Source organism: Quercus lobata, chromosome 12 (assembly GCF_001633185.2).
Source record: "Quercus lobata isolate SW786 chromosome 12, ValleyOak3.0 Primary Assembly, whole genome shotgun sequence".
NCBI lineage: Eukaryota > Viridiplantae > Streptophyta > Magnoliopsida > Fagales > Fagaceae > Quercus > Quercus lobata.
Genome location: NC_044915.1, coordinates 37480495 through 37544435, shown reverse-complemented (window position 1 = coordinate 37544435; position 63941 = coordinate 37480495). Strand labels below are relative to the sequence as shown.

At 35.4% G+C, this 63941-nt stretch overlaps 5 protein-coding genes across 11 annotated transcripts; 2 read left to right on the top strand and 3 right to left on the bottom strand.

The window, feature by feature from the left end:
• Window positions 1–4141: 4141 nt before the first annotated feature.
• On the bottom strand, window positions 4142–10245 carry LOC115971946 (alcohol dehydrogenase-like 1). Of its 2 annotated transcripts, XM_031092064.1 has the most exons (10): window positions 9980–10243; window positions 9714–9853; window positions 9550–9596; window positions 9126–9451; window positions 7551–7633; window positions 6888–6963; window positions 5800–5864; window positions 5452–5547; window positions 4612–4773; window positions 4142–4457 (listed from the first exon to the last, which is right to left on the bottom strand). In XM_031092064.1, the coding sequence occupies exons 1-10, from the start codon at window positions 10029–10031 to the stop codon at window positions 4341–4343; spliced, it is 1164 nt and encodes a 387-aa protein (XP_030947924.1). In that variant the 5' UTR covers window positions 10032–10243; the 3' UTR covers window positions 4142–4340. The 2 variants fall into 2 exon arrangements, with proteins under 2 accessions (XP_030947924.1, XP_030947925.1); XM_031092065.1 differs by lacking the exon at window positions 4142–4457 and having other exon boundaries at window positions 4623–4789; window positions 9980–10245.
• A 4218-nt stretch (window positions 10246–14463) lies between these two features.
• LOC115971947 (alcohol dehydrogenase-like 2) lies at window positions 14464–25891 on the bottom strand. Of its 2 annotated transcripts, XM_031092066.1 has the most exons (10): window positions 25736–25891; window positions 25474–25613; window positions 25313–25359; window positions 24862–25187; window positions 23111–23193; window positions 22578–22653; window positions 21896–21960; window positions 19586–19681; window positions 15003–15164; window positions 14464–14637 (listed from the first exon to the last, which is right to left on the bottom strand). In XM_031092066.1, the coding sequence occupies exons 1-10, from the start codon at window positions 25785–25787 to the stop codon at window positions 14521–14523; spliced, it is 1164 nt and encodes a 387-aa protein (XP_030947926.1). In that variant the 5' UTR covers window positions 25788–25891; the 3' UTR covers window positions 14464–14520. The 2 variants fall into 2 exon arrangements, with proteins under 2 accessions (XP_030947926.1, XP_030947927.1); XM_031092067.1 differs by lacking the exon at window positions 14464–14637 and having other exon boundaries at window positions 15010–15168.
• An 18730-nt stretch (window positions 25892–44621) lies between these two features.
• LOC115972327 lies at window positions 44622–47972 on the bottom strand. 5 transcript variants are annotated; one of them, XM_031092586.1, is made up of 7 exons: window positions 47689–47972; window positions 47516–47586; window positions 46959–47007; window positions 46770–46876; window positions 46075–46157; window positions 45607–45909; window positions 44622–44736 (listed from the first exon to the last, which is right to left on the bottom strand). In XM_031092586.1, exons 1-6 carry the CDS (start codon window positions 47735–47737, stop codon window positions 45627–45629), a joined length of 642 nt encoding a protein of 213 aa, XP_030948446.1. In that variant the 5' UTR covers window positions 47738–47972; the 3' UTR covers window positions 44622–44736; window positions 45607–45626. The 5 variants fall into 5 exon arrangements, with proteins under 5 accessions (XP_030948446.1, XP_030948447.1, XP_030948445.1 ...); XM_031092587.1 differs by lacking the exon at window positions 44622–44736 and adding an exon at window positions 45016–45383 and having other exon boundaries at window positions 46959–47046; XM_031092585.1 differs by lacking the exon at window positions 44622–44736 and adding an exon at window positions 45016–45383.
• A 4866-nt stretch (window positions 47973–52838) lies between these two features.
• Window positions 52839–53729, top strand: LOC115970612. The gene is made up of 2 exons (XM_031090218.1): window positions 52839–53071; window positions 53132–53729. The coding sequence occupies exons 1-2, from the start codon at window positions 52839–52841 to the stop codon at window positions 53727–53729; spliced, it is 831 nt and encodes a 276-aa protein (XP_030946078.1).
• Window positions 53730–61629: 7900 nt separating this feature from the next.
• Window positions 61630–63826, top strand: LOC115971979 (VQ motif-containing protein 9). The gene is made up of 2 exons (XM_031092109.1): window positions 61630–63088; window positions 63707–63826. Exon 1 carries the CDS (start codon window positions 61968–61970, stop codon window positions 63081–63083), a length of 1116 nt encoding a protein of 371 aa, XP_030947969.1. The 5' UTR covers window positions 61630–61967; the 3' UTR covers window positions 63084–63088; window positions 63707–63826.
• The last annotated feature ends 115 nt before the right edge of the window (window positions 63827–63941 follow it).

Genomic DNA, 63941 nt, shown 5'->3' with positions numbered 1-63941 from the left:
AGCATTAAGTTTGATGTTAACTCGGATACAAATTCAAAGTTTAAGGTGCAAAGTGTAATTAGAAGTATAATTTAGGGTAGTAAAGTGTAATTTCTCATTTTTTTTAAAGAATTGAGAATAAGGGTAATTAAGTCTTTTTACATGGTGCCATATTTTTCTATCAAAGTTAATAGTAAACTTGATGTTGGACTGTAAAGTGTAATCGATGGTATAGTTTAAGATGGATAAGTATAATTTGCCCAAAAAAAAAAAATAAAATAAAACTTTGCAATCAAAACTTTACATATAAAAGACCTCACTACTCACATGTAGCGATGCCCAAAGCGCCTTTGTACTAGGGAGGCAAATCACAGACAACGTTATGGTGGCTTTCAAAATCATGCATTGTATAAATCAGAGGAGAAAAGGGAAAAAGGGGTTGATGTCAATAAAGCTTGATATGAGTAAGGCATATGATCGGGTAGAATGGGTGTATTTAGAGGCAATGATGCGTAAATTGGGTTTTCAAGATAGGTGGATATCCTTGATGATGATGTGTGTGACCACGGTTTCATACTCAGTGCTTATAAATGGTGAACGAAGGGCAAGATCATGCCAACTCGAGGGCTTAGGCAAGGGGACCCGATATCACCGTACCTTTTCCTATTGTGTGCTGAGGGCCTCTCGGCCATGCTTAGAAAGAATGAAAATGGGGGAATTCCAAAAGGCATAGCGGTGTGTAGGTGAGCTCCTTTGGTCTCTCATTTACTATTTGCTGACAACTGTATTGTGTTTTGCAAAGCTTCAAAGGAGGAAGGGCTTAGACTTTTAAAAATCCTTGAGGTTTATGAAAGGGAGTCGGGGTAGAAGCTAAATAGAGAGAAGACTTCTCTCTTTTCCAGCAAAAACACAAACGCATAGGTTAAAGAAGAAGTGAAAGATATGTTTGGGGCACAAATTATCCATCAGTATGAACGATACTTAGGGTTGCCCCCTTTGGTGGGGAAGGGAAAGAAGAAAGCATTCCACCGCATCCTGGATCAGGTTGGCCGAAAAATAGTGAGATGGAAAGGAAAGCTATTGACAACAGCAGGTTGTGAAATCCTAATAAAGGCCGTTGCCCAAGCCACCCAAATGTATACGATGAACTACTTTAAACTCCCTGATTCCTTGTGCAATGAGTTGAACACGAAGATGAGAAACTTTTGGTAGGGCGAGCGTGAAAAGGAAAGGAAGTTGGCTTGGATAGCTTTAGAGAAGATGTGCACACCAAAGGCTGAAGGTGGGATGGGTTTCAAGGATCTCAAAGCATTGAATTTAGCCTTGTTGGCAAAACAGGGATGAAGGATCACTCAAGATTCAGATTCCCTAGCTCATTGAGTGCTTAAAGCTAAATACTTTCCAGATTCCAACTTTTTGGAGGCTCAGTTAGGAAAAAACCCATCATACACATGGAGAAGTCTGGTGGCTGCAAGGGCGGTTCTTAATCGTGGATTGAGATGGAGTATTAGAAATGGGTGAAAAGTGAGGATATGGACAGATAGGTGGATTCCAATTCCTAACTCGTTCATGGTAGTAAGCCCTCGGCCTCAAAACTTCGAAGATGAACTAGTGGAGACTCTTCTAGACCGAGAATTTAGGAGGTGAAATACTAGTGTTGTGAAAAATAGCTTCTTACCCCATGAAGCTGAGGCTATTTTGAGCATCCCAATAAGCCAAAGTTTGTCAGATGATGCCTTGGTCTGGGCATGGACCAAAAAAGGTAATTTCACGGTGAAAAGTGCCTACCATGTAGCACACAGGTGGCTGGTGGAAGGAAAAGGCAAAGGGGCAAGAAGTGGGGAATCAAATCTGAATAAGAAAAAGGAATTTTGGAAGGCTATTTGGGGATTAAAGTACCCAAGTAAAGTTAGACACTTTATGTGGAAGGCTTGTAAGAATATTCTTCCTATTGATTTTTGCCTTTGTCTTCGGAAGGTGTCCAAGGGAGATGAGTATGGGCTGTGTGGTATGGTTGAATCATCAGGACATGCCTTGTAGGATTGCTGGATGGCAGAAGCGGTATGGAAGGAAGCTAAGATATCTTTACCGAGGGGCTGCCACTCTCATCGCGACTTCATTGATGTGGTATGGAAGCTTTGGAAAGATCGAAAAGAAGGAGAGCTAGAGTGTCTGGCGTGCATAGCGTGGTGCATTTGGAAGAATAGGAATGCTGCAAAATTTGAAGGAAAATGCAAAGAAGCGAGAAGGATTGTGACGAAAGCCAATGCTCTTATTGAGGAATTCAGTGAGCAATTAGGTGCCCCAAAACAACCTGCCCCACTGAGAACAGGAAGATGGACCCTCCGAGTGAAGGTTGGTATAAAGTAAATGTGGACGGGGCGGTGTTTAAAGAGTCAGGCAGCTGTGGCATTAGGATTGTAATCAGAAACGAAAGGGGCGAAATCATGGGAGTGATGAGCAAGAGGTTGGACTTACCGCTGGGAGCTTTGGAAGTGGAAGCTAAGGCCTTTGAAGAGGGAATGCTATTAGCTTGGGACCTCGGGTTGAAGCACATTGTGCTGGAAGGAGATGCGCAAGGGGTGACAGATGCGCTGACGGGCTGTAGTTCCCCTTCCCCCCCCCCCCCCCTCCAATCTCTATTTAGATGATTATTGAAAGTATACAGAGTCAGAAATGTAACGTCCAAGTATAGAAAGCCAGCTATGTTCGTAGAACAAACAATATGGCTGCCCATCTAATGGCTAGGAATGCAAAGTTTGTGAATGATAGTGTTATCTGGGTTAAGGATATCCCACCCATCATCGAACATCAAGTAACAAAAGATGTATCTGTTTTGGACTTTGGTCTAGTTTAATGAAAGTCTCTAGTTTAATGAAAGTCTATTTAAAGTTTGAACATATTAAAACACACACACACACACACACACACACACACACACACACACATGCGTATTCTAAAAACACTCATTATAATCACTAGAAAAGTAATTCTTGATATGGAGTTCTTAAAAAGGAGAGCAAGCAATGCCTTATTTTTTTCTCTCGAGAAGAGAGCAAACAATGTCATTGAATTATAAATTCTTTGACCTTTTGGGTACTTATCTTGTATTTAACAGACAAATATATGACATTGTGTAAGTCATTGTAGGGGTATTGAGCCCAGGGGCTCAATATCCATGTGTGTATTATGCCTAAAGTCCAAGCCGAGGAGGAAAAACATTGTGAAGGGAGCCCAAATTAGTGAATGAAGAAGTTAGTTTTGATCACAATGGTCCTGAAGGGTAGGCCGAGTACGAATACCTCTTCAGCTAATCAAAGCTGGAGTCAGAAGAGCCAGTCTACCATCCAAGGGAGCACTCCAGGAAAGTTCTGTTGATACAAATATGCATTACAGGAATGCAGGGCAGGGAGGAATCCTAAAATATCTAGGGAGAAAGCTGCTACCACCGCATTGAATATTTTGCAGCTAACTTTCTGGCTGCATTAATGTGGAGAAGACCCTGAACAGTGCTGCATTGACTACCCCAACGCATAGAGAGCCTGAGAGAGTGTCCGATAGGACAAGCACTCAAGTAAAAGCTTGGATGGTATACAAATGGAGGGCTAAGATTGTCTAAAGGGAACTATATAATGAAAGAAACCTTTCATGAAGAAGGGATCGAGAAATCAAGAGAGAAACACTGTAGTAGTCAGGAATCAAAATTGTAACTAAACTTAAGAGTAATACATAAGAACTAATCTCTTCGGACCTTGCCGAGGACGATTTTTTGCAATTAAAACTTGTCCATTTTCTTCTTCTTGTCATTCGAATCTATCTTATTTGTTGTCCAACTCATTCTAGCCCAGTTTTCCAATCCACTCTCTATAAATTCATTTTTTTGGGTTTTTTGGGCCTAAATCCATCCACGATTTGGCAAGGGACCCAAATCTTACAGTCATCATGGACTAATTTTGAAATTTAAACCTTATAAACTAAATTGAAAAATGACCCAAATTTAGTGGGCGTACATTGCATAAAATTATAACTTTATAAGTCCCGTGACATTTCAGGTACTTATTTAGTATTTAACTGTCACATTATTAAAGACAAAAAGATGACATTGTGTAAACAATTGTGGACTAAATTTGAAATTTTAAACCTTATAAACTAAATTAAAAAATGACCCAAATTTAGTGAGCGTACATTGCATAACATTATTTTTTTTTTTCTCGCAGGAAGAACTTCAATTGAGAACATTATTCAATTAAAATAATGAAGAGTGACTTCATCTTAAATGGTAAACAACTTATTGTTTAACAGTATCATGAATTTCCTCTGTTGTCATTAACAACATGGTACAACATAGGCAGCGGTCCAGTCTAGCGATCCATCCATATAATGCAACGGAGGCTCTTTCCTTCTTGATGCAATTCGAAGGCTTTGTTTATGTCTTGGAAGCTCAATTCATGCGATATGAACTCGTCCAAACGAAGCTCCTGCAGCACAAACAAACATAACTAGTAGCACACAGTATATTCAAAATCATGAGCAACCCCATGAGTAGTACGTGATTGCCTGATAATTGATGTAAACCATAAAAGAATGCCAATATTGCGTGCAGAGTAAATAAGTGAAATAATGTCGACATACATTGTCTAGGTATTTCTTGGCGAAGACAGGGATATCAGATTTAGGTTTGACACCTCCAAACAATGAGCCAATCATGCTTCTACCGCGGAGAAACTCATAGGGGTTAAGACTCACTTGTGCGCCATGCATCTCCACTCCAAGTATCACTGTCTTTCCCCAACCCTGGCTTTATCAAAAACTAATCATTGAATCAATAAATACTTCAACACCAAAACGAATAGGAAATTATTAAATGATAGTCACAACTAATTTGGTAACAAGTGTCTTAAACAACCCAGACAGTTTAGTTTTTCTAATGAAGTATCCTTTATTACCTAAAAAAAAAAAAAAAGCTAATTTGGTCAGCAACCACTACAATAATTTGTTTACTTTTTTTTTTGTTTTCACGCAACGCACACACTATTTTCCCTATGGACACATTACACATCACACGTATGATGCGTGGTGGATTTTAGGGTTATCTTTTACCAAGTAAACTGTCATCTGATGTGCCTTCTGCAACTTCTTGGAGTAAGACAGCAACCAAAACTTACGGATTCTCTCATTTGCACGAATGAAAATTAATTAATAATGTTAGCATATGAACCACCTGAACCATAAAAAGATGCCATGGTTCTATCAGATCAATATGAACCATCTTCGAGAGAGAGAGAGAGAGAAAAAAGAAAAAAAAAAAGCGATTAGTAAGAACATATCAAACATAAATCATGAGATGTTTAGGATTCAAATCCTTACCCTAACTATTGAGTTATATATAGATACACGCTATCTCCTTGGACAAGTGTTTTTCTATTTTTTTTTTCTCTAAAAAAAACACAAGTTGAGAGAGAGAGAGAGAACCTTTCGGCTACTTAGAAAAGCTTCTTGCATTAATGATGCCAACCCGATGCACTCAAAGCAATAGTCAGCACCCCCATTTGTTAATTCCTTAATCACCTGATTATCAATGTCACAAAAAATGGAAAACTCCAAGTGAGCACATACAATACAATACAATCCGACAACAGAATGAACTTCAGAACTTTATAGCTTTGTTTTGCACTTTAAAAGGTGCCCCTCACCTACCAGGTTATAATAAAAAGCATTTTCTATGCAACACGTTGGAGGGGCTTATTCTTTCAAAACCATTTGAAAACTGAACATTAGTAAATAATCATAATAATAATTTCATTAAAAAGAAATCCCTACCTCACTGACTGACTTTTCTCCACAGGTTTCAGGGTTTACAAAATCAGTAACTCCAAATTTCTTTCCTGCATAGATTAAAATAAAATAACAACCTTGTTGAGCTTTTAAATACTCCTATCAGTTTCAGAACAAATAATAATAATAATAATAATAATAATAATAACTACTAGCTTACATTTCTCCTTAAAAAAAAAAAAAAAAAAAAAAAAAAAAAAAGCTTATAATCCCTACATGTTAGATGCAATTAAAAATAATTACAATTATATATATAGCATATTATAAGTTTAAATGCATGAAATTTCATGTAATTATATTTGGCTCAAAATTAAAGTTTAATTGGAATGACACTTAGCATGAATTGAAAATTTAAAGGAATTTGACATCAAATTATTGTTCAATTAAAATGATATTTAATACAAAATTAAAGTCCAATTAGAATCCAATTTAAATTCTAGATTGAACTTTTATTCTAAAGTTTAGGGATGCTTAGATTTTATATTTTTAAATTCTGAAACTTTAAGGTGTAAAATCCAAAAATCTCGAAATTTTATGAAGTAAAATCTAAACACCTCCAAATTTTAGGAAGGTAAAATCCAAATTCTAAAACGTTAGGGTGTAAATTCCAAATACCTCCAACCTTCAGAAGTAAAATAGGGGTGTAGTTTAATTGGATTCTAATTGCACTTTAATTTTGCATTAAATTAGAATCCAACAATTCTATAGGGGTATAGTTTGCAATTTAGCCTATATTTTTATACTCATTCCATCCCAAAATGTTGCTTATGTTCAGAAAATCAAACTTTTTACCGGAACATCATTTAATCCATTATTTGTCAGTTAAAATGTACAAGTTTCTAAAATAACTCTCATTAGTTTAAACTATAGAAAAAGAATGGCATTGACTTTTCTAATAAAGTAAAGGGTAAGTTAAAAATTTTATTTATTAATTTTAGAAAGAGGACATCATTTTGAGGCATTCCAAAATGGAATAGAAGACCAACTATTTGGAACCAAAGGAGTATGATATATTGATAAATGATAATGCAGAAAATAACAGGAAACCTTAGGTTAATTAATAGACATCTTACCTATGTCGAATTTTTCAGGATTCAAATCAACAGCTATAATCTTTAAAGCTCCTCTTTGTCTTGCTCCCTCCGCAACCTGTTATCAATTTGTGCTTCTTAAATTCATTTAAATTTTATTGACTTTTGTTAGGTAGTAATTATTTTTTTCACTGTTTTTTTCTCCCATTTCGGTATCAATTATTTAGTGGAACTGCTTCTCAAAAAAAAAAAAAATTATTTAGTGGAACGAATTGATAAGTGGCTTTGATATCCATTCCCTTTGAGAAAAGACATCTGCGACCTAAAAAATTCTATACTTTCTAAAAAGTCACCTAATTGGCCTAATGTCGGTAGAATGATCAAATTTTTTCTGAACCTTTTGTATTTTTTTTTTTTTATCTTGGTTTTGTTTTTTCTTTTTTGGGTCCCTTGTGTTGTGTCTTGATTTGTTGGGGCTTTATTGATATTGGAACCCAACCTGGTCTAGCTGTGGATTTATATATATATATATATATATATATAAAATATAGAAATTGTATTTTAACCTAATTTAAATATATATATATATATATATATATATATATACGTAAAGCTACGAATGCACCGTCCATGGACCAACTGTGGACTTGAAACTTTGAGCAAAATCCATATTAGTCATTGAGATCAATAAATCTATTTACATACCGCAAGTCCAACTGGTCCAAGCCCAAAGATAGCCACCGTGGATCCCTCTTCCACCTCAGCTACCTTCCACGCTGCTCCAATTCCTGCAACCACAGGTTATCCAATTCCACCAAGTTATCCAATTATTATTTTTTTAATAATTTTACAATTTAACACCACAATTAGTCAATTTTACTGGATGTGTAGGAATCACCAAAAAAGGGTAGGTAGGTAGTGCGGCATCATGATTTATATTAATGATTTTGATGGTTGGTGGTAACATGACAGGTCTGATTAACTCTTGAATAATGGTTTCAAATAATGCTACGGTTACCACAAATAATAATAATAATAATAATTAGAGAAATATTATTACTATTTTATTAACATTAATTATAAAGTTAAAGTAATAATTTAATGATGATGATAATGATATAATCTGTGGCACGCAATATACATATTCCAAAAATTGATGTATCAAAATTTGAATCTTTCTCTCTTTTGAGAAACTATTTGACTAATTGAAGATCTGAAAACATCTTATTTGCAGTTATCTATTTGTATAGTCAATGTTATTTTTTCAAAAGATATAGACATAGTTTTAGATTATTTGAAAAAAAAAAAATAAAAACTAGCTTTTAAAAAAAAATATATAAGATATATAGTTTTAGATTATTTGAAAAAAAAACTAGCTTTATTCTTTTCTAAAAAAGCTAAAAGTTTTAGATTATTTGAAAGCAAAAAGAAAAGGCCAAAAGCCTTTTTCTTAATACTCTAAACCCCCCTTTTTATGAGAGATTGTTTTAACTTATAATTTTTTATCATCAGACCAAGATACCAATCGATTTTTTATGTAGGTAAGGATTAAATTCCATATCTTTTATTCAAGAATAAAAAACTTTACCAATTAAGCTAACTAAAACTCAATACTTTAAAAACCTTAATAACATAAATTCTACCCCCAAACCCACCCTCAAGACTTAATCCAACGAAAGCCAACTAACGAAAGCGAGCCCATAAATACCTCCAAGACTTCATGACAAGGGAAGATACCAGTACCACTTCACCAAACATGGCAGTAGGTTGTGGCCCTTATCTACTTTTTGGCCAAAATCCAAATTTCACTAATTGACTGGAAATAAAACTACAAAAACGACCTAGACTTGCTCTATGCAATGCAACATTCAGCAAAGTGACTTTACCACAATGGCCGACAGGTTGATATAACTCTAGAAGTCATCGGTGGTCATCGATTATCAAAGTCTTTCTGCTCTATTTCTTGGCCACCACTTGATTGCTGGTTGCTTATGCTTCACAGAAAACTACGATTTTGTTCTCCATTTTTCAATTATAAATTAGTTTCAAAATAATTAACCAGAGAAGAAAACAATTATTCGGTTGAATACAACCAGAAAAATGTTACTCCATTGAAACTCTTTGAAAGATTGTACAATCCGAAACTCTGGCCAAAAATATTATATAGACAAAAAACGAACAACACAAATGACAATATTAACTTCCTAGTGCGGCCCTTGTCAATTTGATGGTCCACAAAAAGTATGTAGTCAATTCAAGTGGAAATTTTCAAAGACTAACCTGTGGACACTCCACAACCAAGCAAGCAAGCCTTATCAACTGGAATCTCAGGAGTAATCTTCACAGCATGGGTTACATCTACCACTGTATACTCAGAGAAGCTAGACACCCACAAGAAATGGTGCAAAATCTCACCATTCATGTCCTTAAATCTGCTAGTGCCATCCCTAGGCATTTCAGGGGAAAATTTGTTCTCAAATATTGAGCAAATGTTGCTCTTTTGAGACTTGCAGTCGCTGCATTCCTTGCAATTCGGTAGGAACACTGGCAACACTGTATCCCCCACTGTAAATTCTTCTACATTCTCTCCCACGCTTTCAACAACACTATATATCACCAAAAAAAAGCCAAAACTATAACACAAGCTAGAAACTCATATGAAGAATGATAATTCATAAGGATAGGTGGAGTTATATAAAATTACCCAACAGCTTCATGCCCAAAAATTCTTGGAAAAACTGCAGCAGGTCCCTAGAGAATAATGCACTAATTCCATTTAAAACTTTTGGAAATTTACGTTGGATAGTAATAAGTAGACTTAATAGGAGAGCCATATATTTGATATATCTATGGTGGGGAAGAACTTACTGCTTTCATTTTCCAAAAGGTGATATCAGTGTGACACAGGGATGTGCATAAAATTTTGATCCGAATCTCCCAAGCTTTTGGGGGGTCTACTTCAATGTCCTCTATCACAAGTGGCTCTCCCGGAATCCTGGAAATTGCAGCTGTTTGGGTTGCAAACAAAGAAGCAAAATGTTGTTAATATATAATAGATATCCAAAGAGCCTAGAAAAGATAGAAACTAAAGCTGATGAATTAATAGAAATGGAATGTAAATGAAGCAAAAGTACCTTTGCATCTTAAAACTTTTCCTGCAGTTTCTGATTTGTTATTGCTCTCCATGGCAATGGATGAATTAAACTAGATTTTATGACTTCTCCTTGACCAAAGCTCAGAGAGATGAGAGAGTTCTTTGCTTTGATCTTCTTTCTACCTTTCTTTTCAATTGATCTGTCTATGTGAGTTTGTTGTTCTGTTCTGCAAGTCAAACATTGTGAAACACGTACAGATTTTGATATAAAATTGATTTGGGTCGGTGGATTCTCAACAAAAAAAAATAATAATAATACTATATATTTGGGTCAAAGGATAAAATATATGTACAATTTTTTTAACCGTACCTAACCTTTTCCTTTACTTAGATTAAATAGCACTTGTTAGAAATTTAATAGGAGTCTATTAATTAATAATATGATATATAATCTGAATTTTTATAATGGAGTGTTTTTTAATAAAAGAAATTTTAATGTCCAACTAATATGATGATTCTTCTTTCTCAAAAAAAAAAAAAAAAAAATTGATGATTCGTTTGAGAATGAAAATATGATGATTCTTGGTACGAGAGCAAGATACACTACGGATGACCCACACGGTATGACTGAGTTTAAAATACAAATCTCCATTATATTAATCACTCACATTCTTTTTATTATTATTATTGTTGTTGTTGTTGTTATTGTTACATGATTCTATAACAATCAATACTATACACTAATGTAAGTTTCTTTAAAATCTTCTCCCCTCTCCTCGTGTATGTATTAAAAATATTTAGTATTCTCAAAAGAAAAAATAGTGGGTGAATCCCTCATTGGAAAATGAGTGTGAGTTAAAGAGGTTTAAAACTTGTGCTGTATAATTAAAAGTTAGGTTCTTTTGGATATACACCACTTTAAATTTCTTTAAAATCTTTTCTTCTCTCCCCGTGTGTGTGTTAAAAATATTTAGTATTCTCAAAAAAAAAAAAAAACTTATACCCCATTTGGACGGAGGTTGAAAGAGGGGGAATTAAGGGAAGTAGAGTAAAATTGGTTGAAAATAGGTTAATTTTAAATCAAATCTACTTTACTCTTCTCTCTCCCTCAATTCAAACAAACCATTAATCCCTTTGTTAAGGGCGATTTAGGAGAGGAAAATGTTCAAACTACGGGATTAGCAGTATATTATAACTATCTAAAAAAAAACATAAACCATTTAAACATAAAATTTTCCAACGGAACAAAAGAATCATCTAAAATTTGTACAACAAAGAAGAGAGTCTTAGTTTGTTATTTGCATATATTACAGGTTTGGTGGGTTGGTACTTGGTAGTACATCCAATTTCCATACCTAATTTTATTTTCATCGGGAAAACGGTATACAGGGAAAACCTACTGTATTATGTAATGCTTTGTTTTCTTAACTTTGCCAATATAACACAACCTCTTAAAAAAATGCATTGAGAAATAAGTAATAAGTCATGGACAACCACCCTCATGTAAGCCTATTATTAACATTATTTCTATTGTTCACCATTTATAACTTGCAAATCTCAATATGTTGTGAAAAAAATTGGGTGGCCAAACTTTTGTTCCCTAGGTATGTAATGATTGACCATTGAGAACTTATTTTCTTAATTTTGTTATCAATGCTATCTTCTTCTTTTTTTTAATAACTTGTTGAGGGAATAAATTGTGAGCAGAGGACAAACATTTTCACATTATATAAAAACCTAGACATGGCAAAACGGGTCAGACCCGTTTTGACCCGACCCGTTTGACCTGCAACCCGTTTGACCCGTAACCCGATTGACCCGTTTAAAAATGACCCGTTTTGACCCGCGACCCGATTGACCCGACCCGAACCCGAACCCGACCCGCACGTTTTGCCACGTTTACCAATGTTGAGTAGATTTAGATTGAGGTGTAATTTTTATAAAATATTTACTTATTCTTTTTTATTTAATATGTTATGTACTCCATTATAGTTTGTTATTTTTTACTTGCCACCTTTATTTTCTCTTCCTACTTTAAATAGATTGAAGATTATACCAAGATTAGTTTCTAGAAAGCTGGAATAGGAGTTGCACCAAATTTGGGTATCAATTCAAGTGTTTAGTGGTAATTGGTAACAATATCACTAGTGAGAATCTAATCACAATTAAGGAACTCATAAACAATTGACAGATTGCATTTATTTCCAAAAAAAAAAAAAAAATTGTTTGAAAAATACGGGTCAACTCGACCCGACTCATGACCCGACTCAACCCGCGACCCGTTTGACCCGCAACCCGATTGACCCGTTTTAAAAATGACCCGTTTTGATCCGTGACCCGTTTAACCCGCAAACCCGAATGACCCGACCCGAACCCCACCCGACCTGCCCGTTTTGCCACGTCTATAAAAACCTGGTGTCTCTAAACTTATTCTATATTATTTTACTTTATATTGATTTTACTAATGAACTCGAAAAATGTCCTCAACTTTTTCTTTAAAAATAAATGGTTGAGAAATTAGAGGTGGTCATCTTCATCGTCCCCACCTCCATGTGATAAGCTTGACCTTATCAAGCTTCCTTAATCACATTTTAAAAAGTTCATGAAAAGTGTTATTGCTGGATGGTCATTACTTTGGTCACTTAACATGCCAAGCTGATTTATGGCAGTCGTTAACTTGTTGTTATGGCAGTGATACGACGGAATTTGAACCCTCACAAACTTCCCTACATTTACAGTTCTACGGAGAGAGAAAAGGTTTCGTTCTAAAAGACCTGAAATTTTTTATGACAATGTAGGTATTTGTTTCAGCATTTCGAGCACTAAAGAAGTTTGTTATTATATAATTTTAGAAAATAAAATTTTAGGTGATGCTGACCCAAAAGAAGCCACCAGCCTAAGGGAATAATTGGCTCACTCTCATGAGCCCATAAGAGCCAGATCAATCTAGGGTCCGTTACAAGAAGTTATAATTAGCCCGCATCGTTCGAGAAGGCGTTGATTGTTGGTCACGTATGGCTTGCTCTTGACATTGTCTTTAAATTTCAAGGCATTCCTACCAAAAATATTCATTTTTTTAGTTTAGAAATTTTTTTATAAAAGAGTTATTAAAGTAATTAAAATTGGAGTTCATATTCATATTTTCTAGAATTCCTAGAGTATTCTACTAGGGTCTTTAAATTCCTACCATTCTTTTAAAATACACTTGTCAATTATTCATTAGCTTAAACATACAAATTCATTATGGGTTTTGGATATATATTGTACAATTTGATTATATTTTTTGAAAAATGTATAAAAATATTATTTAATAATATATTAAATACATCTTATCATTGACCAGAAGTTATTCGTTAACAACGTTTTGTACATTTATACATGGAGTAAATAAACTTCTATCTTTATAATCAAAACATAAGGGTCATCAAATAGCCCATGACCCATGGGCTGGCCCAGTAGCCCGCTAGCCCACCAGGCTAATGGGCAGCCCAACCCGGTAATATTGAAACCCGTGGGCAGCCCAGTAGCCCAATGAGACAGGCTATGGGTTGGTTTCTTTACCCATGGGCGCCCGATGGGCCGGCCCGTTAGCCCAGCCCAGTAGCCCGACCCGTTAGCCTGACTCATTGCCCAAAATTTATAACAAAATAATTTGGGGGTTGGGTGGGTGAGGGATTGAACTTTAGACATTATAAAAACTTTAAGACCACACACCTAACCACTAAATATTTGGAATGATTGTGATACAATATGCATAATAAATATATGTTTTGGTATTAGTCTAGTAGCTTTGATTTTTAAAACAAAGTTACTACGATGACTGTTGCCCTACCTCTGTGCCTCTGGAAAGAAAGTCATTCTTTCCTTTGATAAATTCCAATTCTTTCCTTACAAGTTACAATTATAGAAGAAATTCCTTAAAAAAAAAAAAAAAAAAAAGCTTACTGTTGGTTGGAAGAAATTCTTTCCTTAATGAGTTGATATTTGATTCTTCATATATTTCCTTTAAGAATTGATATTTTATTCTTCAAATATTTCCTTTAAGAGTTGATATTTAATTCAATGTACTTATTTATTCTTATCAATAAAAGTTAATTAGTCTTATTTTAGTACCTTTTTAAGAGGTATGTCTTAGTATTTTTTTTAATAGAATCTTTTTAGTAGATTTAATTGTTCAATTTGATAGTTTGTAATAATATATAATTATAATTTTTTTGGTTAAATTTTTATAACTCCATTAAAGACCTGTTAAAAATGCCCATGGGTAACCCATTAAACCCACCTCACTAGCCCAGCCCGTTAAAGCCCAAATGGGCATTGCCCATGGGTAGGGCCATGGGCTAGGGTTTTTCCATTCAGCTCGGCCCGACCCAGCCCATTGACTAGTCAACAGCCCGTTAAGCTCAGCCCATTAGACCCATGGGTCAAGTAAAAACGGGTCGGGCCGGCCCAGCCCGGCCCATTGACGAGGCCTATCAAAACATAACACAGTACCATGATGGATGAACTTTTGAGGAGTTCAGGAGGGGCAACTGAACTGACCCCTCTCGCTTCTCCTTGGCTCCGTTCCGTCAGTACAATCTAGTGATCCATCCATATAATGCAACGAAGGCTCTTTCCTTCTTGATGCAATTCGAAGGCTTTGTTTATGTCTTGAAAGCTCAATTCATGAGATATGAACTCGTCCAAACTAAGCTCCTGCAGCACAAACACACATCACTAGTAGCACATTATATTCAAAATCATGATCAACACCATGAGTAGCGATTGCTTGATTGATGTAAACCATATAAGAGTGCCAATATTTATCCTACACTTTCTTTTCTCCGGACTTGGTAGTTATACAATAATAATTTTAAGAATGGGAGTTATTAGTTAATAATTTGATATGATATAAATTATTCGATTAAGACATAGCCCATAGATATATAATAATTTTGAGTAATACTATTGAAGAATTCAGCAACAAACAAAAAAGAGCAATACTATTGAATTAAAATGGGAAAAACTGAAATTAATTAAGAGGGCAACCAACGTAAATTAGTGGAATAATGTCAACATACATTGTCTAGGTATTTCTTGGCGAGGAGAGGGATATCAGATTTGGGTTTGATACCTCCAAACAATGTACCAATCACGCTTCTGCCGCGAAGAAACTCATAGGGGTTGAGACTTAGTTGCGAGCCATGCATCTCCACTCCAAGTATCACTGTCTTTCCCCAACCCTGACTTTAGCAAAACCAATTTTTGAGTCAATAAATGCTTCAACACCAAAACGAATAGGAAATTAAATGATAGTCAGTGGAAGGCAACAAGTGTGCTGATACACTTGCTAGAAGGTTAAAGGGTGTTGAACAAGCTGAAAACTTTGTGATTTTTGATACGCATCCTTCTGATGTTTTTTTTATTACTGCATTTGGATAATTTGAGTATGCATTGTGAAAGACCTGGTATTTTATTATTATTATTATTATTATTATTATTATTATTATTATTAGAAATTATTCTAAAATAAAAATCTCAACACGATCTAAGTGTATATATGTGTAAAACTTTTTCCTAGAAACTTGAACTTTAGCCCTTATCTCCCATTTTCCACCCTATAAGAACTTATACTTGTTAAATAACTATTATGTCAAGGGTATATGGTGGTAGAACCTGGTATTTTAAACAGGCAAACAATTTAGTTTTTATAATGAATCAATGAAGTATTCTTAATTACCACCATATAAAAATTAAAAAAAAAAAAAAAAAACTAATTTAGAACAGTAACCACCACATTTGTTTATTTCATCAATTCCTTACTTTCACGCAATATTGCACACACCATATTTGGAGAGACTCAGCTTTGGAGGTGCCTGAAGTGGCTGTTTCATATTTTGAGAAACTTTATATGACTTCCCATCCTGAGAAGATACTGGAGGTGGTTGAAGCTATTGATCCTAAAGTCTCAAATGAAATGAATCAATGTTTGATCAAGCAGTTCACAAGAGATGAGATTGAAGCTGCCCTAAAGCAGATGCATCCGACCAAGTCTCCCGGCCCAGATGGTATGCCAGCTATCTTTTATCAAAAATATTGGGATATTGTGGGTAATGATGTTGTGGGAATGGTTTTAAATGTTTTAAATTCCAATATTTCTATGACTGATATAAATAAAACCTTCATTACGCTTATCCCAAAAACTAACAATCCAGCTAAAATGACTAAAATTAGATCAATTAGTCTAAGCAATGTGATCTATAAACTTATTTCTAAAGTCTTAGCAAATCGCCTCAAATTAGTCCTCTCTCATATAATATCTGAAAATCAAAGTGTCTTTCTTTCTGAGAGGCTTATAACTGATAATGTTCTTATAGCCTTTGAGCTCATGCATTATCTAGACCACAAAAGAGATGGTAGGGATTGCTATATGGTAATTAAATTGAATATGAGCAAGGCTTATGATATGGTGGAATGGGGCTTCATTAAACAGGTTATGAAAAAATTGGGCTTTCATGATAGCTAGATTTGTATGATCATGCATTGTATTACTTCTGTTTCCTACTCTGTGCTTATTAATGGTGTAGCTTATGGTAACATTATTCCATCGAGGGGTTTTCGTCAAGGAGATCCCCAATCATCTTACTTGTTCTTACTTTGTGCAGATGGTTTTTCTTCTCTTATTAGTAAGGCTGTAAGAAATTAGTTGATCAGTGGCTTATCCATTTGCAGAGGCTGCCCTAAGATTACACATCTCTTTTTTGTGGATGATAGTTTACTTTTTTGTAAAGCCAATAGCCAAGAATGTCAACAGTTAATTGAAATTCTTCGTTTGTATGAAGCTGCCTCGGGTCAGAAAATCAATACAGATAAGTCCTCGGTTTTCTTTAGTGCCAACACAGAGGAGGAAAAGAAAAATGAGGTTTTGGAGATTTTAGGGCCTATGCAAGATTCTCGGCATGGTAAGTATTTGGGTCTCCCCTCTATTATTGGAAAATCAAAGAATGAAGTTTTTGCAAAGATTAAAGAAAGGGTGGGAAGAAAGTCGGTAGGGTGGAAGGAAAAACTTCTATCTATAGGGGGTAGAGAGATCCTCATTAAGGCGGTGGTCTAGGCTATCCCTACGTATACTATGAGTTGTTTTCAATTACCTAAGGGTTTGTGTGATGATATAGAGGGTAGGATGAGAAAGTTTTGGTGGGGGCAACGTGGACAGGAATCAAGAATTGCGTGGGTGAGTTAGAAGCGATTGTGCAAATCTAAGCTTAAGGGTGAGATGGGCTTTAGAAACCTTCAGGCTTTCAATCTTGCCATGCTAGCAAAGCAAGGTTGGAGGCTTCTTATGAACCCAAACTCTCTAGTAGCTCGAGTTTATAAAGCTAAATACTATCCCCATGGAGATGTCCTCAATGCTAGTTTGGGATCTAGACCATCCTATGCTTGGAGGAGCATAATGCAAGGGCTTGAGGTTGTTAAAAGGGGTTTGCGTTGGAGAGTTGGCAATGGAAAGTTGATCCATATATGGAAAGACAAGTGGCTGCCTACCCCCACAACTTATAAGGTGGTCTCTCCACCTTGTAGTTTTGATGATTATCCCATGGTTTCAGCTCTAATTGATTATGATACTAGAAGATGGAGGGCCGATCTTGTTAAGTCAACATTCTTGCCCTTTGAAGCAAAAACGATTCTTAATATCCCAATCAGTTATAATCTTCTGGAGGATAAAATTATTTGGGCTGGAAATATGAAGGGCATTTTTACCGTCAAAAGTGCTTATTATGTAGCTCTCAGTATGGTGGATTCGTCTGAAGAAGGAGAAAGCTATTGCAGGGATCCTAGGGAGCGGTTGTGGAAGAAGGTTTGGCACCTAAATATTCCATCAAAGATCAAAATCTTTGCTTGGAGAGCATGTGTAGATGCCCTTCCAACTATGGTGAATTTGAAGAAAAGAAGTATTGGAGAGACTGATCTTTGTCTTTGCTGCGGAAGAGAGGTGGAGTCAATTTTTCATTCTATCATTTGCTGTGAAGTGGCGAAGAGGGTTTGGGATTGTTGGGATATCCATTTTGATGAGAATGGGCAGGAGTTGTATGATGTTTCTGATGTTGCGCTGCAAATCCTTGATAAAAGATCAGTCCGAGATCTTGAAATGTTTTTTGTCGTTGCTTGGTCGATATGGCATAACAAAAATTCTGTTGTTTTTGAGTCAATTTGTAGATTGCCGAGCCATATTTGGGGTTTTGCCATTAGATATCTGCATGAGTATAGGATGGCAAGGGTGGCGTTGAATAAGAATCAAGATGCTGAAAATGGTGGGTGGACTCCTCTGCCTTCTGGAGTGTTCAAGGTGAATGTTGATAGGGCGACATCGGTGGATGGGAGAAACTCTAGTGTTGGGGCTATTATTAGAGACTCTTGTGGGGCAGTTATAGCAGCTTGCTGCAAATATTTCCAAGGCCATTTTTCAGTAGCTGAAGTGGAAGCTCTTGCTGTGGAGGCTAGAGTTTTACTTGCTCATAACATGAAGATATCTCAAGTTATAATTGAGTCAGATGTTGTATCTACTGTCAATGATATTACTGCGAAATTTGTGGATGGTAGTCTCAGTCATTTGTATCAAGGAATTCTTGCTTTGCTGAGTTCTTTCTCTAGTTAGAAGATCAAACATTTGAAAAGGGAGTACAACAAAGTTGCCCATGAGTTAGCTCATATAGCTAGAGTTAATGAAGCTTCCCAGGTTTGGGTGGGGGATTATCCTTCTGTTTTGCTTGAGCTGGTTCAAGCTGATTGTAATGGGTAGTTTTGTGTTCGTTGTCTCTGTCATCTTTGTTGTAATCCAATTTCTTTTGTTTGTACAAGTCAAAGCTTTGTATCAAAAAATATATATATATATATATATATATATATATATTGCACACACCACTTTCTCTATGGACACATTACACATCGCATTTATGATGTATGGTGGATTTTAGGATTATCTTACACCGAGTAAACTAAACTGTCATATCTTATGTGCCTTCTGCAACTTCTTGGCGTAAGACAGTAACCAAAACTTATGGATTCTCTCGTTATAGAAAAAGTCTAGTGTCTCAAAAAAAAAAAAAAAAAAAGGCACAACTTATGCCATAACTTGACACATGGCGAGTTGTGGAGATATCCCTTCACCAACCACATGCGAGTTGTGACACAAATTGTGTCTTTTTTTGTGGCACTAGGGTGTAGTTTGGATCCGCATTTGCGTTTATGCGTTTGCACGTCTTGCATTCTCTCTTTTTTTTTACTTTTTTTTTTCAGCGCTTGTGAACAGTAATCGGTACTGTTCATGCACGTGATTACACTGTGCGGAGACAAAGTTACTATTCACGCACGGTTTATGTACTGTTCACACACTGTTCATGGGACCCACAATCACTTTATTCAGGAAAAAAATATTAAAAATGGGTCTCACGGCACTATTCACACATTTAAAAATTATTTTGTTACAGTGTTTTTAGTTTTCAGCAAAATAAATTATATCTAAACGGACCCTAGAACTACTCCTCCTCGTTATATGGTTCTATGATTCTATCAGATTAACAGGAACCATCTTCTAAAATAAAAATAAAAAGATTTACAGGGAACCATATCAAACAAAGAGTAGAAGTTGCGAGAGAGAAAGAACCTTTCGGCTACTTAGAAAAGCTTCTTGCATTAATGATGCCAATCCGATACACTCAAAGCAATAGTCAGCACCCCCATTTGTTAACTCCTTAATTACCTGATTATCAATGTCACAAAAAATGGAATCTCCAAATGAGCACGTACAATACAATACAATCCAACAACCAGGGATGGAGCCAGACTTCGAACCTAGGGGGGGCAAGCTTAATGTAAGCTTATTGAATTTTATCATGTTCATTAACATCATAATCTCATATTTGTAAATGCAATCCAAAATCACACTACAATATATAAACTAATACCAATTTCATTGTTGGTGATTTTTCATGATTTTATTTTAGGATTTTCAAAAATTAGGACATCAACACTAGAGGCTAGCAACACTAAATCATCATTATTAGTTTATGAATTATTTATAACTTTTCTTTGAATAATGCTACGGACACTCAAATCCACAACATTCCCCACGAAATTAATCCCAAACAAAAACCCAAATAAACATGCCCACATAACCTAACAAATTTAATGTTAATAATTCATTGATAATAAAGTCACAACAATATTAATATTAACAATTCATTACAAAAGTAAACAACTTTTCTATTGTGAATTTTTTTTTAAAATAACAATAAATATTAAAAAATTTAGTTAATTGTCATATTTCAAAACAATTTTGAAAAATAACATCTCGAGTATCTAAAACTCGAGTTCCATCTTGGAACTCGAGTTTTTAAGTCTCGATTTGGAGAAAAAAAAGTGCGCTAAAAATCGAGTTTTAAAGACTCGATTTCCATAAATTGCAAAAAACGCCGCTATATGGCTTTAAAACGTCACTATAGGGATTAAAAACGTCACTATAGGGCACCCTAAACCTGGTACTTACAAAAAATTTTGCAGAAAAACACCGCTATAGGGCTTTAAAACGTCACTGTAAGGCTTAAAAACGCCACTATAGGTTAAATTTTTTGCATAAAACTGAAGTCTTAAAGACTCGAGATCTATGTGGCATTTGCCCACTCAGAACGCGAGTCTTTAGCACTCGAGTTCTAATATGGATCTCGAGTTTTAAAAACTCGAGATGCTACTTTTCTAAATTCTTTCAAACCTTTCCTAACTTACTATTTTGAATCACCATGTGAATCTGTTCTGCACAAAACCTCTTTCTATTGTCCTAAGACCACAAAAGTCAAACAAACAACCAATTTCTTTTCTTTCTTTTTTTTTCCTCTTCTTATTAGTCTCTACAGCACTACCCAGTACTCTAGTCCTCTAACGATAGCCACAAGTTTGTTTTTATTAAAAACCTTTTCTTTTCTTTTTTGGTCTAAATATTAGAGGCCACACCTTTATACTTGAATATTGAGAAATGTCAGTTACTATCCGCATTACTACTAGTTCTATACTTTGTCACTGCATACAAGCAGAGAGACAAGCAAGAGCTGGGAGACGGAGACTGGGTTTCATATAATTAAAAAAAGGGGCAAAGTAGCTAGAGTCTCTTCCTCACACAACACATCACAGAGAGCGGACTGTGGTTTGTTTTTCTGGTTTTAAGGTTTTGGCTAACGGTTTTTCAATTATTCTTGGGGCAATTGGGCAAAAAGAAAGGTCAGTTGATTTTTATTTTTTTTGGGATGTTTCATGGGGTAATTTGTAAATATTTTGGAGGGGAGCTAAGTTCATATATTTTGGAGTCAAATATTAAACTTGTGTCTATATATATATATATATATATATATATGCATAAATCAAATTTCCAAAAAAGTAGGGGGGCATTGCCCCCCAAATGCCAAAGCATAGCTCCGTCCCTGCCAACAACATAATGAACTTTTACCTGTTTATGCCAACTAATATGTTTTATTGTTTTTTCCTTCATGAGTTAAATCAAAAATGAAATATGATGTGCGATTCCGTTTATAGCTTTGTTTTGCACTTTAAAAGGTGCCCCTCACCTACCAGGCTATAAAAACCTTTTTCTATGCAAGTATGCAACACATTAATTGGAGGGGCTTATTCTTTCAAAATCATTTGAAAACTGAACGTTAGTAAATAATCCTAAAGATAATTTTATTAAGAGAAATGTTAGCAATAACCGTGCGGTGTTTGTTAAGATTTTCCTATATGAGTCCCATTTAATAAAAGGACAAAAAATTATTAAAATGGTTGTACCAAAAAAAAAAAAAAACTGCTAAAAATCGTCAAAAATGCCAAGAGGCTGAAAAAAGTAGAAAGGATGCTGCAAAAAATTGTTATTAACGAGCACCTTACGGTACCCATTAACACAACCCTTTTATTAAAAAGGAATCCCTACCTCGCTGACTGGCTTTTCTCCACAGGTTTTAGGGTTTACAAAATCAGTGACTCCAAATTTTTTTCCTGCATAGATGAAAATAAAATGACAACCTTGTTGAGCTTTTAAGTACTACTAGCGGTTTCAAAAAAATAATAATAATAATTACTACTAGCTTATATTTTTCCCAAAAAAAAAAAAAAACTTATAATCCCTATATATGCATAGAAATGATACTTAGCATGAATTGAAAATTTAAACGTATTTCACATCAAATTATTGTTTGATTAAAAGGATATTTAATACAAAATTAAGTGCAATTAGAATCCAATTTAAATTATGGATTGAACTTTAACTTGAATATATTATATACTCATTCCGTCCCAAAATGTTGGTCATGTTTAGAACATCAATTTTTTTACTGGAACAACATTTAATGCATTGTTTGTTAATTAAAATGTACAAATTTTTAAAACTACCATCATTAATTTAAACAATAAACAATAAAATAAAATAAAAATTTGACTTTTTAAATAAAATCAAGGTAAAATAGAAATTTTATTTACTAATTTTAGAAAGAAATACTTCATTTTGAGACATTCCAAAATGAAAAAGAAGATCAACAATTTGGGACAAAAGAAGTATGATATATGGTAATGTTGAAAATAATAGGAAACCTTAGATCAATTAATAGACAGCTTACCTATGTCGGATTTTTCGGGATTCAAATCAACAGCAATAATCTTTAAAGCTCCTCTTTGTCTTGCTCCCTCCGCAACCTGTTATCAATTTGTGCTTCATAAATTCATTTAAAATTACAATGACTTTTGTTATAGGTAGTAGTTCTTTTTTTAATTTTTTTCCCATTTCGGTATCAATTATTTACTGGATTTTGATATCCATTTCCTTTGCGAAAAGTCACCATCTGCGATCTTAAAAAATCCTATAACTTGTAAAAAGTCACCTAGTTGGCCCAATCTTGATTTGTCTGTATTCTGTAATGATCAAATTTGTTCAGAACGTTTTGTATCATTTTTTCATCTTGGTTTTGTTTTTTTTTTTGTTTTTTGGGTCTCTTTTGTCGTGTCTTGAATCTTGATTTTGTTGCAATATTTTAAGGATATTTGGAATCCAATCACATTCTATTACACTTTTTTTCTAAACACACTCTATCGCATCACAATTATGACAAAAAAGTGTGAACATTTTTGTAATCCTAAACTTTTACTTACATACCGCAAGTCCAACTGGTCCAAGCCCAAAGATAGCCACCGTGGATCCCTCTTCCACCTCAGCTACCTTCCACGCTGCTCCAATTCCTGCAACCACAGGAGAACCTGTTTAGAAGCTTTTAAAAGAAAAAGAAAAAATTATATAGGAACCTGTTTATAACTTTGGTAGTAACCTCCTCCACTTCGCAAATAACACAGAAAAATTGGAAAAAAAAAAAAAAATGTAGGGAACCAAAAGATTTTAAACATCATGTGATCCAATTATTATTATTTTAATAATTTTACAAGTTGACAACACAATTAGTGGACTGTGGGGCTCACCATAAAAGGCTTGGTGGTGCGGGCATCAATGATTTTGATGGTTGGTGGTAACATGATAGGTGTGATTGACTCTTTTTTTTTTTTTTTTTTGAAGAAGTGTGATTGACTCTTGAAAGATGGTTTCGACTTTCGAGTAATGCTACCGCACACATACACAAATTTAATAGATACAATCTTTTTTATAACAATTACAACATTTTATTTTATTTTATTAACATTAATGGGTGTTTAAGCAATAATTTAATGATAATGATATTATTTGTGACACAATATATTTCCTGTAATCCAAAATTTTCCTTATCAAAATATAAATCTTTTTTATATTGAGAAACTATTTGGTGGATTCTAGTTAGCTCAACTAATAAAATTTTTTATGGTTGAATAAAAAATCTATTATCAGGAGTGGACGTCATAAGTTGAAAATCTCTCTTAAAAAAAAAACTATTTGACTAATTATTCATATAGAAAACATCTTATTTGTGGTAATTTATTTGTATAGTTTCTATCAAAAGATAATATTTTTGATAACTTTAATGTTTGTGATAAAAAATCAAAAACTAATTTATTTTCAAAAAAGCTAAAAGTTTTAGATTATTTGGAAAAAGAAAAAAGAAAAAGACAAAAAAAAGAAGCCAAAAAACTTTTTTAATACTTTATAAAACTTTCCAACTTGTGTAGTGAATTGTGGCCCCTTATATTTTATAAATTCTAATAACCTAAACTTGTGTAGTGAATTGTGCTGAAATGAACAAACATGAGCTCATGATACAGCCAAGCCCTTATGGCAAGGGGGAGATATGTAAAGTTTAGAAATCTTGATAACCTAAACTCTACTCTAAGCTCAATCTAGGTTCGAACAAATGACCATGAGGAGGAGATACCACTTCACCCTTTTGCTAAGGGGAAGATACCACTTCACCCAACATAGCTAGTGCCTAGTTGGTCGTGGTCTATATTCAACTATTTTTGGCCAAAATCCAAATTTATCCGATGCCCGGAAATAAAATTGCCAATATGACCTAGACTTGCTCTATGCAAAGCAACATTCAGCAAAGTGACTTTACCACAACGGCCGACCGGTTGATTCAAGTCATCGGTGGTTATCGATTATCAAAGTCTTTCTGCTCTATTTCTTGGCCACCACTTGATTGCTGGTTGCTTATGCTTCACAGACAACTACGATTTTGTACTCCAGTTTTCAATTATTAATTAGTTTCAAAATAATTAACCAGAGGAAACAATTATTCGGTTGAATCCGACCAGAAAAATGTTACTCCATTGAAACTCTTTGAAAGATTGTACAATCCGAAACTCTGGCCAAATATAGCCAAAAAAAAAAAGGACAAAGGCAATGACTTCCTAGTACAGCCCTATCAATTTGATGGTCTATAAAATGTGTGTTATCAATTCATGTAGAAATTTACAGAGACTAACCTGTGGACACGCCACAACCAAGCAAGCAAGCCTTATCAGCTGGAATCTCAGGAGTAATCTTCACAGCATGGGTTACATCTACCACTGTATACTCAGTGAAGCTAGACACCCACAAGAAATGGTGCAAAATCTCACCATTCATGTCTCTAAATCTGCTAGTGCCATCCCTAGGCATATTAGGGGGATAATTGTTCTGAAATTTTGTGCAAAGGTTGCTCTTTTGAGACTTGCAGTCTCTGCATTCATTGCAATTCGGTAGGAACACCGGCAACACTGTATCCCCCACTATAAATTCTTCTACATGCTCTCCCACACTTTCAACAACACTATCACCACAGAAAGAAATTGAATGTAACTAAAAAGCCAAAACTATAACACAAGCTAGAAACTTATATGAAGAATAACCATTCAGGAAATGGAAATAAGGATAGGTGGAGTTATATAAAATTACCCCACTGCTTCATGCCCAAAAATTCTTGGAAAAGCTGCAACAAGTCCCTTGAGAGATAATGCACTAATTCCATTTAAAACTTTTGATAATTTACGATGGATAGTATTGAGTAGACTAAATAGGTGCACTATTTGTTATTTCTATGGTGGGGAAGAACTTACTCCTTTCATTTTCCAATAGGTGATATCAGTGTGACAGAGGGTTGTGCATATAATTTTGATCCGAATCTCCCAAGCTTTTGGTGGGTCTACTTCAATGTCCTCTATCACAAGTGGCTCTCCCGGATTTCTGCAAATTGCAGCTGTTTGGGTTGCAAACAAAGAAACAACATATAGTTAATAATTTAGATCCAAATAGTCTAGAAATTATAGAAACTAAAGCTGATAAATTAATAGGAATGGAATGTAAATGAAGCAAAAGAACCTTTGCATCTTAAAACTTTTCCTGCTGTTTCTGATTTGCTATTGCTCTCCATGGCAATGGATGAATTAAAATAGATTCTATGACTTCTCCAATTGACCAAAGCTCAGAGAGATGAGAGAGTTCTTTACTTTGATCTTCTTTCTACCTTTCTTTTCAGTTGATCTGTCTATGTGAGTTTGTTGTTCTCTTCCTTACATATATGAAGAGTTGAGTTACATAAGTCAAATATTGTGAGATATGTTACAGATTTTAATGTCACTTTTATTTATTTTGGTGGATTAGAATTTAAAAAGAGATATGTTACAGATTTTAATGTCACTTTTATTTATTTTGGTGGATTAGAATTTAAAAAGAATATATATATTTTCCTATTCCTTTGCTTTTTAAATAAAATAGAATTAATAATATTATATATATATATATATATATATATATGGGTCAAAGGATAAAATATATGCACAATTTTTTTAACTGTATCTAACTTTTTCCTTTACTTAAATTAAATAGCACTTATTAGAAATTTAAGGAGTCTATTAATTAATAATATGATACTTAATGTGAGTCTTTTTTATGGAGTGTTTTTTTTATAGATACCACAGAAGAAATTATAATGTCCACCTAATATGGTGATTTTTATTATGAGAGCAAGATACCATATATTGATGACTCATACAGTATGAATTTTTTTTTTTGGAGAAAGTTTTTTTTTTTGATAGATTTTTTTTTTTGAGTAAATTGATTGAGTTTAAAAATATAAATCTATGACATTATATTAATCATTCACGTTCTTTATTATTATTATTATTAATCAATAAATTAGACCGTTTATCAAAGGTTTTGTCGTTTAATTTGCACATCCTATATACAAAGTGCTTGAAATTTAAGGGAAAAATGATTTAAGCTATGGAATAGTAGCATAAAGTAACTATCTAATAATAATAGCTTACAACGTTTAAGGTTAATTTCCAATGGAACAAAAGAATAATCTAAAATTTGCATAACAAAGAAAAGAGTTTAAGTTTGTTATTTGAGTAGTACAGGTTTGGTGGGTTGGTGCTCCATCACTTCCCAATTTCGATACCCACTTTTGTTTTCATTAGGAAATCTCTTTTATATATACATATATATAAAAGCGTGAATGCGTGTACAGTATTTTTGTATTGTTCTGTCCAAAGAGAGAATGGGCACAACTCCCCTTCTCCGGCAACCACTAAAAAAAGATAGTGAACCTTTGGTTTATTGGATTCCGGGCCGGATGGATCCAGTGCATAATCCGTAGAGGGTCTTGATTATCAACAAAATTTCTGCCAACTAGTTTCTCTTTCTGCTATCCCCATGAGGCAGAGCTACTGTCGGTATTAGGGGCTTCGTTAACTGAAGGCTATTTTCTAATAGCGAAATACTCCGGTTGTATACAGCGTTTTTTACTGTTCATCTACAATGCCATTTTGTTGGGCCACTTTGTCTTTTTTTTTAGTTTTGAACAGTAGCTAAATTTTTTTTTTTTTTAGTCTTCTGTTTTGTACTTTTTTTTCTTTTATATATATTATTATACTGACACAACAAATTTCACAATATTTTCACAATTATTGAGGTGTCAATTTCTTATAAGTCAAAATAAAATAATAAAATATGAAACTGTGACCAACCACAACTGAAAATAAATGTTTTGTAAAAATGTTATGAAACTTGTTAGGTGAATACGTAAAAGTTACAGTACTTTTGGTTTGTTCAATATTTACTTCTTCTTTTTTTTCCAATCATCGATTTGTGCTCTTTTTTCTACTAACTATATAAGAAGAGGCAATGCCTCTACAATGCCCCTTTTGGTGTAGTGAGCCTTTTTTTTTCCCCAAGTTTTGAACGGTTGCTACAGTGCCACTTTGGTTTGTTCAAGTGGCACTATAGCTATAGTAGCTACAACGTTTTTTTTTTTTTTTTTTAGTCTTCCGTTTGTACTTTTTTTTTTCTTTTAAATATTTATAAGAACCCGCATATATATTGTTATACTGATATAATAAATTTCACGATATTTTCACAATTATTAAGGTGTCAATTTCTTATAAATCAAAATAAAATAATAAAATATGAAACTGTGACTAACTACGACTGAAAATAAATGTTTTGTGAAAATGTTGTGACATTTGTTGGGTGAATGTGTAAAAGTTACAATACTTTTAGTTTGTTCAATATGTACTGTTCATTGCTTCTTTTTTTTTTTTTCCAATCATAGATTTGTGCTCTTTTTTTCTATATATAAAAAGAGCGAATAAGCTCATGAATAGTATTATGAACAGTATTTTTGGTTTAGTGACTTGCATTTTTCCTCCTTTTTTTTTTTCCTTCAAGTTCACCAACATGGTTTGAGTTTTTTTTTAAATGATCTTTATATGTTTACTTTCTACTTGTAATGTAAGCTTACATTATATACACACAAAAGATAGCAAATATTATATACATTTGCACAAAAAAAAAATTGTACAAATTTTGCAAATGTGTACTATAGGGTCACGATTTGGGACCCAAGCCCAAACTGTATGGATTCTTGGTCCAGTGAGCCCAATACAATGAATTTATAGAGAATGGGTCGAAGGACTGGGTCCTAAAGAGTTGAGTAATGGCTAGTATAGAATGAAAAGACGATCAAATACAAATAAGTGATACTAATAACAATGGACCTTCAATCTGAGGAGGCTATAGTTCTTGTATATACATCATAGTTCAACTTTTTTAGATAATTATGATTGCTACAGTGTTTTATCTCCGCTCTCCGGATCCCCTTCTCATGGGGATCTCTCCCATTATATAGCCCTATTTGGGCCATCTTGATCCTACACTTGTTGATCATTTGAGTTCCCACTTGAGTACCCATCCCATCAGACACCCCCCTTCAATCTTCTATGAGTTGAAGTAGCCAAAACAACACTGTTTAGGGGTCCTCTCCACATAAATGCGGCCAGAAAAGTAGCTGCAATACATTTAATGCGATGGTAGTAGCTTTTCTTTAGATATTTTGTATTTCCTTCTTCTCTTTATATTTACGTGGCACATTCCTGTCTCTAGGGCCTTTTGGAGGGGTCCTCTAATTGCTAGAGTTATGCATTTGAGCTAATATCCGTCACGTCCGAGGAGGTGTTCCTCCTCGGACCATCTTTCACATATTCCTTGTTTACGAGACCTCAATCGGGGGTCCCTTTAGCAACCTTCTTTCTCTCCTCGGATTCATCAATTGTCCCAGATGAAGCCCTAAGCCCAATACACGATTTTGGGCCTTCATCCCCACAGGTACAATATTTACCAATATTTATGTGTAAGTGCATGAGAAAAGTTACAGTAATTTCGCTATAGTAGTTATGGTTTGTTTAACTTTTTCGCCTTTTTTTTGTGTGAATGTGTAAGGACTCAATTCGTAACAATCCCAAACTGGTGTTGGGTTCGTATGTTAAAGGCCCAAACAATAAATTTGTAAAGAGTGGGCTAAAAGGTTAGGCCTTGGTCACCGGGCAGTGGTTAGTCATGGTGTTCATGGTGGACGCATAGAGGTGAACTAAGTTTGCCCATGGACCTTGTCCATTCAGCTTAATGTTCTTATTATTCCTTTCACTTTTTGGGTAAAATTGTTTCTGCCCTTTTTTGGCGCATGAATCCTTACATTATATAGCCCTTCTCAGCTGATCCTAACCTTCCATCTATCGATCAGGTAGGTAACTACTCGAGTGCCTGTCCCATCAGCCGCCTCCCTCCACTTTCTGTTAGTTACAATAACCGAAACTACACTATTCAGGGGTCTTTTCCCATCAATGTGGTTAGGACGTTTGTTGGCGCATTCAATGCGAAGGTGACGTCTTTTCCTTGAACCACTCCCACACTGTACCCCCGTGCGAGTCCCATTCTACTCGTCTTTTCTTCTGGGAGCGCTTTGGAGGCTGCCTTTGATGACGCGTCGTTCTTCCATTTTAGGCCTCGGGATGCCGAGGATAGGGTCATCCTTGGCTGCACCTCTAGAACATTTGGACTTTCGCTGCTTGTCCTTAGCAACTACTCTCCTTGGCGCGGGCCCTGAGCCTTAATGGAAAGTGGGCCGGGACCACAAATTCTCTGGCCCCATAATAGCCCCTCAAAATCCTGCTGTCCGGATCCTCGGACGGAGAGGAGGGTTTTGATGACATCAGGCATCTGTCAAAGTTTGTCAATCCTTATCATCTATCAGTTCTAGAGACTCTTCGTCTGCCCAAGACACGTTCTTGGAGCCTTGGAAGGTGAAACGTGTCTTCATTAAATGCGGGCGGCTCTGTGCTTCCCACATTCAATGGCGCGATGGTAATCTAATGGTGGAGATTTCCTTACCTTTATGGGCGGAAAAATTCGTGCAGTTACTTTCGATGGGAGGTATAAATAATTTCTAGAACTGATTTGTCTCTTCATTTTCACACTTAAGAGTTCTAGCGCACATATCTTGGGTTCAGTCAAACTTTCATCCAAATCCAAGTCTATCTCCAGCATAAAAAGCCTGTCCAAGGAACCTTTCCTCCTTTCTGTAAGTTTTCTGCTCTCATTAACTCGTGGTTTTTCTTTTCTGGGTTCATTTTTCTCTTGTTCCTCTCCTTCTCTCGTCATCCTCTGAGTCTGTTTAGTAGTTCCTAGAGATGGTTAAATTGAAAAAATTGGTTGAGACCGAAGAGGCGATGGAAAAGTTCATCACCGACTATAGGATACCCCCCAACGTAAGTTTGAGGTACTGCAAGGAAGGGGAGTGGCATCTTAAGACAAGGACGGGCGAGGTGGTAATTCCCCTTCTCGCCTTCATAGAGGGGGGTATGAGAATCCCCATGGGGCCGGTAATGAGGAGTTACCTTAGGCATTTCCGATTAGCTCCCACCCAGTGCGCTGCTAATATGTTTAGGATTCTAGGTTGTGTGGATGCCTTAAACGAAAAAATGGGGCTAAGACTAACCCATCATCACGTAAATTGGTGTTACAATCCCCAAAATTTGAGGGGTAAATCCTACTACATGAAGACAAGAGACGATAGGGTTCGGCTAATCCAGTGCCTTCCCGAGTCCAACAAAGGGTTGAACAAGGACTTTCTTATTGTATCTGGGGAGTGGCACGATGGCTTTCCTTGTCCAATTGTGGAGGGAGAACCAGGTGAGGTGTAAAGAGTAGGAGGGGGCCAATCTTTTGCACTGTCTTAATTTTGTGTAGTTCGGTTACTAACCATGTACATGCCCCTCTTTTTTTTTTGCAGATCCACACGCCTTTCACCGACACTTTCATCTGGTCAACCGGATGGATTTGGAGACTGTTCTCCAAGCGGCGGTTTTTGTAAATGACGAGGGTAGTCAAGTCAGAGTCGCTCACAAAATCTTAGGGTACGATCCCATCCAAAAGTCATTTGCCGACCCAAAGCACGTGATTAACGCTAACAATCCTCGGCTTCCGAAAATCACTGTAGTCGAGTACGGGTTTTTGATCTCTAAAGGATCTCCTGTCCCGGAGGGCATCCCGTTGGCAGGCTCTTCCCCGTCTCACCAGGCAGTGGAGTACGAAGGTGATTTAAGTCTGTCCGAGGAGGGATTTTGGAGCATTTAACCAAGCTGACCCATCCGAGGATCCTTCTGGTGATCTGGGTGACCCTGACTTGTCCGAAGCGGAACTGTTGTCAGTGGGAACTTCCTCTCGAATCGAGATGGGTCTTAAGAGAAAGCCCCCGACCAGCTTATTCGACCTCATTGAGGGTCAGCCGGGGAAGGGTGCACAGGGAAAGCCGCATTCCAGCTTTCCAACTCCCCCACCCCAGCCCCAGCCTGTCCAGACTAGGTCTTCCTCTTCCAAGTCGTAGCCACAATCTCCCCGCCCTAAACTCCCTGCTCCTCCTCAATCGGCTCTGCCTCCTCGGCTTGAGCCCATCGACCCAAAAAGAAAGAGGAGTCCCAAGGGTAAGGAAACAATGGATGGGGGAAAATCCCAATCCTCTCGAGAGGGGGACGAAGCCCCGCGAGCTCAAAAACAGTTAAAGATCGGGCATCAAGTCCAGGGGAAAGGGATCGATGCCCAATCCGCGCCGAGTGCTTGGCTTCCTGCCCCAATGCTCCACGGGGAGCCATTACTGGAAGACGCATCCATGAGGAACCTTGGAGACGGCGAAGATGATTATGTGGCCGTCGCGCTAAAGAAAGCCCTGCTGCTTCCCACTAATATGGGAGAATTGAAGAATATGAGGATGCAAGAGGTTGCCCTCAGCATAAAGAGGTACCTGGGTATGGTAAGGCTCCTAAAACTTATAACTCCATCGATTCTTGCTCCTAGATTCTCGTTCATAATATGTTTGTCTCAATTGGCACGCTATCCAGGCTACCTATAGGATGGAGGAAGAAGTTAAGGGGTAGAGTAAGACCGCAGAGCTTGAGCGCAATAAACGTATAGATGCTACGCGAACCCTCAAAACTTCCGAGGCTGACCTCGCGAAGGCCAGGGAAGACTTAAAGGAGGCTACCACAGCCAGGGATAGTGCCGAGGCAGGTTTGACTGGTGCCCAAAAACAGGCCGAGGAACAAACGATGAGCGTACTTGCTGCCGAGGAGCAATTGGAGATCGCCAAGGAGCAGATCAGTGATTTAAAGAAGAAACTGATCGAGGCAGACAATGCTAAGGGCGTGGCGGAATTTGTCAGGGATGAAGTCGTAAGGGCCAAGACGGAGGCTGAGTTTGCCAGGACTGAGGCTGAAACTGCTAAGGACAAGGCCGAGAATGAGGGTTACGAGGCGGGGGTGGCTGAAACCTAGGCCCTCCTTAAAGCTCAAATCCCTGGTGTATGTAGGTTATACTGCTCCCAGGTTTGGGAAGTGGCCCTCAAACGAGCTGGGGTGGAGGCTTCGTCTGACTTGTGGAAGGCGGAGAGCATATTTTATCCTCCAACCATTCGTGAGACCGCCTCCGCCAGTTCCGAGGCTATGAGCGTTCCACAGGAGGCTGAGGCTGCTCAGTCAGAAGCTGTTCAGCCCATTGTCATTCCTGGCGAGTCGACTAAGGGAGGAGAGCCTCATGAGGCGACAGAAGCACTTGGAGGTCTGAATCCTGAGATACCTCAGGAGGCTGCCAAGTCTACAGTCAGTGCTCAGATCTCTGGTGCCGAGGAGCCGGCCATCTTTGTTCAGCCCCTTCAGGCCATTCCCCTTGTTGATGTCTCCAAGGGCACCGAGGCGAATCCTGCTCAACCTTCCAAGGAAGGGGATGTCTCTTAGGGCCCCGAGTCAAATCCTGCTCGGCCTTCACAGGATGTGGCCAAAACGAACTTGAAGAAGTAGAAGCCCTGGCCAACTTTTGTATTCGTTTCTAGTTTAACTGTTAATTAGTTTCCCTTTTGTTTTGAGGACTTTAGAGTTTTCTTGTAATTGAACTCTTTGACCACATATATGAAATTCTTTTCTTCCTTTTTTCTTTAAATTACATGTTCGTTGCCCTTGCCGATATTTACTATTGTTGCGAATCTCATGGTTTTTGAACTTGTTATCTTAACATGTATGAATCGTTATGCATATGATTTATTTGGGATCACATCCCGGAACTCTAACTTACCTATGCCCATGGGGCGTTGAACTTGTATATGAATATACTTCTAGGGAACTAAAGGCATCATCCGAGGTACCGAGTGTGTTGTTAGGCCGGGCCTGGTACTTAGATTTTCTTGGAGTATCTAGTTTCCCATAGGTTTGAGTCCGAAGACCATACAAGACCTTAGTTCTGTACAAAACTTATAGTTTTTCTCAAAGTAGTTGGTTTCCCCATAGGTTTGAGTCCGAGAACCATACCAGACCTTGGTTCTGTCAAAAACTTATAGTTTATTAAAGTAGTTTCGAGGATTAGCCCCTCGACCAAGGTGTGGGGCGTTGACTTGATATTGGAAGCCCCTAGAACTGCCCGAGCCACTGACACTTCGAAGCGTAGCCCTTAGTGGAACTTTATATTAGGGCAACAACGGCGGGTTGCTGGAAATGATGGAGGGGCTTTCGCAGACCCTTGTTTGACAGGGGCTTGATCCTACCACCGCCTGTATCAACGCACAAGCCTTTCCCATAGATGGCGCCAATTGTAAGGACTCAATTCGTAACGATCCCAAACTGGTGTTGGGTTTGTATGTTAAAGGCCCAAACAATAAATTTGTAGAGAGTGGGCTAAAAGGTTAGGCCTTGGTCACCGGGCAGTGGTTGGTCATAGTGTTCATGGTGGACGCACAGAGGTGAACTAACTTTGCCCATGGACCTTGTCCATTGAGCTTAATGTTCTTATTATTCCTTTCACTTTTTGGGTACAATTGTTTCCGCCCTTTTTTGGCGCATGAATCCTTACATTATATAGTCCTTCTCAGCTGATCCTGACCTTCCATTTGTCGATCAGGTAGGTAACTACTCGAGTGCCTGTCCCATCAGCCGCCTTCCCCCACTTTCTGTTAGTTGCAATAACCGAAACTACACTATTCAGGGGTCTTTTCCCATCAATGTGGCTAGGATGTTTGTTGGCACATTCAATGCGGAGGTGACGTCTTTTCCTTGAACCACTCCCACGCTGTACCCCCGTGCGAGTCCCATTCTACTCTCCTTTTTGTCTGGGAGCGCTTTGGAGGCTGCCTTTGATGACACGTCGTTCTTCCCTTTTAGGCCTCGGGATGCCGAGGACAGGGTCATTCTCGGCTGCACCTCTAGGCTATTTGGACTTTCGCTGCTTGTCCTCGGCAACTACTCTCCTCAGCGCGGGCACTGGGCCCTAATGGAAAGTGGGCCGGGACTACAAATTCTCTGGCCCCACAGAATGCATAAAGTTGTAGTATATTTGCTATATTATTTTTGGTTTGTCCACAATAATTTTCACAACACTTTCATAATAAATCAAATATGGTAAATTCTTATTGGTTCTAATTTAAACTTACCAATAAAACCACCTTTTTGCCCGCCAATAACAACTTGTAGTAACATACTAATTATGATTTGTTATGAAAATGTCATGGACATAACATTTTTTTGTATGAAAAATGTTAAGACATCTTGATGTTGTCACAATATTTTCAAAACTGCTGAGCTGTCAATTCTTTACAAGTTAAAATAAAATATAACAAAATTATAAAAGTATTATGAAAATGTTGCGTCATTCTATTGTGTTTTTAGAAATTTTTTGTTGGTTTAATTAATTTTGTTGAGCCAAAATTCACTATTCCACATACAATTTTTTTGGGTTAACTTTTTGTAAATTTTTTTTCTTTACACACTATTTTAAGTAAAAACAAATAGTTTTGCACACAAAAACTTAGGAAAAAAACATTTTTCATCCTTTATGTTTGGGGTAGTTTACAATTCTTCCTTAAACTTTAAAATCATGCAATTTTTCCCTTAATATTTTGGAAAATAGCAAATATGTCATATTGTTATTCTCTCAATTAAACTCTAACGAAATCTTATGATTCTTAAAATATTTTATTGTGTAATGTCTGAATTACTCCTGCTAAATTTTAACATCCTAAAAATTTTCTTAATGTATTTTGAGTTTTAAATGATAAAAATTCTTAGAAAGTTAGAATGATAATATTCGATTACACAAGCCTTTTGTTATCCTTTTTTTTTCTTTTTCTTTTTAAATTTTTTAGCAAAACTCAGTTGTTTATTGTTAGAAGATGATGATATTCGTTATCATTCTTAGAAGTTTTTAGAGAATAGATATATTGTCTTTAGCAAGTAGGTACTAAAAAACTATTATAACTAAATAAATATTTATATGTTAAATAGCAACCCTAACTTTGTGGTTGATCAAAATTCTTAAACGAATGAGATTAACTTTTTTCGACATAATTATCAAAATTCTTAAAATTTATGTTTCTTTTGATTAATGTAAATCTCTATATATTTTAAAAATCAAATGATTCATATCTTTATTTTGTAATACAAATAAAATCTAGAATTGACTTTAATTATTATAGTACTTTTTTTCACGGCAAGCACATGCCTTGCATGTGCTGCCATAACTAGTAATATATAAAAGAGCAAATGCGCAAACAAAAATTTGTACTGTACATTTGGTTTGTTCAACCCTTACTGTTCATCAGTTTTTTTTTTTTTTTTTTTTTTTTTTTTGTCTGTGCCGGTTTTGTACGTGCTTATTTGTCTTTTCCTTTAAATATTTATTATTTACACGTGAATATACAGTTATACTAACTTAACAAATTCTTACAATATTTTTACAATTATTTAACAATATGCACTATTCATTGGCCTTTTTTTTTTCCCAGAATAAGCTGGTTTTGCTTGTGCTCTTTTAGTTTTTTCATTTAAATATTTATATGTGCATACACAGTTACACTAGCACAACACATTTTTACAATATTTTCACAATTATTGAGATGTCAATTTTTTAAAGGTCAGAATAAAATAATAAAATAAGAAACTGAGAATTACTACCATCTAAAACTTCGTGAAAAATTTTTTTGAGATGTTAAAATTTAGTGGGAGTATTTTAGACATTACATAATAAATATTTTAAAAATCATAAGTTTTCATTAGGGTTTAATTGAAATAATAAAAATATGACATATTTGCTATTTTCCAAAATATTAAGGGAAAAATTGTTTGATTTTAAAGTTTAAGGAGTAATGCTATGTCCACTAGATTTTCATAATAAATTTTATGTGACAAGGTATTTTTTATGGATAAAAAAGTGATATCAGTAGTGGGCCCAATTTAAAACCAATAACAACTTATCATTTAGAATTTGTTCTAAAAATATTATGAATGTAGCATTTTTCTCAAATAAAATAATAATAAAAAATCTATTCGGATCCTAAAAATGAAGGTATTGTGAAAATGTTTTTATATTTTGTTGTATTCTTAGACTTCTTTTTTAGTATAGTCAAATTGGGTGAGCCAAAATTCACAGTTTTACACACAATTTTCTTGTGTCGTCTTTTTGTTTTTTTTTTTTAATGCATAATTTTAAAACCGGTAATAATTTTTCACCAAAGATTTTCTATGAAAATGCTGTGGACGTAAAAAATAAAATAATAATATCAAACTAAGACCTGCCATAGCTGGAAATAAAAAATATTGAGAAAATGTTGGGACATTTTGCTGTGTTCCTAGGATTCTTTTTTGTGTGACATTTTGTTGTGTTCCTCGGCTTCTTATTTTGTTTAGTCAAATTTGGTAAGCCAAAATTCTTTTTTTTTTTTGGCACAATTTTCTTCAATTGGCTTTTTATTGGGTTTTGTTTTTTGTTTTTTGTTTTTAAATACACAGTTAAAAGTGGTTAGCCCAGTTTAAAATCAATAACAATTTACCACCTATAATTAATTATGAAAATGTTGTTGATGTAGCATTACTCTAAAATAAAATAATAAAATATCAAACCAGAACCCACCATAGCTAGAAATAAAAGGTATTGTAAAAATATCGTGACATTTTGTTGTGTTCCTAAACTTCTTTTTTGGTTTAGTCAATTTGTTGAACCAAAATTCATTATTTTATGCATAGTTTTTTTAGGTTGATTTTTTTTTAACACATTGTTTCAAGTTATAAAAAATAAATAAATAAATAAAAACACACACACACACACACACAAATTGATGAAGTAGCACTTTCCTCCTTTATGTTTGGGGTCATTCCCCCCTGAATTAAAGTTGAATAATTTTCTCCTTTATATTCTATAAATGAGCATATACTCCTATTGTTACTCTCTTAGTTAAACCCTAACGAAATCTTAAATTCCTAAAATATTCCATTGTGGAATGTCTAAAATACTCCTACTAAATTTTAATGTCTCAAAAAAAAATTTCATGTATTTTGAATATTATGTGGTAGACTAGTAGTCATGCTTGGAAAGTTAGAATGATAATATATGGTGTTCTAAGAGAGTTTAAATATGATGTAGCATTTTTGGTGAGTAAATATATCATCATTCATTGTGAAAGTTTAAATATTGTGGAAAGATAATGACATTCATTATCATTCTTTGTAGCATTTTTGGTGAGTAAATATTACATTTAGTAAATAGGTTCTAAGAAATTATCATAGTAAATAGATATTCAAATAACTATTTTAAATTTAAGTACATGATTTCATACTTTTTTAAAAAAAATTATATTAATTTTTTAACTAAAAGGGCAGCACGTGCCTTGCACGTGCAACCCACACTAGTATATAAAAAAAGCAACAATGCCCCTACAATACACATTTGGTTTATTCAACCCATTCTTCTTCTTTTTTTGGGGTGCCCCTACAGTACACATTTAGTTTATTCAACCCATTCTTTCTTTTTTTTCTTTTTTTGGGTTGGGGTAATATATATCGTCCAGTCCACTTTTTATTATTTTTTATAAATTTTTTATACAAAAAGTTGTTAGTTAATACAATAAATTATCACAATATTTTCATAATTGTTGATGTGTTAATTCCTTATAGGTCAAAATAAAATATCATACTAAAATTAACCACAACTAAAAATAAAGGTATTATGAAAAAAGAAGTACTATATCCATAACATTTTTCACAACGCTTTCATAACAAAAGTGTGAATGTATAAAGCTGGAGTAGTAGTTACATTTTTTTTTCTTCAATTTGCACTGTTTACTAGCCCTTTTTTTTTTTTTTTTGGTATATGATTAGACTGTAACCAATCACAAATGAAAATAAATATTTTGCAAAAATGTTGTAACTTGTACGTCTGTTGTTATTATTATAATATTTTCACAATTGTTGAGATCTTAGTTTTTTATTGATTAAAAAATGCGAAGTCCACAGGTAAGCTACTATTGATGAATAAAAAAATGATATCAGTAGTAAATCCATTTTAAAATTAGTAAAAACTTGCTATCTAGAATTTGTTATGAAAAATTAAAAATACTATGGAAATCTATTAACTATATAAAAAGAGCCAAAGGCTCGTGAATAGTGTTTTTAGGTTTATTCAATTAGTGAGCTGCACTTTTTCTTTTCTCTTTTTTTTTTTTTCCTTCAAGTATGCCAGTCGGTTTGAGCTTTGTTTTTTTTTGTTTTTGTTTTTTTGTTTTTTTTAAGATCTTTATGTGTTTACTTTGTACTTACAATGTAAGTTTACATTGTAGATACACAAAAGTGGTAAATATTATACACATTTAAATAAAGGGTAAATATTGTACAAATTTTGCAAGTGTGTACAAAATTTGTCAATTTTTATGTGTCTACAATGCATACATAAAGATATTGTGAAAATATTGTGATGCATATGTTAATTCCTTACAAGTCAAAATAAAATAATAAAATATCATATCGAGATCTAGCACAACTAAAAATGCCGTGACATTTTATTGTTATTACAATATTTTCACAACTTTTGAGTTGTACGTTTTTTATAGGTCAAAATAAGATAATAAAATATTAGACTGGGATCCATCACGGTAGAAAATAAAGATATTGTGAAAACGTTGTAATATTTTGTAGTATTCATAGACTTTTTTTTTTTTTTTTTGTTGGTTTAGTCAAATTTAGTAATCTGTATATAAAAAGGGTGAATGGGAAAAGCTATCATAGCTTTGCTACAGTAATTTTGGCTTGTTCAATTTTTACTATTTTGTTGGCCTTTTTTTTTTTTTTGTTTGGGTGAATGCGTAAAGCTATAGTAGATTTTCTACTTTATTTTTGGTTTGTCCAAGCATTGTTTCACATTATAATAAAATATTAACACAACAAATTGGTACAATATTTTCACAATTTTTGAGGTGTTAATTCCTTATAAGTTGAAATAAAATATCATATTGGAACCAACCACAACTAAAAATAAAGCTATTGTGAAAAAAGAAGTGTTATATCCATAATATTTTTTGCAATACTTTCATAATAAATCATAGGTAGTAAATTGTTTTTGGTTGTGATTTAAACTTACTAATGAAACTACTTTTTTTTCCATTAATAACAACCTACTACTTATGATTTGTTGTAAAAAATGTCGTGGATATAACATTTTTTTTTTTTGTAAAAATGTTAAGACATCTTGTTGTCGTTACAATATTTCAAAACTGTTGAGTTGTCAATTCTTTACAAGTCAAAATAAAATATAATAAAATTATAAATGTATTATGAAAATGTTGTGTCATTTTATTGTATTTTTAGAAAATTTTTGTTGGTTAAATCAGTTTTGTTGAGACAAAATTCACTGTTTCACATACAATTTTCATGAGTTGACTTTTTGTATTTTTTTTTTCTTTGCACATCATTTTAAGTAAAATCACATAGTTTTACACACAAAAACAAAAACTTAGGATAAAAACACTTTTCGTCCTTTATATTTGTTAGGTTCTAAATGTTTAGAACAATTGGCAAATCGTGAACACCAACTTGTCTAGATATAGATCTTAGAGTCTATAGGTATTGTTAGACAATACTCAAGGTGATTCAAGTCAAGATTTAAGAACATACAAGCTGCAGAAAGAAGATTTCATAATCTGTCTGGTTCGATCGATCGAAAGACAGGCTCGATCGATCGAAAATCGTATCTAAACAGCAGTTCAAGCCCATTAAGGATTAGGGTTTCTAATCTACTTCTCCCAGTATATAAAGGAAACTCTAAGCACGTTTTTATAAGGCTTTTCAGAGAGAGAAGAGTGTGCCTCTTTTGTATTTAGGATTTTGTTCCTAAAAAACTCTCACATATCTTCTACCGGTGTTATTACTTGAAAAATCTCAAAATCTGATATTGTAGAAGTTGCTGTCTTCTCTAGTCATCAAAGGTGCTGATGATCTAAACCTTCAAGGGTGGTCTTAGAGTCACAAACAGGAGAGTTTGTGTTGCTAAACCTTTGAGTGGGATCTCAAAGTCATAAACGTGGGTGTTTGTGTTTTGCAAAGGCCAAAGAAAGAAGGAGTTCGTGGTCTCGGAGCTTGCACGTGATCGTGTCAGTAAGTTTCTACTGGTGGGTAGCAATAGGATGTTAGTGGTCTAAGTCGCTATTGTAAAATTTCGATTCTTTCTAGTGGATTTGCTTTTTACCTTGAGGATAGCTAGGTTAAATCCTCCTCAGTTTTTTTACCGACTTGGGTTTCCTAAGTTATCATATCGTTGTGTTTTTTATTTTCCGCTGCTATACATTGATATGATATATTTGTGTTAACCTAGATTTGTTAATTTGACTAAGTAATCACTTGGCTAATTACCTAGGTTAATCTGATTGTGATTTTAAGGGGTCTAAAAACTCACAATATTTAAGGTAGTTTATAATTCCTTCTTAAACTTTAAAATTAAGCAATTTTTCCCTTAATATTTTGGAAAAGATAAAATGTTATATTATTATTCTCTCAGTTAAATCGTAATGAAAACTTATGATTCTTAAAATATTCTATTATGTAATGTCTAAAATAATCCCACTAAATTTTAACATCCCAAAAATTTTCTTTACTTATTTTGAGTTTTAAATGGCAATAATTCTTGGAAAGTTAGAATGATGATATAAGGTGTTTTATTTGTTATCTAAAAAACATTGATTTTCTAAATTTAAATTTTCAAAACTTATAATTTACCTAATGGAAAATTCAATGACACATGCCTTTTGTTATCTTTTTTTTTTTTTTTTCTTAGAAAAACTTAATTGTTTATTGTTGGAAGATGATTATATTCGTTATCATTCTTAGAAGATTTTAGAGTGGATATATTGATTTTAGCAAATAAGTACTAAAAAACTATTATAGTAAAATAAATTTTTATATGTTAAATAACTATCCTAACGTTGTAGTTGATCAAAATTCTTATACGAATGAGATTAACTTTTTATGACATAATTATCTAAATTCTTGAAATTAATGTCTCTTTTGATTAATGCAAATCTCTATATATTTTAAAAATCAACTAATTTATATCTTTGTTTTATGATACAAATAAAATTTAGAATTGATCTTAATCACTATTTTTTTTTAACGGCAAGCACAAGCCTTGCACGTGCTGCCCTAACTAGTCATTAGGAAAAACATAAAGTATGCCGGGAAATTGATGGTGTCGTCATTGTGATTTCAGTGTCGAGTGTGTCAATTGCTTCAATATTCAATTCTGTGTCAAGGTATTTCTATCTCTGTTTTCTAAATATCATGTACTTGGGAAATTACCTAATATTCTTCTTCAGTATATATCTATTTAGCTATCTTTGTCTGTGGGTTGGTTTTAATTTTTAATTTTTAATTTTTTTATAATTTAATTTTCAACATCATGCTTTGTATATTTCAGGTACTGAGTGGTAAATTAGTGGGGAGATTACCTTATATTCTTCCTGGAAAAGAAATTCCAAATGGGTTTGAAAAAGCGAACAGATGTGATTGTTCAGTTTTGGCATCTCCGAGTTTCCACAGATGCGATTATTCAATGAACATACAATTGCCTCGGTCGGGGTTTGATGAGTTGCGGGCAATTCTTTCGTGCGTTGTTTTTGTACCCTGTGAGCATTTTAATCCATATAATAATCTGATTGAAATCAAATCGATTAAAGTGGATGGAATATGGTATCAACGCATTGCGTCACAATTGAATCGCATCACCTTGCGCTGAGCCTGCACTATTTGAATTTCTTCGATCTGGAAACCCCTGGCTGGTCTATTGATGAGAAGGGATTCCATGAAGTTGAGTTTATTTATGACAGTTATCCTAAAATGTAGTGTTTTAATCCTAAAATTTCGCTATGTACTGTATTACACATCCATAACAAAAAATTAAAAAGAGCTTATATTTAAAATTTAACAACTACCATTTTTTTTTTCACTTACGATAAAAGACTTGCCAACCCTCAATTTTCTTTTGGATTTTATCAATTAAGTATTGATAGGCATTAGCCTTTCGGTAGGTAGTAAAAATTGGAGTCCCTAAATAAGTACTGATTTGAGTAGTAGTAGGAATATAAAAAATACCAACAATCAGTTCTTTAGTACGCCTGGCTGTATTTGGTGAAAACCAAAGGCGTGATTTTTGTGTACTAATGATTTGGCTTGAGCAGGAACAAAAATTTTGTAGAATAGTTTTAAGATTTTGGCACTCCACAATCTTTGCCTTAGAGAAAAGAAATATATCATCATCGAAAAATAAATGCAAAATTTTAATTTGTCCCCTAAAAGTCTCGAGGTGGATTTTTTTTTGTCCCAAACCACCTCTTCCAAAGGAATGGATAATTGCTCCAAACACAAAATAAATAGATAAGGAGATAATAGATCTCCTTGATGCACCCCCCCTACTTGGGACAATATCCAATAAAGGAGATCCATTCCACAAAATGTGAAAATGAGTTGAGGAGATCATGTTCATAATAGGCTTAATCAGATTTGGAGGGACTTGGAAAAACTCAAGAGTTTCCTGTATGAACGACCATTCTAGTCGATCATAAGTTTTATCAAGATCTAGTTTGAGTGTCACGTGACCCTTAGGCCTAGTCTTCCTTACCATCGTACGTATAATTTCTTGAACCAGTATAATATTGTCACTCGTCCTGCAACCTAGAACAAAACCTGCTTGGCAAGGGTTGATGATTTTAGTAATGTACGGTTTTAAACTCTGCAGGATGATTCTAGAGACCAATTTATGAAGAGTGATGCATAAACTAATCGGACGAAATTGTGTAATCGTATCCGAATGATCCACTTTCGGAATAAGGACAAGATTTGTGATACCCCAATCTTCAGGAATAGCCTAAGTCTCAAAATTTTCTTGAATGACATGAATAATGCTCGGACCGAGTATGTTCTAGTTACATTGAAAGAAGATATTTGAGAAGCATTTTGTTATGTTGATTTGCAATTGTAAACTTAGAAGTTTATATATATATATATATATATATATATATATAACACATAAGTAGGGGTAGGGCTGATGAGTCATGAGTGATAAGGCCCATAAATGGTTTTCTGTTTTGGGCTGGGCTAGCCCCTAAATGAGTCCATAACGACAAGGTGGCTCAATTATTCCCACCCAACGCAAAAACATTATTACTAAAAAGAAAATAAAATATTTGCAAAGTCTGAGAGTGAAAAGCTATTAAGCTAATATACATACAGGAACTCAATTTGAGAACTCGTGTGAAGTGGGTCTATTTTCAAAGCCCACCAATGCTTAGTGTTTGGTTTCCCTTTCCCTGTCTTGAACTTCAAATAAAATGCATTCAATTTTGTTCTGATGTCAAAATCCATTATCTAAAATTGCTCGCTTTACTTTTAACTTTGGAGTTCTTGCATCAGTGCTTTGCTCTTGCTTCTTTATTTACAAGTAATTTCCAATGTGTGTGCACATGTATTTTTTTAAAGAACTTCTTGAGCTCAAGTTACATCAAAATCGTATCATGTAGAAGTAAAATATTTAATTCTTATGAATTGCCTAGAATGTTTTTCAAAGACTTCAGTCATTTTTCTTCATTTTGCAATATCTCATCCATATCATTAAATCAATCCTGTTTTAAGACTTGTTATATCTCATACATATTAGTCCTGCTTTGGGTCTATAAATTTTGCATTTAAGTGTGAGTTTGGATAACAGACGAGGCATCCATATCATTAAATCAATCCTGTTTTAAGACTTGTTATATCTCATCCATATTAGTCCTGCTTTGGGTCTATAAATTTTGCATTTAAGTGTGAGTTTGGATAACAGACGCGGCAGACGTTTGCGTTTTTCCATAGGTCTCATGCACTGTTTACGGGAGCCACAAGTACGGAAATACATAAATGTAACTTTAAAACTAGGTCTCACGGCACTATTCACATATTTAAAAATTATTTTGCTACAGTGTTCGCAACAATAAGTTTTTAGTTTTCAGCAATAAGCGGTATCCAAACAAACCCTAAAGAAAATTTTACATTATTTAAGATGGAATTACAATTACTCTAAACTGTTTAGATTTTCAAATAAAGTCAATCACGTAGGTATGCATATGTATTTGTAATCAACCTCCACCATGGATGCAGCATGCCGTGGGTAGAAGCATGAATGCCTCCGTCAGCAATCAAGCCAGCCTCTTTGTTGCACTAAAATCAAGCGAACAAGTTAGTTTCAAATTTTCCATTATCATATTCATAAATCCTTATGAACGTATCAATATCAAAGTTTTAAAAACTGTAACAATCAAAGATACAAAAAACATAACTCATCAATATCATAGTTTTAAAAACCGGAACAATCAAAAATACGAAAAAGGGTTCCTCGTTTTTTTTACTGGTTTTGGCCATGTTACCGAACTGGTTTTAGGATCCAGTTCCCAGTTGAACTGGCGGTCCGATCTGGTTTTAAAACGCAGGACTTATGTCTCCAAGAACAAGGTAACTTCAATTTTTCATTATCATTTGAGCTTTAAAAACAATAACGCATATACTTCCTCTATATACACACACACACAAAAGGACAGTACGATATTCAGAATACCTTAAAGATTTACAAACCAGGAAATGAAAAATCAAAGGGGCTGAGAAAATGTAAGATGATATACTGAACACAACAAATGGTTGAAGCACCTCACATGGAGAGAGTAGCTACAAGAATAGGAGCTACAAGCAGGTGCCAGAGGGGCAAAACCACACAATGACCCTCAACAAGTTTTCTGGGCTGCAGAATCCAGAGCTTTGAGGTCATTAACAAAATCATCAGGAGCTTTATGATGCACTGAAGGATCTAGATACTGAATCAAAGTGTATAGGGGATATCAAAGAGAATAGCAGGCACATCAAATTGAAGGTTAAATATGTATCCTGACTTCACTTTGACCAACATAGAATTCACTCAATTAGTCCTGGTAGTATTTGAACAGAGAAAGCATACCGTACTTATCAATAAAGATCTTTTTTTTTTAATGAACTACTTATCAACAAGGAAAAGAAAAATGAACGGTTCTAGTATCGCACCACAGGTATCAATGCATTCTTCAGTCCTCATCATCCTCAGAACTTGCATATGCTAGGCCTAGTAAACTTTTAACAGGGTTTTCCATATTAGTATCTCCCTCTGCTTTATTCAATCTTGACAAAGGCCACTCTTTCTCCTCCCGGTCAGTCTCAGGCTGCTCTTTCTCCTGGTGAGACTCAGACTTAAGGCTTTTTAAAGCAGAATCATTTGAAGCAGGAGTTGACTGATTCCCATCAGATGGACTAGAAGTTCTCTTCCGTTTGGGTTTGATTTCCACGACCTTTTTCAATAAATATTGCTGTCTGCAATCCAGATAAAATACATATTTCAGAAACCCCAAAAATAAAAAAAGGAAACTAAAAAGTGTCTAGTTTTTTTTTTTTTACTACAAAGTGCAAAGATTGTTCAAAATGCACACATTTTGTGTGTGCCTGTGTTGAGAGAGAGAGAGAGAGAGAGAGAGAGACCTGATTCCACTCTTGGGCTTGGGCTCAACTCGAAGTGGCAAGGGGACTGATGCAGGTGAAGAATCTGCTAAACTTGCAGCTTTGTGTCCATTGGTTAAGGAAGAAGAAAAACTAGAAACAACGTTAGCATCAACATAGAACAAAATTTCAGCAGTCCCCAAGCAGTTCTCTCCATAGATGTTTTCATAATTCAACTTAACAGCATTTCACAAGTTTGCCATGTAAAATATGGCAAGCACTAGAGAGTTCATTCAACAAAGAGGCATAAACATACCATAGGTTTCAATTTAAATAGAATTAGTAAATTTACATAATGACCCGGCTTCTCATAAAGCATACAGTGGTCACAATGGTCAGAAGAATCTAACAATCAAGCATACATGTAAGGAAGCAATTAAGCCTGTGGTGACTAGTTGTCCAAGCCATTTAAAACAACTCCCTTAGCAGCCATAAAAATTAAACTACATTATGAAGTTCGACATTTTTTAATGCTCGCACTACACAGAAATAAGTAAGTCTTCTTCCTCTTTAACAGAATCATGGAACAACAGCCAAGTCAAGGGATAACCTATAGCAAGATTAAGTATAATGTTGGTTACCAGTAAATCAAGGGAAAACTATGCATATGAGAACATTACAAAAGTTTCATTACGGACCAACAGTACTCTCCCTCTTTCAATAACACAAAAGGATATCTTAAACGCAGCAAATGCCCGTTTCTCAGTTCGACGTAGGAGGCGTTCTGCATCCTCCTCAGCTTCCATTTGCTCCTTGAGATAGAGTAGATCATCACTGTCCAAGGCTGCATACTCAAATAAAATGAAGTTGAAGAAACAAAAAGAAAGGATATCACACAGACAGAGACAAGGAAGGAGGATTGTTACCGCCTCGCCCATGAAGGTAGCCTCCACGCTCTCCTGCAACCTCTTGCATCTGCTTGCATCAACCGCCCGGTAGAGGAAACCAAGATTCCTACCGAGGCATGTTATCAGAAAACTCCCCTCAAGGTTTTGCACAAAAGAGCAAAAGAACCTAAACTATATCACACCGGTATAGTATGTTGTTATTATTATTATTATCATAACGGCACGCAATGGGTCTCATAATATCCATCCCGTTACTAAGAGAGGAAGTACGATTTGAGGCATAGCTCATTGGCTGTGACAGCATAATATTATGTTTAGGACTAAATTTGGGAGTTCAAAACATAACAGAGTTTGGGAGTTTACAAAAGAAAGAAAAGAAAATAAAATGTATACATATTTGGCAATTTTTAAGCCCATTTTATATATTTTTATTATGGAGCAGGATCATATAGTTTAGTTTTGGGAGAAATGTATGTATGGAAATAATAAAGATGAAAGAGTGTAAACTGTAAACTGTTAAGGGAAGCAAATTGTTCACAGAGAAAGAGAAAGAGAAAGTGAGGCAGTACGCTAACCTTGGCAACCATGCGTTGGAAAGTGGTGTCTTCATCATCTATCTTCTCCTTTCCTTTCCCCCACTTCTTATCTGTTCAATCAAATCCATTTTTTTTTCCTTTTTCACTATACTAAACATTACAAAATGATTTTCAATGAAGAAAGAAAGAAAGAAAGAAAGAAAGAGAGAAACCTTTAGGGTCGGTAAGATTGGTGTATTCGCGGACCTCTCTTCCTGCCATCTATCTTTTTTCAATACCCTTTGCTCTCCAATTACTCTCTTTATCCCCTTTAGGCTGTGGATTAGCCAGTTATACAAACAAAAAAAAGCAAATAAGTTTGAAAATTCGGATTGTGTTTTCTTTGGTTTCTCAGTTTTATGAGTTTGTGATTGTGTTTGTGTCTGTGTTTGAGGATTCTTCCACAAATCAGAATTTGGGGATTTTTTTTTCACAATTACTTCGCTACCCTTCTTCTCTTCTGTTCTACCCTAATTTTATTTTATGCTTTTTGTATTTATACTAGTTTGGGTGGCATGTGCAAGGCACATGCTGCCCCCGACTAAGAAATTTAATACAGAACTTCAATTTAAAAAATTTTGAAACCATGTACCATAAAATGTATATCATACAATGCTAGTCTCATTTATACACGAATTTTGATTATACAAAAACTTAGAGAAGTTATTTAATATAAGAATATTTATTTTACTGTTATAGTTTCTTAGAACCTATTTGTTAAAAGCAACATTCACTCACTAAAAAAATTCTAAAAATGATAACAAATGTCATTATCTTCCAACAATAAATAACTAAGTTTTGTTAAGACATTATCACAATAGTTAGATTTTCAAAATGAATGACTCCATATGCAGCAATTGAAGCTCTTCATCAAACATATTGGCTTATAAGCTCTCCTGAATCAGCTCGCATAATTAGCACAAGACCAAAAGTTAATGTTAGTGCCCAACTTTCTAGAAAACCACATGAAAATAAGCTTTAACTAACCCCTTAAAAGAGCTCTTAGTAAATAGAAGAACACAAACTATATAATTTTCCCTAGTTATTGCAAGCAAAAAAATAAAAAATAAAAATCTACAGCAATTTACCATCTGAAACAATCATATAATTGGGTTTTTTTCTTTTCTTTTCATTTTAACCCACTTAGACCAGCTTGACAACCAAAAGTGAAATATATACATAAGGTATTTTCAAATTTGCAAAGTCAATTACAGTTTATGGAAGCAGTTTTCTATCACCATAAAAATAACTTAAAAAGATAGACAAAAATGAGATCGCACATGGATAGGAGACAATATTATAGCAAAAAAAAAATTGAAAAAGGTATAATCCTCCAAGAACTTGCCTAGATGTTGTTAGTATAGAATTAAGCTATATTTGTTTACAAAAGTTCTTAGTAATTTTCACATTATTGGCAAAGCATATTAGTTTATGAAGACAATCTAATATTTATAAAAGCCAAAAAATGATTATGTAAAAATGAAATGAATATTTATTACATCCACATGGGGTAGAAACGCACTATTTGGTATTTTCTATCCTATCTTCCCCTTTTATCAATCACGTGTGTTGTCATCCTCCTCTTGCCCCTTTCTGTCTCTCTCACCATCTTTTTGCACAACCAGAGTTTTTCACCAAAATGGTGAGTCTCTGCCCAACACAATAAAACCTCGTTAAATGGTATTGTATTTTGTTAAGTTAATTGGTGTGTTTTAGCTCACCAAAATATGGGCAATCGAGCTATCTTCTCATATACAATTTTAAACATAAAAATAAACAAATAAAAGTACACAACAAATAACTATTCATGCCAAGCTAATTATTGCGGCAATCACCAAAGGTGATGCTCCAATCTTCAACAACATTGATGGAGGCAGAATTCAAAACCAAAGCTACTCTAGCCCCTACCTACTACTGAGTGCGAACAGGAACAACCTCTTCATCCCTTCCAACCAAGAAATTTTACATCAAGGCCGACCAGTACATCCCAAGCACCACACTATCTCCACACCTTGAGAAATTAGCGACAAGTAGCCCCTCTGTATTCTAATACCTTACTTCTCAGTTCTCACCTAATCATTAGCAATAATAATGTAAACTCGACCTCAAGGTAAACAAAGAGACATGAATAACAAACTGAAACAATCTTTTGTTTTTTTCCTTTTTCTTTAAAGTATCTTCAAAGTTCTTGACTTGAAAAACTATAATAACCCTCTTCACATTCACTACTATACGTGAAATATGATGTCTTGTTGAAAGAGCTGCCTCCACATTTGGTCCAGTGGTACACAGTAAGACCAAAATATCAATAATATATATATATATATATATATAAACAAAATAAGGTTAAAAATATACTGATATTACAATCAAAGATTGACTCATTAGAAGCATAAAAAAGAAAACAACCTTGGAATAAGAATATACTCTCAAGCATGTGTTTGGATGAAGAAATGGTTAAATACAAAAAATCAGTTAGTTAAAGTGTTTCTCTATCACATACCATTTTAAGCTTACATTCAAATAGCATATAGAACCAATAAAAGCAGCACATGTTATTTCATAAGTAATCAAGTAAGAGCTGCAACAGTAAAGAACCAAAAATAATGGAATTCCATTGAGTCGAACATGTAGCGTATCTCATTAAAGTATAAAGGATGAAATAATATTAGAAGAGTTAATGAAGCAAAAATTATCACATTGCATTCTTATATGAGCAAATGCCACTGTATTTATTTATTTAATTTTAGAGGTGAAAATAAATGATATGAGACTAGTGCCTGAAAATAGACACAAAGAATTACAAATGGAAAAATGTGGATCAACTAAATACAAAAGAGCAGTCAGAAAGAGAAGAGAACTAATGAAATATGTTGGCTTGGTTGCAACTAAGTGTTGGAAGTGCATAGATTTCTTTCCCTCCATATATATATAAATATATATATATATATATATATACACACGCATGTATATATATACACACATACGTAAATGTATACATACATATACGTACATACATACATGTATGTACATACTTACGTTTACATACATACATACATACATATATACATATATGTATATACATACGTACATATATGTATATATACATACGTAGATGTGTATACATACATACGTACATACATACATGTGTATACATACATACATACATGCAGAGATGGAACTAGGACTTGGAGTTAAGGGAGGAGAAGTATAAACAAAAAAAATTTTGAAACTATAAATAAACATTCATTTAATAAACCACCAATAAAGAAAAATACACAAAATTATTGTTTTTTAAGATATTACAATGCAATTATTTATGAAAATGGAACTCGTCGTCTTTTTAAATCTTCGAAATCATCTATGATTGAATCCGAACTAGTTGTCGCAGCAAATAAAATATAATTTGAAATTATTATGTTATTATATGGTTAATAATGTACAATCATTACACACAATAGACAAATACTATGCACACAAACATTCAACAATTAACCAATAAATTTCAAAGTTACAAATAATCTCTTTAATTATTTATCCAACTTTAATGTTTTAAAAGACACTAACTAATAGACAAAAACACTAAAGACAAAACTAAAAAAAATATATCACAAAACATCACAACCTATTCACTATTGCTAAAGACAAAACTACAAAAAAAAAAAATACAAAACATCAAATGCAATAAGTGTTGACTGTTGCGTGTGGTGTTGTGTTTGTCACTTGTCAAATGCAACTTTTTCATTTATAAAAGCATGCTAAAGACAAGTCTTGGATAAGATTTTTACCTTTCTTTTATCTCTTTCTCTTAAGTATATTATGTATTTAAGTCTCAGACTCTTAGGTCTCTCCGTCCTAGCCCCAAGCTCCCAGCCCCAATGTCCCTGACTACCACTGGCTTTGCTTCTTCAATTCATCTGTCGCTGGCTGGCTGCAGAATTCCTCACTGTGTTTAGTTGTAAGTTAGGTTTTTTTTTTTTTTTTTTTTTTTTTTTCCTGAATGGCTTAGAAGTCCCCTTCTTCTTGTTTTTAATTCCAAATAGCAATCAATGATCAAGCAATGAATAGCCCGGAACCATTATCCTCGTCCAATAATACAGAATTAAGGGTCGGTTACAAACGAAAAACATTGGGATAAATTTGCCATCATTAAGCATTAATTACTTCAATTGCAGTATAACGGTATACAGAGTATTAACTCGACATGAAGGTATAAAAGGCTAAGAAAGACAGGTAAAAGAACACGATCACACAGTTGTTCTACAAATTACAGATTTTTTTAGAGAGTTTAAGCTAACTTAAGCATAGGAGGGTCCTTAGTCGGCCCCAAACCGGTGCCTTTATCCATTGAGTGCTATCTGTGATATAGGATTCCAAGTCGTCCATCTTACTGACGAGGAACATACTGACGAGGCGAATTCTTGCTTCATCAGTTTGGCGTCGTCTGTGGGAAAGCGACTTTAAGCCGTTGGATTCTCTATTACCTAAGTTCCTTAGAACCGATGGACTCAGCTATGACCACGCCGCCAGATTCGGTGGTAATGGCCCAACAGATTCAAGCACTCATAGCTAACATTCAAGAATTGATGAAATAGAATGAAGAATTGAAGCAGATGGCGCGCCCTGAGACTCCGACTATGTCTCAGTCTTGACATAATCGCAATGACAACGATGACGAAGCCCAGAGTCCAAAGAATAGCAGAAGGGAGACTTCAGAACATACCGCGCAGTCAACTCGTGGTAGTGACCAAATGATGAAGAACATGAGAAAGGAGTTAGACGAGGTTAAAAATGCCATGAAGGGGAAGACAACAATAAACTTAGATGGCATAATCAAGAGGACCGACTCACCCTTCATAGCCAGTGTACTAGAGTGCCCTTTGCCTCCCAAATTTCGTCTTCCTCAACTGGAGGTTTACGACGGCACCAAGGATCCCCTGGACCATATAGGGGTGTTCAAAACAATTTTAAGCCTCCAACAGACCCCAGATGAGTTATTTGTAGGACATTCCTAGCAACCCTTAGGGGAGCAGCAAGGGTATGGCTCAGTAAATTACCTGTGGCGTTCATTGCAAATTTTGATCAACTAAGTGACTCCTTCGTCAGTCAATTCATTGGGGGCCAACGCCATAAGAGATCCACCTCCTATCTGCTAACTGTGAAGCAGCAGGAAGGAGAAACCCTGAGAGAATATGCGAAGCGTTTCAACAAAGCAGTTCTGGAAATTGACGAAGTAGATGATTAGGTGATAATGACGACCTTCTAGGCTGGGCTGAACAATTCTAACCTCGTTTTCTCTCTGGGGAAGACTCCTCTAACTTCAATGACGGGCCTATTGTTTAAAGCACAAAAATACATAAATGGGGAAGATGCACTAACTACAAAGGGACTGATGGGTAAGCGAAAGAAGGAAGAAAACGTTGAGTCCCAAGGTAAGAAGAGGGATCGCAAAGTTAATCTCACAGAAGCCAAGACCAGCAAAAGTGGTCTGGAGACATCATCAAAGAAAAAGTTGAATTTCACTCATTTGTTGATACCCGTGGACAAGATTCTCATGTAGATAAAGGACAATCCCACATTGAAATGGCCTAAATCATTGAGCTCGTACTCAAAAAGGAGAGATACAAAGAAGTACTATCGCTTCCATAAGGACCATGGTCATTATACTAACAAGTACCAAGATTTGAAAGAACAAATAGAGAAGTTGATCCAGAGGGGAAAACTTCAAAAGTTTGTTAAGAAAGATTATCAAGCCCGCCAGCGAACAGAGGAGAAGTCTACTAACAACCATAAGGAAGAATATCGGGACAATCTCAAGCCGATCGTGGGAGAGATAAAGACGATCACCGGAGGGCCAGTCGTTAAGGGATCATATAAGTCCCTAAGAAAGGTAGTCCAAAGGCAAGTAAACATTGTTCATATCAAACACCCAATAGCAAAACATCATCGTACTGGGAATTACGACATTGTTTTCTCCGAGCGAGATGTGAAGGGGATCAAGCAGCCACACAATAACCCCCTTGTCATTATGCTAACCATTGAAGGGTACAACACTCGAAGAGTGCTGGTGGATAATGGAAGCTCAGCAGATGTAATGTACATAACGGCTTTCCAGCAAATGAAGTTGGATCCAAAATGCCTTAGACCCTTCGGATCCCCGCTGGTCAGTTTCAATGGAGACCGTGTTTATCCAAAGGGCATCATTTCATTGTAGATTACAACAAGGACTTACCTCGCTTAGGTGACGAGGATGGTAGACTTTTTGGTCGTCAATTGCCCTTTGTCTTATAATGTGATTCTTGGACGACCAACCCTTAATCGCCTTAAGGCTGCAACTTCCACATACTGCTTGAAAGTAAACTTCTCGACCACCCATGGGATTAGGGAAATCACTGGAGACCAACTTTTAGCTAGGGAATGTTACCAAGTAGTTCTGGCGTCTAGAGAAAATCACACTTGGATGGTAGAGGAGGAACCACCCAAGCCCATGGAGGAAGCGGAAAACATTGAGCTAGTGAAAGGAGACCTATCCAAAACCACTAAGGTAGGAAAAGAGCTCCAACAATCCTTGAAGGACGAGCTAGTGAAGTTTTTGAAAAAGAGCTTAGATGTCTTTGCTTGGAGCCATGAAGATATGCCAGGAATTGACGGACAAGTAACAAAGCACAGTCTCAATGTTGACCTAACAAATAAGCCCGTCCAACAGAAGAACGAGTATTCGCTCCAGAGCAGAATAAAGTAGTTATGGAAGAGGTGGAAAAGCTTTTAGCTATTGGATTCATTCAAGAAATCTATTATCCCAAATGGCTTGCCAATGTTATCATGGTAAAAAAGTCCAACAGAAAATGGAGAATGTGTGTGGATTTCATCGACTTAAACAATGCATGCCCCTAGGACAGTTTTCCCCTTCCTAGAATTGACTAGCTCGTTGATTCGATAGCTGGTCATGAACTACTAACCTTCATGGATGCTTTTTCAGGTTATAACCGGATCCTAATGAAGAAAGAAGATTAGGAGAAAATTGTGTTCATCACTAGACAAGGCCTATATTGCTATAAAGTCATGCCATTCAGATTGAAGAATGTAGGTGCCACCTACCAAAAATTGGTAAACCAGATGTTTAGTTAGCAAATAGGCAGGAATATGGAGGTCTATGTGGACGATATGCTTGAAAAAAGCAAGGAAGCCAAAACCCACCTTGAAGACCTTTAAGAGACTTTCGATACTTTGAGAAGGTATAGAATGAAGCTCAACCTTGTGAAGTGTGTTTTTGGGGTCTCATCAGGAAAATTCCTAGGCTTTATGGTATCTCATCAAGGAATTGAGGCAAATCCAGAGAAGATTAGAGCCATACTTGACATGACTTCTCCCAAGACAGTCAAGGAAGTGCAAAGGCTGACAGGGCAGGTGGCAACATTAAACAGGTTTGCCTCGAAAGCCACTGACAAGTGCCTCCCCTTCTTTAAAACTCTTAAGCAGGCTTTTCATTGGATGAACGAGTGCGAGCCAGCCTTTCAGAACCTCAAGGAGTATCTGGCCAAGCCCCCAGTACTGAGCCTGTTAGTAGAAGGAGAAGATCTGTTTTTGTACCTAACTGTATCATAAACAACCGTTAGTTCAGCATTGATCCGTGAAGAATCCAAGATACAAAGGCCTGTGAATTACATAAGTCAGGCTTTCCAAGGGGTCGAAGCGAAGTACCCAAGCATGGAGAAGATGGCCTTCTCATTAATTGTGGCTTCGAGGAAACTTTGTCCTTACTTCCAAGCCCATGCCATCATGGTTATGACGGATCAACCAATTCGAAAAGCTATGAGCAAACCAGATGCTACAAGTCACATGGTCCAATGGGCTGTTGAGCTAAGCTAGTTTAATATTGAGTACAGGCCAAGAACGGCAATCAAAGCTCAAGCTTTGATGGATTTTATTGCAGAATTCACTCTTCCAGACCTTGATCGGGAAGCAGAGTGTTGGACAATCTGCATAGATGACTCATCTGTTGCAGGGCTCGGAGGCATCGGTATCATTATGACATCACCCAAGAAGGACGTCCTTAAGTATGGGGTTCAACTCCAGTTTCCAACAATAAACAACGAGGCAGAGTATGAAGCATTCCTTGCTAGCCTAAGAATTGCAAGAGCATTGGGGATTAAGAATTTGAGATTGAGGATTGATTTTAAGTTGATTGTTGGGCAAATAACCAACGAATTGTAAGTAAAGGAAGAGAGAATGAAGAGATACCTCAAGCTGATGACTCAACTCATTGACAAATTTAATGACGTCAAGTTTGAGCAAATCCCAAGGGAAAACAACTTAGCTGCTGACGAGATCGCTAAACTTGCGCCAATTGAAGATGCTGATACACATCATGAAAGCACAGGACAAAGGGAAACTATGAAATATCTAAGAGAAAGCTGCTACCACCGCATTGAATGCTCTATAGCTAACTCTCTGGTCGCATTAATGTGGAAGTGATACCTGAACAGTAATTTTAAGCCTTACAGCTACTCCCAGAGACTTCAGGAAGGTGCTGAGGGGACAGGAATCAATGCCAGAAACCTAGTCTGCACGTGGAGGGTGGAGATGAAAGAAGGAAGATAGTATAAAAGAGAAAGAATACCCTGAGAAATGAGGATCGGAAAATTGAGAGAAAAACACTATAGCAACAAAAACTAGACTTGTAATCAAATTCAAAAGAATTATATACAAGAACTAACCTTCTCGGATTGAGCTGAGAACAATTTTCTTTGGATCAAACCAGTTTACTTTTGTTTTCTTGTCGTCTAGATCTACTATAATTGTTATCTAACTCATTAAAGCCTAGTTTTCTAACTTACTCTTTACAAATTCATTGTATTAGGCTCTTTGAACCTAAATCCTTTAGACTCTTGGGCTTAGAACTCAAATTGGGTCCCTACACTATCATTATTTGTATTTTTGTTTTTAAGGAAAACTTTTTTTTTTTTTTGAGAAAATGTTTTTAAGGAAAACTAATTGACAATAACTCAAAGGAAATTAGGGAAAAGGTAAAGAAGGGGTTGATATAATGAAAAAGTGGGGAAAAAAATCAAATTTTATGAGCCCAAAATAAGAAGCTCGAAAATTTTCATATAGACTTTTTTACTATATATAGTAAAGTAACCAAAAATAGGAAAAACATAGGCTTTTTGTTTCTTTATATTAAATTATTGGAAGAAATTGATTTACGTTTAAATATTAGAAGAAGTTAATTGTAATATATTAATAATTGAATAGCTGGAAGGAATAAGTGTCAATCATTATGCATTTAATAATTAATGGTCATAAATAAGAATCAAAACATTAACATAAATGTCATAGTAAAGAAATGCATTTATTTACCACAATACACCCTTGGTGTGTTGGTCACTCCACAAGTATAAGTGCTTGTGGAGTGTGGGAGGTAAGGATCGGGGTTCAAGTTTTCAGGAGGGAGTTTCACACACATATACACTTAGATTAGATTAGAGTAAAAATTCTATGTTATATAAAACAAAAATGCATTTACTTAATTCAAAATCTTAAACATGTATAAATAATTTTATGACACGTCATGCATCCCCAGTTTTGGAATCCAATTATTATATTATATTATAGACAGATAGATATTATAGATAAATTGTGGATGTTAAACAATCTAAGACCTTTCAAATTATCGAATAAACATGGACTTGGTTCCTTAAATTAGAAGTGTCAACCTCCTCAAAAAGAAAAGAAACACCCCCCCCCCCCCCCCCCCCCCACAAAAATCCTTACAAAGGGAATCATCCTAGCTATAACTTGCAGCTGCCAATCATAAACTTAAACATTGCAATGAGTTTGATACCAACACTGCCAACAGAAAAGTGAAGGATTTAAAACAGATATGAACAAAAAACGAAATATAGGAGAACAGGAAAGAAATAATTTTTTTTTATCCAACGTATTTGGTAACTGGTAAGAATTATAGGAAATAGAGAAGAGGAATGATAGTCTTTCCTTCGGTAGGAAAAAAAAAAAAAAATGGGAGCAACGAAATAGTGGTTTTTGGCAATTTATTATCATCTTCTTATTATATAAGAAGCCAGTTTCTTAACATTATTATTTTTTTAAAGAAGAGACAGAATTTTTGCTTATTTTATCATTTTTAAGAGAAACGTTAAAGATTCAATTTCCTCGACCTAACTATCAACTAAAAACTTAAAAAATATTTTTCAAAAAAATAGTATAATAGCAGTTGTGCCTTCCCATGTTGTCCTCACTTTTTTCCTCAATTAAAAGGAAGTAAATTTTATGGAAAAAAAAAAAAAAAGGGATAAAACATCCCTATCTCATTTTAGTTATTTATTTTTCTCGTTTTTCTCACCAACCAAATATGAAAAATTTTCTAAGGCATTTTTTCCGTCCTTCCTAAAATCATTTCAATCAAATGCACACTTATTAATTTGATTAATCTCTGAAAAGTATGTTGAACTTGAACACGCTAACGTTAACTTGGGACTCTTCTGGTAAATGCAACCATCATGACCTCATTGATCCTGCTCTATAATTATTATTTTTATCATTTCAGGGATGAACCCTTCAACTTCAACTACCGTTTCTATTAAAAAATACACATAACCTATAACTAAATTCGATGACTTATAAGGATTCCCATCATTTCTTTCAGTTCGAAACAAGACAAAACAAAAAAGGAATGCTTATGTAACAGATAGTACTTGAGATTTTACAGTTAAAATTAGAAACCACAATAAAAAACTACTAGTATAGCAGCAAGTATTTCTCCATTTATTGTGGTTGGTACCTGTCGTCCCACCACGTTGGTGACATATTTCTTACTAAGGTCCCTGCGCCTAATGATGGTCCTTGGACAATTTATTCTCTCACCCTTTAGAAAATGACGGTCTAACGTTGTATAGTCCATTACTAGCCAGCAAAACCAAGTAGTCAAAGTCAAAGATACCAAACCTTAGATCCAAACACTACTCCACAATAATTCTAGAATTCTAGTTCAGTGGTTGATTTTCATTTTCCTGTGTCTTTTCCAAATTTCAGTGACTGTCCCTCTTTCAACATTGCTCAAAGCCACAAACTTTATATAGCAATGTTTTAGGATAGAGCTCTGTCAAGATGTACCTCATAAAATTTGAAGGGAAATGTTCACAAGTATTGTATAGTTTTTGTTAAGGTTGATTAATGCGAGTTCTACAATTTATTTTAATATTTTTTTCTCTCTATAAAATTGGTCTCATATCTTATAAAGAAAATTAAAAAAAAAACTACAAAAAAAAACAAAACACTGCATAAAAAATAAAAATAAAAGTAAAAAAATTGTAACACAACCCAAATTTTAATCCATCCAGACCTGAAAACTATATGTACAAGTTGAATTCAAGTTTATTTGCCATATCATAAATGTGGGGCTTGAAAATTGGAATCCCGGCCCACTTCACATTAAGGGCCGAAAGCCCAGGCCGAGGAGCCCTATTGTCAGGGACACACAATAAAAGCTCCTTGAAAGCCCAAGGATGTGGCCGAGGACGACTTTATGCCCGACATCTTGCAAAACGCCCGAAGAAAAGGACAGATTCAGCACAGGAGCAGCACAGAGGAAAAGGCTACCAGCACCTTAATGTGGAGCCCATCGCCTAACAAACCCACACTCGTACCATGCTATCCAACTCTTCCCCAACCACTCTGACGTGAGGGCTGATAAGACGAGTAACCACCCCAAATAAGGAGAAACTGACACGTATGTGAAGAACGAGAAAAAATACTAGTATAAAAGGGGGAGGAGTGTCATTGTGAAAGGGGGGAATGCCCACAAGGGAAAATCCTTGCAGACATAGTTACCCACGGGGGAGGATGAGACGCTACTCGGACTAAGTCCGAGGAGACAGACCTTTCAGACCCCATCCATGTAAGGTTTGGCCTTACAGGCCAGATTCACCTTCGCATGGGTTTCCATAAAAATCCGGATCAGACCCCTGCCCAGCGCCCAATGGCAGGCCTTTTCCAAACCCACTCTCTACAAATCATATTGTTCGGACCCTTTACACACAAGCCCAACGTCATCCTTAGGTCGTAAAAATCGTGTCCTTACAATAAATATACTAAAATTTTAATAAATTACCCATCTCCACCACATAATAATCTGTATTTTTCAAAATTCTACGCTTTCTTTCTCTAATCCTCAAGTCCTAGCCTACTTCCCTTCAAAAAAAGAAAAAGAAAAAAAAGTCCTAGCATACTTTTCTAAGTTCACCTCCTCTTGCATGGCTTCACTTTCTCTGCCCTCATTACTTTTCCCAATGATTATTCTTCACCTTCTTTTGTTGATGTAACCTTTATATTTTCTCTTTATTCAAATTTCTTAACATGTTGTGTCGTCTTACGTACGTATATGGATTTTGTTAATTATGTTTGTCATTTCATTTTCCTTACAATAAAGTGAGGAGGAGAATTTCAACTTAAATTATTTTTGACGAGAGAATTGGATGATACCAGAATCAAAAAAAAGAATTGGATGATACCAGTAATATATAATGCCCTTCGAGCATGAGTTAAACAAAATATTTAAAAATTTATAATAAAAAAAGTCAAAAATTGAGTACCAATAATCATTTGATCTAAAATAATACTACTTAAGGTAAAATATTGGTTTCATTCTTAAAATTTACATGGATTTCACTTTTTTTTCACGTTCACAAATTTTAAAATTTCGTTATTCATTTCTAAACTTTTTAAGAAATTTTCTTTTTCAGTTTAGAGAAGAAAAAAAAAAAAAAACCTTATTTTTACTAGTTTAGAGATGAAAAGAGATTTTTTTTTTTTTTTTTTTTAAGTTCAAAAACAAAAATAGAACATTGTTATCAGTAACTTTTTTTGTGTGCTAAAAATAGACCATTGTTAATAGATCAATGACAAAAAAACTAGATTGATAAAACTTTAGAAACTATAAAACATTATTTTCATACTAATAACGCAATGAAAACAAAAAATTGTGGAGGAAAGCTATCGAGGCCATTGGCACAGATTTTTAGAGATGGCGGAAAAACGGTGCTTTGATTCGTTTAAAACCCAGAAAGAGTTTCGGAGAGTTTTCATCGATATTGAGGACTCAAAAAAGAAATTGAAGACATGGGCTGTTGAGGAAGTGGAAGTGGAAGTGGCGATTGTGCAAAACCCTTTTTGGCTTTTTGCAGCTTTTGCTCTAATTTTGGCTTCCAAAGAAGGGCAAAACTGGACACAAAGAAAGGAAGATCAAAGATGGTACCAACTTTGTTGAAATTTAGGGTAAAGTTTTCACATTTGGCCAGAAACTGCAGTTTTGACCAATTCAAAGGAATTTTCCAATAGAGAAATAATAATTATTGGCTGGTAGGAAAAGGCCAACATTAATTGCTTAATTAAAAGACCCTTAATCCCTACAATGAATCCTATTGGGTAGATATTGTTGCCTCCTACTGAAGCAAGCATCTTCTAATTAATAATCTGTCTGTGGGTTTTGTAATTTTGTATTCACAAAACTGTTTAACGAAACAGGAACAAAATGGCTGTTGAAAACCTGTTAAGTAAATAAATATTCAAAGGAAGAGTTTTTAATCGAATTTTGACCACAAGGACCAGTCAAATGGTACACAGAAACACAAAGGGGGCATTATATGATTAAATTATTAAATACTGGGTCCGGTGTGAAAAGACTTTAAAGAGAGATTCTGCTTAAAAGAGAGAAGTGGCTTTGAGCTTTGACCAGCAACAGTGAGTAAGACTTTGTTTGGCCCCCTGAACCGCAAAGCAAACGGCACTATGGAGTGTTGACGACTTGACGCTACCAAATTGAATCACATTTTAGTAATACTAGGAAACAAAGATAAAATGATGTAATCTTAACACCGTAACTGTAATTTTATCATACAGATAAGAGTCATAGAGAGGGTCAGAGAGAGCATGAGAAAATTGCGTGCCTTCTTTTACGGGCCATGTCCCTTTGGTCTTCGGACCCTTCTTTTTTTTGTTTTTGTTTTTTATTAAATGCTAAAAAAAAAAAAAAAACCAAAAGCATAATAAATAATTGAGAGGAAGCTAGAGAAAGAGAGAGAGAGAGAGAGAGGAGCAAAGAGACACAAACATATTCTTTCTTTATAAAAATAAAAAATAAATTTTGATGATACTCATCTCTTTCTTCTGTTTCTCTCTAGAAATGGTGATAAAGTCATCTTACCATATCTCTCTTTAACCCCAAAACCAAAAATGATAAAAATTTTATAGATAGTCCCTCTCTGTCCCTACTCGCCGACTACCATAAGAAGAAGATTTATCATTTTTATCATTTATCCCCCACACACAAAAGCATAGAGAGAGAGAGAGAGGGATATTTAGATCCACAGAAACAAAGGGTGTGTGTTTGTGTTTGTGTTTGTGTCTGTGTCTGTGGGTGCGTCTTTGGCTTGGTATGATGGATAAAAGCTGTCAATCCTCTGCAGACTCTACAACAACAACAACAAGTAGTAGCAGTACTACAACTAATACTAATACAAACCAATACCTCAAACACCTGAACAAGCTTTCTCACAAGATCTCCAAACCCATCATCAAAAAACCCCCTTTTGATCAAACCCCAAATCAAAACCTTAATCCAATTCCCAATCCTAATCCAAATCCCCAACAATCACAGCCACCACAGATTCAACAACAACAGCAGCAACAACAACAAGCGCAGCAACAACAACAGCAGCAGCAGCAGCAGCAGCAGCAACAGCAACAGCAACAGCAACAACAGCAGCATCAACCACCAGTCTACAATATCAACAAGAACGACTTCAGGGACGTGGTTCAGAAACTCACGGGCTCACCGGCACACGAACGCTTCTCAACTCCGCCGCCTATTCATGCGCCGAAGCCACCGAGCTCTCGCCTCCAGCGTATTCGACCTCCGCCCCTGGCGCAACTTAGCAATCGCCCACCTCCTTTGCTAAACAACGTTGCCTCCGCTGCTGTGGTCCCCATTCCCAACAACAACAACAACGGCGTTACGAATTCCGGCGTCCACGTCAGCCTCCACCACCACCACCACAACAACAACAACTACGGACGCCCAGCAACGCCGTTATCGCCTCTGCCGCCATTCCCGACGGTGCACGCGACGGCGGAATCGCCCATCTCGGCCTACATGCGGTACCTACAGAACCCAATCCCCGGCGTCGATTCGAACCCTAAGCAATTCTCGGGATTCTCACCCTTAGCACCTCGATTCTCGCCACGCTGGAACACCGTAACTCCGCCGCAACCGCAGCTTCAGCATCAGTTTCCACCGCCGCCGCCGCAGCCGCAGCAACATCAGGGGATGCTTCCTCCTCCGCCTCCGGCGACGATGGCTTCACAGTCACAGTCACAGTTTCTGATGCCAACTTCACCGCTTCCATTCGGATGCTTGAATTCACCGAGGTCACCGTACCCTTTGCTCTCCCCAAGTCTGCTCTTTTCGCCTTCATCTGGCCAATTAGGGTTTCCACAGCTTCCTCTTTCGCCTACAGTGCCATTACCAAGCCCTAGATGGAGAGCTCTCTGACTCAGGTAGGTATTTCCTTTACAAAACAAAAAAACGGTGTCGTTTCAGGCTCAAAAAAAAAAAAAAAAAGAAGTTCTTTTTATACAAGGTAGAGGGGGTGTTTGGTGACAGATTATTCAATTACTGGTGTTTGGATAAGGAAAAAAAAAATTTGTCCACGCTGGTTAATTTTAAAGGGTCTCTTTTGTGTAAATTGGTTAAGAAAGACATGTGAAAAAGGAAAGTTCTAGTTTTGTTCTTTACCTTTTTTATTTTTTGTTGGATAATTTTGGGGAGGGAGCCTTAAAAAAGTTAGGGAAATTATAGAATTATTATGGTTGGATTTTGTTGTTGTAATCAGGTTGTTATTACTTGTGAAAATTGTTTATGAACTCAAATTTCTGTTTTTTTTTTTTTTTTGGATTTTGATAAGTTAGTTTCTATGCATGTCGGGATTAATTCTGTTTGGTAATTTGGTTAACCGTCAGCAATGTCATATGAGGTATATATTGACTTCTTCAAAGTGTGAGCAAGATTTGGCTTTAGGAATTGGGTGCCAAGCTAAAAATAGCAACCTGTTTTAGCTCTTTGGGTTTACTATATATGACCATACTTCCTCATGTTGACTATTTGTGTGTTGCCAGGGCCTTGTAGCCAATTGGCACTTCCTGAAATCAACAAAGACGATGTCCAGTTCGAAACTTCGAATCAAGTACCCCCTCCCCCAACTATCGAAAAAGTAAAATAAAAACCTATGTTGTGTTGATGGTAGTGGCTACCTACTATGGTACATCTTTGGCACTCGTAGATGGGGATGATTTATTGATTGGTTGAACTTTATATGGCAAGGGAAGTTTTTTAAAATTCGTAGTGTTGTCA

What these genes read in the sequence shown, in the direction of transcription:
- LOC115971946 (XM_031092064.1), bottom strand. Translation starts at nt 10,031, where the DNA reads ATGGAGAGCAATAACAAATCAGAAACTGCAGGAAAAGTTTTAAGATGC. An exon ending in TTTGGGCATGAAGCTGTTGG is followed by an intron (nt 9,452 to 9,549) that starts GTAATTTTATAT and finishes GGTGATATATAG; the next exon opens with TGTTGTTGAAAGCGTGGGAG. An exon ending in CTTTTCTAAGTAGCCGAAAG is followed by an intron (nt 4,774 to 5,451) that starts GTTCTCTCTCTC and finishes TGATAAAGCCAG; the next exon opens with GGTTGGGGAAAGACAGTGAT.
- LOC115972327 (XM_031092586.1), bottom strand. Translation starts at nt 47,737, where the DNA reads ATGGCAGGAAGAGAGGTCCGCGAATACACCAATCTTACCGACCCTAAA. An exon ending in TCCAACGCATGGTTGCCAAG is followed by an intron (nt 47,008 to 47,515) that starts GTTAGCGTACTG and finishes TGATGCAAGCAG; the next exon opens with ATGCAAGAGGTTGCAGGAGA. An exon ending in AAGCCCAAGAGTGGAATCAG is followed by an intron (nt 45,910 to 46,074) that starts GTCTCTCTCTCT and finishes TCTGGATTGCAG; the next exon opens with ACAGCAATATTTATTGAAAA.
- LOC115970612 (XM_031090218.1), top strand. Translation starts at nt 52,839, where the DNA reads ATGACGGGCCTATTGTTTAAAGCACAAAAATACATAAATGGGGAAGAT. An exon ending in CCCGTGGACAAGATTCTCAT is followed by an intron (nt 53,072 to 53,131) that starts GTAGATAAAGGA and finishes GTACTCAAAAAG; the next exon opens with GAGAGATACAAAGAAGTACT.
- LOC115971979 (XM_031092109.1), top strand. Translation starts at nt 61,968, where the DNA reads ATGATGGATAAAAGCTGTCAATCCTCTGCAGACTCTACAACAACAACA.
- LOC115971947 (XM_031092066.1), bottom strand. Translation starts at nt 25,787, where the DNA reads ATGGAGAGCAATAGCAAATCAGAAACAGCAGGAAAAGTTTTAAGATGC. An exon ending in TTTGGGCATGAAGCAGTGGG is followed by an intron (nt 25,188 to 25,312) that starts GTAATTTTATAT and finishes CTGTGGTGATAG; the next exon opens with TGTTGTTGAAAGTGTGGGAG. An exon ending in TGGTTGTGGCGTGTCCACAG is followed by an intron (nt 23,194 to 24,861) that starts GTTAGTCTCTGT and finishes CTGTGGTTGCAG; the next exon opens with GAATTGGAGCAGCGTGGAAG.